Source organism: Oryctolagus cuniculus, chromosome 6 (genome assembly GCF_051225735.1).
Source record: "Oryctolagus cuniculus isolate XC-2025 breed Fujian yellow rabbit chromosome 6, ASM5122573v1, whole genome shotgun sequence".
In the NCBI taxonomy this organism is placed as follows: Eukaryota; Metazoa; Chordata; class Mammalia; order Lagomorpha; family Leporidae; genus Oryctolagus; species Oryctolagus cuniculus.
Genome location: NC_142872.1, coordinates 40,643,516 through 40,715,604, shown reverse-complemented (window position 1 = coordinate 40,715,604; position 72,089 = coordinate 40,643,516). Strand labels below are relative to the sequence as shown.

Here is a 72,089-nt window from a genome sequence, read left to right as displayed (position 1 = left end):
TCATGTGTGTGTGTGTATTTCAAATAAAATGAAAGTAAATAAATTTTAAAAGCATTTAAAAGATAATGAGATGGCAACTAAGGTGATTACTGTGTAATAATCTGGGCATAGATATAGGCAAAGCCTGTAAAGGGTAAAGAGGAAGGAACAAGTCCTTATTTTATCAGCAGGGCTTCCTTAGGAGAAATAAACATATCATGTGCATTTATCAATGCATGAGAAACATACTGATGTATAGTCTTAGGTTAGGACTTCAGTCCAATGTTAAATGAATATTTGTTGTTGACTGGTGACATTTTCCTCAGGCTTGGCCTCTATTTTCTACTATAAATTGCATCTTGGTCATGAATCTGTGAATTTCCTATTTGTATTTTAAATGCAGCAGTGTAGAGGAACTCATTTGGTGGTGTGAGGATTTCTGCATGTCAAGCTTTGTTTTCCTCCAGATTCCAGCCTATCTTTGCTCAGCTTGCAGAAAACAAAGAGATGAAACAGATGAACCTCTTGTCCCGGGTGGGTGGATACTAGCAACTGGGAAGACCCAATGGTCTTATTTCCTCTTTTTATCCCCACCACGTAGCAGGAGGCCTTGTACTCATTGGGCGTAGGTCAATGCTTAGCGGGAGAAAGGATGGATGCCCAGATTGAAATACAGGTAAAAAGATAAGCAAAAAGTGGTTCTTGCTGTCATTTCTTATGTACCAGTTCCAACAAGTAAGTGGCATCTGGTTGCTCTGCCTAAATGCTCTCAATAGACAATTTGCATGGTGTTTCAATACCTCCAGGACTGGTATGTTAAGCTAATCTTGAGATTAACAAAGCTAGAATCTTGCCACTGCTGGCCGATTTCCTTATGAGTGTCTTTCTGCAAGAACAACACAAAGCACTGCTCTATGATTGCCATAGTTGTGTATAACTTACTATTCCTGAAATCCTAACACCAACTATGGGCAGGCATGCAGTATTTTCTACCTGCTAACTTAGAATTTTCAAACATATTGCCATAGTTTCTTTCTCTATCCAGTAGACATGATCCTGTTCAGTCATTTCAGAAGCCACACGCCTAGAACTGTTAATGAGGAGATTTGTAGCTAAAGGAAGAGTTTCATGTCTCCAGATCTTTATTTAGGATCCATCCTAAATATAACTTTTATTTTGGAACATCTCTCCTGAAAAGCCAGTGTTATATAAAACAGTTGAAAAACTACTACTTGATAAACTGAAAACAAACAAACAAAAAAACCCTTATAAACTGAATTTTCAAAAAACCCTAGAAGTCACACCTGGATTCTGAGCCCCGCTATGCCGATTGCTAGCTCTGTAGCCTTGTGAGGCAAAACCTCTAAGCATCGCTTTCATTATCTGAAAAATGGGATCACAGTAATGTGAGTAGCCTATGGAATAAATAATACATAATGTGCTTACAAGTGACTAAGACTGTTAGAAGTAAAGAAGCCCAGCTAGCACTCAAGCAATTACACACAGCACCCACTGTCCCTACTCACTGCTGGCACATCTGACATCACAAGCTCAAACACTCTGGCTCTTGGTTTAGAACACTCCTGTCTACCAAGTCCATCAGCACTGGATGGTTCACTTCCATGTATGTAATCCATTCAATGCCCTGAACCTTCTGCTCCATGGCCATCTCCTCTCCAGGACCCAGCTCCACTCCATCTGAGCCACCCTGTTCTATATCACATCCTAGACCTTTTCTTAAACCATAAGAATTTTATTTTCCAAATCACCTATTTATGAATTCCATTAAGATCATCATCTCCTTTTCTTCTGCATTGTTTGACTCTTCCCACTGTAATAATCAGCTCATTAATCTTATATTTCCCCCTTTGTTTCCATTTTATTCTCTCAGACTCCATAATCAATTATTTATACATTAATGATGCCCAAATACCCTTGTTACTGTTCTCATTTTCAGTTTCTTTATTCATTATAGGTACCCTTCAGGCAAATTTCTATCTATATTAGTAAACCTTTATTCTATGATTATAATAAAACTATCAGCTGGTGTGGACTAAAATTAGAGTATGACATTAGGAATACTAATTCAACAATAAATTCATACTTTAAAATGGAACCACAGGTTGGCATTTGCCTCAGCAATTAAGATGCTGCCTGAGATGCTCACATGCAATTTTGGAGCACCCATGTTTCAGTCCTAGCTCTGTTTCTGACTCCAGTTTCTTGGAAGCAGGTGATGGCTCAAGTGCATCGGCCCCTGCCACGCATATAGGAGACCCTAACCAAGTTCCCATTTCTCAGTCTCAGCTTCACCCAGCCCTGGCTACTGCAGGCATTTAGACAGTGAACAAATGCAAGATCTCTGTATGTCTCTCTCTGTCTCTGGATATTTCTCTTTGTTTATCTGGTTGTGTGTGTGTGTGTGTGTGTGTGTCCCTGTCTCTATATGCCCTTTTTTTAAAAAAAATTTATTTATATATTTGAAAGGCAGAGTAACACAGAGATAGAAGGAGAGAGAGAGAGAGAGAGAGAGAGAGAGAGAGAGAGACTTCCCACTCGCTGGTTCACTCCCCAATTGGTTGCAATGGTCGGAGCTGTGCCAATCCAAAGCCAGGAGCCAGGAATTTCTTCCAGGTCTCCCACGCGTGTGCAGGGGCCCAAGGACTTGGGCCATCTTCCACTGCTTTCCCAGGCCATAGCAGAGAGCTGGATCAGAAGTGGAGCAGTCAGGACTCAAACTAGCACCCATATGGGATGCCAGCACTGCAGGAGGCGACTTTACCCGCTACGTCATGGCCCCTCTCTATGCTTTTCAAATAGATAAATAAATAAGTTATTTGGGGGTCAGCATTGTGACACAATGGGTTAAACTACTGTTTTTGATGCCAAAATCCCGTATCAGAGAACTATTTTGAGTACCAGCTGTACTTCTGACGCAGCTCCCTGCTAATGTGCTGGGAAGGCAGTGGAGGATGGCCCAAGTATTTGGGCCTCTACTACCTATGTGGGAGACCTGGATGGAGGTCCTGGCTCTTGAAATCAGGCAGGTCCAACACCAGTCATGGTATTGTGTCCATTTAGAGAGAGAACCACTGGATGGAATCAATCAATATTTTTCTCTCTCTCTCTCTCCTCTGTGTATTTCTCTGCCTTTCAAATTAATTAATTAACATTTAAAAGGTTATTATGTTAAAAGAAGTACCAGTTCTCTTGTGGAACCAAAAGCTATGTGACATACCACCCTGAAAGTAACAGGAAGGCGTCTGAAAAGAGGAGACTCCCTGTTACTCACTACCATACCCTAAGTGCCAGGGTAGTGCCCAGATCAGCAAACGTGTTAAGTCCAATCTAAAGTGGGCCTTCATTATCCTAATCAATCTTATACAATTTTTCCTATTAACTCAGTCTCCTCCTCACTGATATGACTGATTGACTTTTTCTCTATTCTCTTCAAACTTCCACCGAGATCCTGACCTCTGCTCCATCCCAAACCCCCGTCTCTCTCAACTTACTGTGCCCTTCACAGGAAATTAGAAGTCGCCAGACACAGATCAAAGTCCCTCAGCTTCCTACTACAAAATCTAGGCAGCTCTGCAACCACCTTCCCTGTTCTCACAACTAAGGGGATAAGTGATCCTCTTAAACAAGGCCCACTGTGATTGGTAGTCTCCTTCCCTCAGCTTCCTACACCAGCTCCCTAACCTGCTCTATGTATGCCCTCATTTAACTTTATCCTCCTCTTTTCCCTCTCTTGTTCTTCCATCTCTATTTCTTTCCCTTTCAATGAAACATTTTCCATTTTTTAAAAAGATTTATTTATTTACTTGAAAGTCAGAGCTACAGAGAGAGAGGAGAGGGAAGGAGGGAGGGAGGGAGGGGGAGAGGGAGAGGGAGGGAGAGAGAGAGAGAGAGAGAGAGAGGTCTTCCATCTGCTGGTTCACTCCCCAGTTGGCTGCAATGGCTGGAGCTGCATCAATCTGAAGCCAGGAGCTTCTTCCGGGTCTCCCACGTGGGTGCAGGGGCCCAAGGACTTGGGCCATCTTCTACTGATTTCCCAGGCCACAGCAGAGAGCTAGATCGGAAGAGGAGCAGCTGAGACTAGAACCGGTGCCCATATGAGATGTCGGTGCTTCAGGCCAGAGCATTAACCAAGTGCGCCACAGCCCTGGCCCCATATTTCCATTTTTAATATGCTACCGGTAAAAATAATATTCTTAGGGCTGGTACTGTGGTGTAGTAGGCTACCCCTTTGCCTGTGGTACTGGCATCCTGTATGGGTGCTGGTTCATGTCCCAGCTGCTCTACTTCTGAACCAGCTCTCTGTTATGGCCTGGGAAAGCAGTAGAAGCACCCAAGTGCTTGGGCTCCTAAATCCACATGGGAGACCAGGAAGAGGCTCCTAGCTCCTGGCTTCAGTCTGGCCCAGTCTCAGCCATTGTGGCGATTTGGGGAGTGAATCATTGGATACAAGATTTCTTACTCTCCGTCTCTCCCTTTCTCTTCCTATAACTCTACCTCTCAAATAAATAAATTTTACAAATCTTAAAAAAATACTATTCTTTCATCAGCTCAAAATTTATCTCATTTTATAATCTCATGTTTATTCTTCCCTCTCATGGTCAGAATCTTCAAAATACTTTGTTATTTTATTTACTTGCGAGAAAGAGAGCTAGAGATGGGTAGGTAGAGTTCCCATCTGTGAGTTCCTTCCCCAAATGCTTGCAACAGTTGGAGCTGGTCCATGATGAAACAAGCAATGAGGAACTCGTAGGGTGATAGGAACCCTATTATTTGAGTCATCACTGCTGCCTCCCAGGGTCTACACTGATGGGGAGCTGGAATCAGGAATCAGAATTAACCCAAGCACTCTAATGTAGGATCTGACTGTCTTAACCACTAAGTCAAATGTCCATACCATCAAAATAATTTTTAGCCAAGTTTCTCAAAATCATTATCTATAAATGCTATCTATAAATATTATGTATATTTTCTATATATTTATATATTAATATTACCTATATATTAATATTCCTTATAGTTTATATAATATATAACATTTATATTATATATTATAAACATTATATATTATATAAATATAAACATCTATAAATATAAATTTTATCCTTCCCCTGTAACTCCTCACATCAGTAAAATTGGCACACATTCCCCAAGTCATTTCCATCATATATGTTTTGTAAGCATAAATTATTTTGTCTGATCTTCTTAGGGGATTTGAACCTCATAACCCCTACTGTGGATTATCCCTCTTCTCAAACTCTTTCATGGTTCTTATTATTAAATGGGAATTTTTCAAGGCTCCATTCAACCAAGATCCCCTTCTTACTTGTGATCAATCCATTATCAAGTCACACAAAACAACAACTTCAGTGATTCACTATAAGCAACACTGCACAGATATCTATCTCTGGTCTAGCCTGCCCCATGAGTTCTAAATTTGTATATGTAACTTCCTTTAGATTGCTAAACTGGCTATCACAAAAGTATCTCAAAGTCAGCACATCCAAAATTATACTCACTATCTTTACTTCTAAGCTGAGACCTTTACTGGGGTCTTTATCAATGTGAATTGACCACTAACCATTACACCAGTGAAACACAAGAATTATAGTTGTCAGTCTTCTCCTATATTCTCCATATCTAGACCACCCCCAACTTCCTGTTTCACCTCTTTAAGTATCTCCCTAATCTGTCCACTTTTCTTCATCTGTACCCTACAGATCCAGTGTAATGCCCCATTCATTGGTCTCACAGATTCCTATATTGTCTCCTGATATACTCCACGCCCACCCCAACCCCTCAAGTGTGTTCATACTGCAGCTGTAGGTATTGTTTTGAAAACCTCCTAATTTATGACCCAATAGCCTGACATTGTTCTTAACCTAACACCAGCTCCCAGTAGTCCTATATTGTTGTAACCCTCTTCCAGGCCCTTTTCATACCCAGCTGACATTTACTTGGCCTCTGTACTCCAGCTACCTGACCCTTCATTCCACTTCTCAGGTGAATCAGGCCCCTGCTCCCATGCACCCTCCTCCTAATTTCCTCTTTGCCTGAACTTCTCTCCCTGGGCTCCCTTCTCCCGGTTGGCTCCTCCACATCCAACTGATACCACCACACTCTCTGTCTCCTTAGGGACTTCTCTGCTCTGCCAGACAAGGGCAAAGTCTCTGGATTACATGTTCTCTAATCCTTTCTGCATTTGTCTTTCATCACAGTTATCTGCATTGTAATCACACAGCAATTTAAGAGTTTGATTAAATGAATGTTTTAACACTGTATTCTGTCTTTTCAGGAAGCAAAACTGTGACAAGCATAGTTTATGAAAAATAATTTAAATACCAATAAATAAGGTACTCAACAAACAGTGGTGGTGGTAGTAGCTGTAGCAATTGTAATAGTAAGTTATAACATGCTTTCTCTACAAACAAGCAAACCTAGGGAGAGGGTACACTGAACTCAAACCCAGCTACCATTTTATATGTAGTTAATGGAGCCCCACACACCTCCAGGGCTTAGTCTGGAGAATCAAAGGGAAATACTGAGATATGAACATGTGAAATTCACAGGTGGGAGAGTTGCCCTTGGTAGTAACTTCTTGCCCTGTTTCCTCCCCCAATCTCATACTAAGGAACTGGTCCTCCTCTGTCAATCACACAATGAGACAAGAAAGCTAAGCTAAGCCACCCTCTTCCTATTTGGGGGGAATTTAACACTAAAGCAGAAATTCAAATGGAGAGATGTAATTGGATTGATCCTCAGAGAACAGTGTCCCAAAAGTGCTTCTCACGGGGGGGATGCCACTTAGCCCCCAGAGCCACCCTGCTTGCTCCCCCATCTCAGGACAGGCGGTTCATCTCTTCCTTTCATTTTCTGAATCATCCATTATGCTACAGTCATGCAAGTTGTATTTGTTTATTTGTTTTTGCATCAGTATTAACGCTTCACCAAAGAAAACTAACCAATATAGTGAATAAAATGCAATTAATAGATGTAGACAAGATTCATACCAAAGTATATCTTCTTTCAAAGTTTCCATACATTTGCAAACATTGATGATAAATTAAAAGAAAAAAATCTCTATAAATTTTAAAATGCAAAAATCATAGGCTAATTTTTACATTTAAAACAAAAGCTAAAATTTAAGCATATAAAAAATAAAGGCATTGGGGTAGGCAATGTGGCAGAGTGGGTTAACAGAAAGGAGAGATTTCTGCCATCTGTAACAACATGATAAAGCCTGAAGTAAGCCAGTCACAAAAGGACAAGTATTACATTCCTTCTGTTAATGAGAGGGTAGCGTGGAGTTGTTCACCTGGTACAAAGTTTCAGTTATACATGATGAGTAAGTTCTAGAGATCCACTGTACAACATAATGCCTCTAGTTCACAATACTGTATTAAATACTTTAAACATTGTCAAGAAGGTAGAGCTTATGCTTTGTTATTGCTATAACAACAGAAATAATTTTTCTAGGTCTTACAAATAATCCAGGACAGAATGCAAATCACAAGTGTAAATGTTTAGACAGCTAAAGAAGATCTTGAAACAACTTTGCAGTTATACAATGAAGAATAGACACGGCAAAGAAATGAAATGTCAGTATACTGGTTGGTGGCACAAAGTCTTTTAATTAAGCAAAAATTTATTGAGTGACTAGTCTGTCCAAAGTGCCATGCTAAATAATGGAGATACTATTATGAACAAGAACTGAATCAAAGTATGCCACTGTAAACCAGGGATCAAGAAGTTTTTTCTCTAAAAGAGACAATTTGTATGTTAAATTCCCAACTCCAAGTACTTCAGAATGTGACATTATGGAAAATAGGGTCCTTATAAATATCAGCAAGTTAAAATGAGGACAGGCATGGGCTCTAATCCAATGTGACTGGTATATTTATGAAAGGAGAAAACTTGGACACACACGGACACACACACACGGAGAGTTCCATGAGAACACTGCGGCAGAACCTGAGTGATACAGCTACAAACCAAGAAACGGCAGACTGTCAGCAAACCACCTCAAGCATAGGAGCGACGACCCTGCTAACACCTTCACTGTGGACTGCTAGTCTTCAGAAAAGAACTGATAGACAATACATTTCTGTGGTCTAAGCTGTCACTCTGTGATACTTTGATATAGCAGTCTCAGAAAGTTAGTATAGACCAATAACAATAAAAATTTTAGACCTTAAGGCTGTACAGTCCATCAGAACTACTCAACTTTGCACTGTAGTCCAAAAGCAGCCATGGACAGTGAAGGACTGCGGTTAAAACAGACAGAACCCAAGCCATCCCAATTTACTAGAACCATCCCAATCGCCATTATGGGACTATGTGAGCTTCATCAAATCTCTCTTTAAATGCAGGACTTAAAACTGGAGCAAACAATCTTTTGGCTGGCCTTACTCTGTATAGATAGAACTTTCATTGCAGTTATCCAAGTTCACTAGAGAATTCCCCAGCTCCCTAGGATGCCACAGTTCAGAATGTGAATGTTATGCCCCTGAACTAAGGTTCTGTACCAAGTAACAGAGTTCTCAGGCAAATGCGTTTGAATTGTTAGTATCTAGATTACAAACATTTTCTAGGGCAGGCATGAGGCATAGTGGCTAAGTCACTGTTTGGGATGCCCACATCCCATATCAGACTGCCTGGTTCAAGTCCCAGTTCCACCACTTCCAATCCAGCTTCCAGCTAGGAGGCAGAAGATGAATGTATGAGCATATTTGTCCCTGCCGCTTGCATGGGAGACTGAGGTGGAGTTCCAAGTCCCTGGCTTCAGCCTAAAATAGTCCTGGTTGTTGTAGGCACTTGGGACCGAACCAGTGGATGGACAATCTCTATCTTTCTGCCTTCTCCTGTCTCTCTCTTTGTGTCTCTCTACCTTTCAAATAAAGTGAAAATAAATTTAAAATTTCTTAAAAAAACACTTTTTGATAAGACATTTATGATTTTTCTAATTATTCTTTCAACAAGCAGGGCTGAATTACAGTTTATTTCCTTCTTACTGCAATGCCTGTATTTAGCATCATTATGATTGATTCATTGGGTTCATTGGCATTGCTTGGAACAGTATTAGATGCTACAACACAGAGGAAAATCTGTCAAAAATGTGGGATTGAAGAAGCCAGAACCCCATAGTCATGCTTTCCCAGCAGTTCGATTACTGTGCTTCAGGGAAGAGATTTTCCAGACTATTCTAGATGAAGACCGTGTAGGACAAAGTTTTCCCTTCCTAGCCACAACTGACAAATTGCATATAAAGAAAATCAGGCTCTGTTGTTTAAATTCACTGAGATGTTAGGGTCAACTGTAGCTACAGCATGAATCGAATCTTCCATCTCCACATTGGATATGGAAGTGGAACACTGCTAGAAGACAAATTCTCAACTCAGCAGCATGAGTCCAGAGGTCAGAGAGTAAGCAATGAGAAAATCATGGTCAGGAGTATTACAGTGGGGGGCTAATCATTTATCATTCTAGATTATAGGTCTCTGGAACAAGAGGAGTGACATGTGGATTTCTTTTTTGTTGTAAAGAATACCACATGGCACCCAGAGATCCTGAGTCTGTCACGTCAAGCTATGACTGCATAGGAATGTTGGGGCAACACCAATGGAGCGGGGAAAGGGGTGTTTTGCCTACAAGAGAAAATATAAGCTGAATATTTGATGTTCAGGGAGGCAGAATACATAATCATTGATTCTGTTTAGCAAGTAAATTTGGTTTTCTCCCCCTAGACATATGAAATAGTTCTTCTTACTCTCTTTGGGATCAGGGATGGCCACATACCTTGATTCAGTTTGGGGCAGAAAATTTTAGAATCAGAGTCCCCTTTGGAAATATTACTTTGGGAATTGTGGAAACACTAATTGTAACCTGCATTCCAATGTGAGAAACATGTAGAGTAGTAGCTACGAGGGTACTCTTGTTGGAGCTGTACAATTACTAAGAAACAACTATTTGTTTATTTAATTCAACAAAATATATGAATTATTATTACTAAAACAAAACTTAACTCAAGTGGTTGATGTACTATATGAGTTTCAAGAAGTCCTACAAGTTTAAGTGCTTCATTTTCCTTTTGTGTAGTGCCAAGGGTAAACAGAACCTATCTCATAAGTATTATTGCAAATTACTATTATTTTTGCACATGCACAAACGTGTACATGTAAAATCTTCTCAGTATTACCTGGGAATAGGTACTCAACAACTATTAACATTATTATTTCTTACTTTATAGATCTTGGTGGACACTACTGGTTCTCCTATGTTACAACCCCTTATCAGCTCAATTTCAAACATGGCTACCAAACTGAGTCCAGTGCAAGCTCCTACTTACCTATGGTGATCTGGGTGCATCATAAGTTCATCCTATATTTCTATTTGTCTATCACTGACAACATGCAAACCTCTTTAACCTCTGAGTAAGAACGGGCAATAGACTCACTGGGTTTACTGCCTTCAGGGGCAACTCTCCTGAACTTGTTGGGTAAATACTCCAGCTTCTTGTCATTCAGATGAATACTTCTAACAGGTTCTCTAGTCAATCATCAAGAAATCTCAGTAGAATTGAACACCTGTTGTTGCTACCTGACATCTTCTATGTATTTCCCCTCTGTCGTTGGTATCATCCAAATATATTATCAGTGTTGGAAAGTGACCCTTTACGTCTCCCTTATTCTCTCTTCTGGGTCTTTTTCAGGAAAAATTTCTCTACCTGCATCAAACATTCCCCACAAGATAAGAGCCTCTCATAATGTTGTCTTCTTCTTATTAAAAAGTCAGGGGCAAACCCAGGTGAGCTGCAGGACAGACATCTGTATTCTCTCCTAGCAGCTTCTCTGACTTGTTTTTTGCACTGCTGGTTATTTAAAATATGAAAGTCCTTTTCACATTAACCGTTTAAAGCATGTCTTCTAATTTTTAAATCTTATAATAGTCTTTTTGACCCCAATAAAAGTGAAGACATTTTCCTTATTACATTATCATATTACATTGCTTATTATTAAATATTTAAATACTCTATTATTTAAAATCACTTCTAGGGGATATTTTACTAGGAACTATTTAACCCTCCTAGTAATCCTATAAGGTAATATTGCCATCCTTGTCATTTTGCCAGTGGCGTATCAGAGAGCCACAGATAAAACACTTTACATTCCTGATGGCCACACAGCCAGTATGAAACAGAACCAGGATTTGAACCAAAACCTACACTGCAGTCCAAATCTTTATCACTCCTCCACCAACTCCTTCCATTGAGCTTGATATTGCATCCCATATTAGACAGCATTCTATTTGACTAAGCCTACCCTGTCACGATGTAGAGGTGTTTTAGAATCTTCAGTATGTTGTCTTCGTACTAGGAAGTACCTTCCCCACTCACAAGTATATAGTTCCTATTATCTGATCTTTTAAAGACCTTACATGTCATTGAAATATTCCATCCCAATATTCAAATGTTTCTATTTCATCAGAAATTAATAACTCTGTTCCTTGTAATCTCAACAACAAAGCTCCTCATTCACGTGGGGCTCCTATTCTGGCTCTGGGATGTCTTTTATCTCAGCGATTACTGTTTTGTGTTCACCAGACTTTCCTGGTTTTCCATCTTCTGTGCACTTCCTGCACGTGCCAAAGCTGAGTGGATGCTTACAAGTAACTTGATCAATGAGCTCTGAGCAAAAGTGATACATGTTACTTACTGTGGGGCTAGAGCCTATAATTACCGACTTGAAACCTTCCACAGCTCCCCTTCCCCCTACTACAATGCTCATGAAAGTTCTAGAAGTGCTACTCATTAGCCATAGGTCACTAAGTGAGTATAGTCTGGAATAGACACTCCAGATATGATAAATCTGCAGTGTAGAAAATATATTTTTATCCTTTTAAGCCACTGAGATATGCCAATTACTCCTTATAGCCACATTAGCTATCTCATCTGGACCAACAGATGATTCTTGGACATCTTTAGTTTCATCATATAATTTATAAATTAAGTAGAATTAACATTCAGCAAGCATAACTTGAGGATATATAATATCCTGTAAGAGTTTACATGACCCTTAATACACTTAAATGTATGCATTCAAATCTCCTGATCCTTATTAAGTTTCAGTTATACTCCACATTTCTGAAATACATCAAGACTGTTTCTGCCTCAGGGCATTTGAACTTCCTGTTTCTTTTGCTGGGAATATACTTCCTTCATTTTTTTACATCTGAGTTTTCATCATCCAGACCTCAACCCAAAGGTACCTGCTGAGATAAAACTTTGACTATCCTTTGTAAATAATCACATATCAACTATCTGAAATTTTATCAATTCATCAGTTTGGTAGCATATTTTTAGAAATTCCCACTGTAAACAGATAAAACTCACAAGGGCTGAGAAATTTTTTTGTTTGCTCACTGATGTATCCACAAAGCCTAAAACATTGGCACAAAATGAATCCTCGAGAAGTATGTGTTAAACACAACAGAATGAATGATACAGATAAGGAAATGAGACTCTGAGAATTTGAGCAGCTTTCACAAATTTCTTTGTATATGCCTGAATCTGAAACTCACTGGTTTTTGATGCTGCCTACAGAGATTGAAATGTCAGATAGCAGGCAGGGCTGGCTGACATGTTAAGCGTCCTTTCGGCTTTGGAGTCCATTGTTGATGCAATCAGAACCCAAAAGTCGAATTGATCGTGCTTTTATCAGACAGCCTTGAATTTCCAGTGGAACAAGGTAATCTGAGAAAGTCCATTGATCTTCCGTTTTTGCTAAGCGACAAAGATCAATGGAGATTTGTAATCATCTATCCATGACCCTGCAAGTTCAATTCTTCCTTTCGCCCTGTTTGCAAAGTTGTGGGAGTGCCCACACTTGGACAATGTCACCGCCACACTCTGCTGTTTCCCCAGAGGTTGTCAATGCAGAGAAAGGCCTCCCCCTCCTTTCCTGCTCCTTGTGCACAAAGCCAGCACACCCCACTCAGCGTCCTCTCCCTGAGCAGCCTGCCACACACTCATTGGCCTGCGCCTGCCGAGGGGAGGGGCTTCTGTCTCAGGGGCTCTTCCACCGGCATCCGCGGTCTGAGCAGCCCAACCTAGAGGCTGAAGCGCTCACTCTCCCCCAGCCCTCTTCACGGAGCCTCTGCTTTGCCCAGCTCTCTCTTTTTCTGGCTCAGCTTGGGACAGCGCTTCATAGCAGGGGACACTTGGGTCTTAAACTGTGTTGTCAGTGATGGAAAGACTTGAGAATGCTACCTGGAGGCGCCAGCAGGACCTGGAAGATGCACTCAAGAAATACCTGAACAGCACGGAGGACTACCTGGCCTACCTGTGCGGGCCTCGGCGAAGCCACCTCTTCCTCCCCATGTCTGTGGTGTACGCGCTGATTTTTGTGGTGGGGGTGGTGGGCAATGTCCTGGTGTGCCTGGTGATTCTGCGGCACCAGAGCATGAAAACACCCACCAACTACTACCTCTTCAGCCTGGCCGTCTCCGATCTCCTGGTCCTGCTCCTCGGCATGCCCTTGGAAGTCTATGAGATGTGGCGCAACTACCCCTTCCTGTTCGGGCCGCTCGGTTGCTACTTCAAGACGGCACTCTTTGAGACTGTGTGCTTTGCCTCCATCCTCAGCATCACCACGGTCAGCGTGGAGCGCTACGTGGCCATCCTCCACCCACTCCGGGCCAAGCTGGAGAGCACCAGACGGCGGGCTCTCAGAATCGTGGCCGTGGTCTGGGGCTTCTCTGTCCTTTTCTCTCTGCCCAATACCAGCATCCACGGCATCAAGCTCCACTACTTCCCCAATGGCTCCTTGGTCCCCGGCTCTGCCACCTGTGAGATCATCACGCCCATGTGGATCTACAACTTCATCATCCAGGTCACTTCCTTCCTCTTCTACGTCCTCCCCATGACTGTCATCAGTGTGCTCTACTATCTCATGGGGCTCAGAGTGAGTATCCCGGCTGCTGGCTAGAGCCAGCATGCAGCCTGTTCCACTGATCCAAAGAGAATCATTTAGAACCAGGCAATCTTAGAACTAGAAATTTATCATAGAGACAAGCAGGATGAGCTCAGAGGGGGAAACAAAGCTGAAAGCTTTTTCCTCAAATGAGACAAGCAGGAATTACAACCACCTGTCACTTTCCATAGCTCACCTTTGATTCCTCTCCTCTTTGCTTGTGGCTCTCATAGTTAAGTGTTTCTGAGAATCACTTGGAAAACTTGCTAAGGATACTATTATGCACACTCTACACCCTTAGAAAAAAATTGGACTCATCTGGTCTGAGCTGTAGCCTCTTTGAAACAAGCACATCAGGCAAACTGGGGTTAGGTGGCCACACCTTGGGAAGCCCTTCTATACCCTACTGTCCTCCCTTATCTCTGTCAACTGCACCAATTGGTCTCAGGACAGCATAATCTTTCCCCATCTATACAATTGTGAAGTCAGGTCCCTCCTTGTGGTTGCTTTGACCCTTTGGTTAAAATATCAGATTAAAATAAAAACAAAAGAATATGAATTTCCTGAATGACATCAATTTGTTCCCCTGTACAGCAGGTAGAAACTGAGGGATGGGGAGGTGAATGGAGCTCTTGAAAGAGAGTAAAAGAAAATGTCAATAGAGATATTTGGGATTAAAACAAAACTATCACTCAGTTTTCAACTTAAATTGCAGGTTCCTTCCAGTACTCTCCATGATAAACTGATTTCTTTTTATTTTCTATTTTCTGAGTGTCAATTAGCTGAGAAAATATTTTGATAAGGGCAGATGTCTATATAGTTCTTCTCCTAGAATATTCTGTACTCAAATTCATAGAAATGGAAGTCTTGACTATGACAACCCACTTAAGGAGATGGCTCATGTCATAAAGTTACAAGGATGTTTAGACTCCCAAGTCCACGGGTGATATATGAAAAGCCACATAATTCTTCTGCAATGAGTTTTCCCATTTATAAAATGAAAAGGTCATAGCAGATTATCTCTACGTCTCCTTCTGGCTCCAACAATCTGTGATTCCTCAAAAAAGGGAGAAGTACTGTGAGCAGGAGCAACAGGAGTTGTAAATGGAAGAACAGAGCAGACAAACTCACAGCACACACTTCAAGATGGTTCTGGTACCATACATGACGTGACAACTAGCACACTCCCACATCAGTTCACCTCTGAGAAAGGTAATTGTCAGAAGCAGTGCCACAGAAGCAGATATTCTGAATACCTGTTGTCTCTAACAGGAATGGCAAGGTCTAAGGAAAAATAATAGATTCTAAGTGACACAGACACCTGGGCACAAGGATAAATTGAATCAGGCAGACTCGTGCCAGTCTCCTTCTGAAGGGCTTTGTCCCTGTATTCCCAGAAACATATGTCACCCCAGGCTAGTGTGTAGCCATGTCTTTAAAAGCCTCATGATTCTCACTGAGGGGGAAAACTACTTCACAACTCCAAGTATCCTAAATCCTTGGAGAAATCCCCGCCCAGAATTTGTCAATTCTACCCTGTCTAACATCTATGAGTCACTCATCTTTGGTCAGTTAGGGAGTAATTTTCAACTCTGAATAGAAATCACATTCTTCCCCTACAAACCGCAATAACTCCAAGTGTCACTGTATTTTGTTTTCAGGAACCCACAGCTAACTTATATGAGGAGCTAAGCGACAGCCAAGACAATAAGCAGCTTAGAAACCAGTCAAGTTTCCTTTATGTGTGCAATACACCTTACAACACTCTGCTCTAGGAAGACTGAGGTGCTATCCAAGCTACCAGAGGGTATCAGGAAAGGAGCTATGTGCCGAGAAAGTCACTCCTAAAATAACTTAACAATCTATAGACTGGACGTCAGCAGAAACAGGTTGTATCTGTAGGCTTCACTTCAGAGCCTCCACATTTTGCCTGAAATATTTCTATTGTTCACCACAACAATTCCTTTAGTGTCTCTACCCCTTTTACTTGTCCTTTAAGTCTTATTTCAATTGCACTTCCTCAGGGAATCTCTCCCAGGTTCCCTGACTATACCTGCCCTTAGAGCTGCTCAGGGCTCCCAGTTATTTTCTTTCACTACAACTTATAATCTATACTTGTGGATTCTTTAATTTATTTCTTGCCAATTATACTGTAAGCTCAGTGAGTGAAATCAGGAAAAATGTTTCCCTCATTTCTGGCCTTCAGCTTCCCTACCATTACAAGACCTGGAAATCTGTCTCAAAAGCCCTTTTTTAACTAAGAGATTCAAGCAATCCTAATGGTTGGTAAGTGACTGAATCTCTTGGCCAGTCTCAGGGTGTGACTGACTCAGGGACTCAATGCCTTCAGAAAGCAGCAGACCTGAGACTGATGAAATACCAGCATCAGGAGAGGAGGAGGGAAGCCACAAAAGTGCTCAAGCTAAACATTTAGGGAAGTTTCATATTTCTAGGATGGGAGTCTCCACTGAGCTGCTTTCCAGGGTTCAAACATTAGAGAGTTGGAAAAGAGATGATCCCAGGGCAAGTTCCTCTCCATCAGGGGGAAAATACTGGTGAAGTTTTGGCCTGGTCCTTCTATCTCCTGTATATAGTATTAATACATTAGTTGGTGAGAATGCATGTTCAAACTGCAGCAGAATTTAAGCATCTCAAACACGAGGTTGTGTGTGGATGTAGAGTTCTAATTGTAAAGCTATATACACAAAATCTATTACTATATATTGGTATTTTGAAACTGATTTTCAAAGTTACATACATGAAAAGCTGGTAGAAATATTTCATTCATTATTAACAAATGATCAAGATCATATATAAACATGGATTCCTGAGCCTCTCATTCACTTTAATCTTCCGTAGCTAAAGGGAGAGGGATAAGAGGCTTCTCAGCTTCCTACATAGTGACCACAATTTTTCACTCCTCTTTGCGTAGTTTTAAAATAAAAGCTTGGGTGTAGCTAAACAAATTAGCTAACAAATTGTGATTAGCTAAACAAATTGTGAAGATTCTATTCCTGTAGGTCAACTACTCTAAGTTCTTTGGAACCATGTGCCACGTAGATAAGTATTAATTTTTTCACTTTCTGCTAGTAAGCTAGTTATGTCACTATACTCTAAGGAAGATGCAAAGTAAGTAATAATTAGTACACACTCAATTTTCTTTTTAGTGCAAACTATACTTGTACAGGAAACTTGTTCATACAAGAATTGTGTTTGATATTTGACGTGAGGAAATTATTCTTAGGAGTGGAGAAATTACCACTGAGAACTACTAAACACAACCAAATAAGAGATTAATAGATCTTAAAACCCTTTTACTGTCTTGATTATAGACTGCAGCCAAGTAATGGAATAAATATCTTTTATAATAACTATGAATTTTAAAATTAGTATGAAACAATTAGCAACTTAAAGTTTGTAGTGTGATACATGGCTCTAATCTTGAACATATTTTTGCTTTTTTTCTCACTGCACCTAACTGCTTCTTTGTATCAGTACAAGCACTACTTATGAGTGAATGGTACCATCAGAAAGGGGGTATACAGAAAGAACTCAGTAATCTACATGAGTGGGTCAACAAACATAAATTAATACTTATATTTCAAAAATTGCAGTTTTTATTATATCTTTTGAGTAATCTTTGGGCAATAACAAGAGTCATAATAATAGCAATAATATAGCTACTTCTTATCATGTACCATATATGAAGATAAATTCTGTCTGCAGTTTGATATTACTGTTTTATTATTGCTGTATTACAATCTTCAGTTTTCTTCCTTCTATTCCTAAATAATTTCACAGTTAGTTCCATCTTTTTCAAGGTCTAGCTATAATGGGCCAATATCAGCAAACCTTTCATCTCACACTTTTAAAGACACAGATATATGTCAGGAGCACCAATATCTTCAGGAGTCAGATGGCCAGGTTCAATCATACAAGCAGATGCTTCAGGGCCCATATGGCACCGAGACACACCTGACTTCCCAGAACTTCAATCAAGGTACTTCAAAAGGTTCACAATAAAATGGAATTAAAATATAACTTAATCAGACACAAAAATTTTGAAATCCACATATAATTTCTTCATAATATTCTATTTCACGAACTTTTTGAAGATTTTTATTTACTTTTAAGATTTATTTACAGGGGTTGGTGCCGTGGCTCACTTGGTTAATCCTCCGCCTTCAGCGCCAGCATCCCATATGGGCGCAGGGTTCTAGTCCTGGTTGCTCCTCTTCCAGTCCAGCTCTCTGCTGTGGCCCAGGAAGGCAGTGGAGGATGGCCCAAGTGCTTGGGCCCCTGCACCCACATGGGAGACCAGGAAGAAGCACCTGGCTCCTGGCTTCTGATCGGCATAGCTCCAGCCATTGCGGCCACTTGGGGAGTGAACTAATGGAAGGAAGACCTTTCCTTTCTCTCTGTTTCTCTCTCTCACTGTCTGTAACTCTACCTGTCAAATAAATAAATAAATAAAATCTATATTTATTTTAAAAGCAGAGTGACAGAGACTGAGACCAAGAGAGAAACAGGAGAGAGAGAGGAAACAAGTGGAGAGAACGAGAGAATACAGAGAAAAATAGAGAGAAGGATTAAGTCCTTCCACCCACTGTTTCACTCCCCAAATTGCCACAACAGCCAGGTCTAGGCCAGGCCAAAGCCAACAGCCAGGACCTCCATCCTGGTCTATCCCATGGGTGGCAGGAGACTACCCATCTTCCATTGACTTCCCAGGCATGTTAGCAGGGAGCAGATTGGAAACGGAGTGGTTCCGATGTGACCTGGCACTCCCATGCGGGATGCCAGCACTGCAAGCAACAGCTTAACCCTCTTGCACCACAACACAAACCCTATCCCTGTGTGTTTGTTTACCTTTGCACAAAAGGCCAGGTGGGGTGGAGGCGGGGGTTAAGTTTCACTGCTCAGAATGGGTCAAGATCCATAATGGGTCAAGAATGCTTCCCTTTCTTACTGTCTCTTTCCACTTTCCCTTTTAGCTGAAGAAAGATAAATCCCTTGATGTAAAGGAAGTGACCGCAAATATTCAAAGACCCTCCAGAAAATCAGTCACCAAGATGCTGTGTAAGTCCAGCATTTTGTTAATGTGTGTTGGTTTTTGTTGCTGTTTTTATAAAAGCTAAGGAGTTTCCTTTGGTGCTAACAAAGTGCTGCTGGGGTCAGGTTCAAAGTGATTTCAAACTAATAAAATGGTCTGTCTGCTCTGGATTGCTCAAGCTTCAAGTTTTGCTTCATGTTTAGTACGAGCCCTCAAGAAAATATGTTGAATTTGAGGCATTGCAATACACTCTGTGTAGTGTTCAGTAAATTACATCTACCCTATGAGCATCACTTTTTTCCTCTATAAAATGAACAGGTAGCTTTTATTCTATTTGTGTTATGAATTTCCTTACAAACATGATTAAAACCATGGGCTGTCTACCTAGAATGTATATAAGTGCACATAAATGTAACATTTTCTAATCCATTTCAGGGGATCATGAACCCCCTGGTGCATACCCAAGGACTCCAGGGAATCTTCCCAATCCAAATTAAGAACATTAGTCCAAGAGGATCTCTAAGTAGTCATCACACCTGTGACCTTGTATAATGTTGCATCAAAAAGTATACTTTTGTAAAGGCTAAAAAATAACTATCATGGTACTGCTTTATGCTCTCCCAAAAGAATGTTATAAAAATATATGATCTAGCACTCATCTCTGTGATTTACTGATGAGAGAAAAGAGATGTGCAACAAACTTTCCACATTAAAACCTCAAGTTTGAAAGAAATGAAACTTCAAGGCTTATGTACACATAAAACACTCAGTATAACCATGAGAAAAAATAACACTGAAGTCACTGCAGTCTTTTTGCCTTTAACTGCCATTTTCTTGGACATTTTTGTCCCTGTTGGCACCTGACTTTTCCTATAAAGAAACCTAGTGTCTGTATTATGTGTCCCCTATTCACTTTATTCATTATCTACTCAGAAAAAGACTTGAATATTCACTCACATTAAAGTCATAATAACAAAGTGGATTATAACGTATTTGCCTTGGGAGGAGGTCTAATTTTATCAGCAACTAAATTTCTAACTGAAGGGAATTGTAGGCAGTAGTAAACAGATTAAGGACTTTCTCTTGGAATGTGGGGTGGAAGGAAGGTAAACTCAAAAGAACTTTCAAATTCTCCCGAAACCACACCATATAGGTGGACCTTGATTCTGAATGTGTTTAATGCCAAAGGAAATATATGCACTATTCGCTAAGAAACTTCAAAAGTGCATCCAAGTTCAGAGAGCTCTCAAATGAATGTGATGGATGTGCAGGTACTCATCAGAATCCCAAAGTGTCAACCCATAGCTAATCTATCCATACCCCATTTCTACCCTATCTCTTCCCCAGTCCCCACAAGATTATTCTAAGGTAAATCCCAAGAATCGTGTCACAGAAAAGCAAAGGATTTAGTATATATTTGTATTTATGGAGCTTGAATGTTCCAAAGACAAACTACAGTAGCAGCAATCTCTGCCTCTGCCGTGAGAACTGAAGATAACAAACTGGAAGGAATTCTATGCTCTGGAAATTTGCATTTCCAAATACATCCCTTTCAAATCAAAAGATACATGTAAAGCAATCTTATGCTGCTTGTTCAATTTTTCTTCACATAATTCTAAATGATCGAGTTCAGAGAAACTTCAAATTATTTCTAGAGTTACAAATGAATTCATATAAAAATGTAACAATTTGTCTTTAATCCATGACTCTAAGAAACACCAAGTACTTGAATCTAACTATTTTATTTTTTCAATCAGTTTATATGGCTCCCATGGTCTACCTGCAGCATACTTTGTTTTGACAGAAAAACATGTTCAGAACTGTGAGATATATACAGCATTTTCTAAATGTTCTAAAGGAAACTTAGATTATATAAGAAAACTTGTTCAGTCGTTTGGAAAACATATCCTAGGTCCTGTTCAATTCATTCTTATGCTTAAATACTCACTACAGAGGCTCTTTCAATATAGTTTGCCTGTAACAGTTGCAGCTTAACAAAGCAAACTGCTAGAGGGAACGGATGACAGACTCAACAATGGACATCTATCCTTGCTAAGACTGCCTTTTCCTCTCCCATTTATCATCCCCTTCCAGTTGTCTTAGTCTTAGCGTTTGCTATCTGTTGGACCCCATTCCATATTGACCGACTCTTCTTCAGCTTTGTGGAAGAATGGAATGAATCCCTGGCTGCTGTGTTCAATCTCATTCATGTGGTATCAGGTAAAGACTCAGATCCCTTGTTGAATGACAAGTATTCAGGTAATGGCAACTTCTTCATCTTGCTCACATGCCTGAGTATACCAGTTTATCATAGAGACCTGCCATATAGCGATGAAGACATTTGATGTTAATTTTTTAAAATATTGATGTTACTGTTTTCACAGAAATATAGCACATCACTCTTTGGAGGCTACTTCATAGAAAAACCTTACTCTAAGAATAATGGCTATAGTCGGAAAATGGTTATGGGATAATGCCTTTAGTTTCCCCTCCAATGGCAATACAAGTGGATCTGTTCTTAGTGAATATCATATCCCTGAAACCTTGTATTGCCTTTCACAAGAGTTAAATCCTCATGTGAGCCAACCAAAGGGTGCTCATGGAACATTAAGGTCTGCTTTTAGACTACATTAATTCTGCATGTTGAAGATACTATAGAATGTGGTGGAAACAGTGATGTAAAATCATGATGTCAGGGGACCTGGACTGGCTCCTCAGTTACACCATTAGTATTTGGAAGTATCTGAAGTCCATGGTTTCCTTCATGTTAAAGTATCTTCAAAATGGAAGTGATGCCTGCTCAGAAAAACCATAGCAGATTGTAAAGAAGCAAATGATACCAAGTGCATTAAACAAATTTTTGAGCTATAAAATTCTTTTATCTATTTTTAAAATTAAAATAAGTTGTTTAGTGGATACTGTCATTAACATGCTATAGTACAAAAACACGGTTCCACAAGAAGAAATAGTCTTCCTATAGACAATCATATGCAAAACAGTAAAAACAGGGTTCAAGCCCAAGTCATCTAACTTCAAGTTCTGTGTTCTGTACACAAAAGCATTGCGGAGGCTGGCCACCTGGGTCCTTTGTTCTCAGTCAACAGAACTGTTGGTCAGAGGTGCGGGCCATTCCATTACCCTACCTCTGCTAGTCACTGGCTGATTCTCTGGGCTCTTTATATTATCAAAGATGCAACCAGAGATAAAAGAAAAGATCAATTTATGTTAGTTAATCAGATAACATTGTATCATCTATTTTTTTCACCCTTCCTTTTGAACTCAGCAGGCCTCTGTATAGTTTAGACCTAGACATTAGTACTCTTTGGTTCAACCATTAGCTATCCAAGGCCAAACCTCAAAAATATTTATAGCTATTAGCTTATCTTTATGATTAATCACAGGAAAATGGGAAAGTTCAAAGAAACTGGAATAACCTATAAGTTCACATGAAATTGACCAGCTGACTAAGTAGCTCCAGAGGTGTCAAGGCGGCCACATTGCGGAATCAAGGATGACATTAAGGAGTTAAGGTGCCATTTGTCCTTCCCCCACACTGAAAACTAGATAATGTTTAAACCTCTTAAATCCTACAGAAAATTCCCTCAACTTGTTTTTTCAGCCTCCAAGTTGTAATATTTCCATTCACACACAATACATTTATCAACATAGTTAGAGAGTTCTGTACATTATTTGTGTATCATGCAAAAATTTTTACTTCTGCTCATTTGTGCATGCTATGCCTTCTGCCTGCAACACACTCTCCTTACTTTCTGTTTGCTATCCATTTCAAGCTCTGGCTATAGTTCAATTACCACACTAAATCTTTCATAACCATAATAGTCTTTGTGTTACTACATTATATGAGTGGATATAGCATGGTTTTCGGCATAATAGTTTCATGTTGTTCAGCTTTTAATTCTTCAATTTAGTCATAGATCTGGTCTCTGCAATACTATTTCATCAAGTACTTAGGGGAAAAATTCTAAATTCACCATCTCTCAATGTGCCTTGAAGCTCCTGGCACACAGTAAGAGTTCAATTGCAGCCGGCGCCGCGGCTCAATAGGCTAATCCTCCGCCTTGCGGCACCGGCACACGGGGTTCTAGTCCCGGTCGGGGCGCCGGATTCTGTCCCAGTTGCCCCTCTTCCAGGCCAGCTCTCTCCTGTGGCCAGGGAGTGCAGTGGAGGATGGTCCAAGTGCTTGGGCCCTGCACCCCATGGGAGACCAGGAGAAGTACCTGGCTCCTGCCATCAGATCAGCGCAGTGAGCCGGCCGTGGCGGCCATTGGAGGGTGAACCAAAGGCAAAAGGAAGACCTTTCTCTCTGTCTCTCTCTCTCATTGTCCACTCTGCCTGTCAAAAAAAAAAAAAAAAAAGAGTTCAATCCGTATTTATTTATTTTTTTTATCTTTTATTTAATGAATATAAATTTCCAAAGTACGACTCATGGGTTACAATGGCTTCCCCCCCCATACCGTCCCTCCCACCCACAACCCTCCCCTTTCCCACTCCCTCTCCCCTTCCATTCACATCAAGATTCATTTTCGATTATCTTAATATACAGAAGATCAGCTTAGTATACATTAAGTAAGTATTTCAACAGTTTGCTCCCACACAGAAACATAAAGTGAAAAATAATAGATGATTTTTTTTTAAATGATGATGAAATCAGATCAGACCTATTGTCATGTTTAATCCCAGTGAGAGTCAAGTTGGGAATTGATAATTTCTTTTTTTTTTTTTTTTTTACAGAAGATCAGTTTAGTGTACATTAAGTAAAGATTTCAATCGTTTGCACCCCCATAGAAACACAAAGTGAAATATACTGTTTGAGTACTCGTTATAGCATTAAGCCTCAGTGTACAGCACATTAAGGACAGAGATCCTACATGAGGAGTAAGTGCACAGTGACTCCTGTTGTTGACTTTACAAATTGACACTCCTGTTTATGGCATCAGTAATCTCCCTATGCACCAGTCATGAGTTTCCAAGGCTATGGAAGCCCCTTGAGTTCTCCAACTCTTATCTTGTTTAGACACGGTCATAGTCAAAGTGGAGGTTCTCTCCCCCCTTCAGAGAAAGGCACCTCCCTCTTTGAAGACCTGTTCTTTCCACTGGGATCTCACTCACAGAGATCTTTTTGCCAGAGTGTCTTGGCTTTCCATGCCTGAAATACTCTCATGGGCTTTTCAGCCAGATCCGAGTGCCTTTAGGGCTGTCAATCCGTATTTATTTCTTTGTATATCCCAACCTGCCTATTCTGTTCTTAGGCCATATGACACAATTAATGCCCTGAATGATATAAATGAGGATAACTAGAAACATGCTGACAATAGTACCTATCACTTGCATTATATTCTTAGCTCCTGTATAGATGGTATCCCAACTTTATCCTTGTAGTAATCCAGGGAAGTGGGGTAAGCTGGAATTTTCATTCCCATTTTATGGAGAAAAAATGAACTATGAAAGTTTGTCTAAGGTCCAGCACAAGCTAGGACCAAGGTAAGAACCAGGTCCTCTGATTCCTAAACTTGGGCTCATCTTGGGCCTTGGAGAAATAAAGTAACATATGATAATAAAGCAATAGTGTATTCCAAAGAGAATGGCAATAAGCAACCCAGGTGACAGAAAAAATAAAATACAATTATTCGATAAGTCAGAAAAGTCAGTAAGGGAAGGAGGCAGATAAGGAAAGAATACTGGGGAATCTTTCTTGGAGGAGGTACTTAGCATTTTAAGAAATCTCAGCAAGGGCTAAGCTTTAACTGATTCACCATTCCTCTATTACTTGTTCTTTCAAATTCTAGATTTAAGTAAAAATTCCAATGATAGGAAAATATCTCTCTTTCCTCTGATACTTAAGCATCTCTCATTACTGCTACGGGGAACATGTTCTCTCATTAATCAAGTAGGGATCAAAGGAAGTTGAAAGCATCTCAGAGAGATCCCTTGCCAGCCTAAATTTTTCCAACAATCTTTAATCTTTCTATTTGATTGCTAAGTACACAGGTGGTAGGTATGTTCAGAGCATTTTGTAATCTCAATTACTAGAGTTATATATATACGGGACAATCAGAAGGATTCCAGTTCTTTGTTCATTATTTATGATTCTCCCTATTCTACCTTTCACTGAGTTTCTTCTCAGCTTGTCATTTCTGCATTCCAGGTGTCTTCTTCTACCTGAGCTCAGCTGTCAACCCCATTATCTATAACTTACTGTCTCGCCGCTTCCAGGCAGCGTTCAGGAACGTGATCTCTCCTTCCTGCAAACGGGGGCACACCCAGCATCACTCACAGGAACCACCTACACAGCGGAACATTTTCTTGACAGAATGCCACCTTGTGGATCTGACTGAAGATGCAGGTCCCCAGTCACCCCCCTGTAACACTCACCTCTCCAGCAGCCCTCTGCACTCTACAGGAATCATAAGAGGAGCTGTTAAAAGTGCCACCTTTAGGAGGCCTGAACTTTTTGAGTTTACAGAGAGGCAGATCCTATAATCTATGCCTTCTTTTTATGACCTTAAGGAGGTAAAATGGCTCTAAAAACCTATGTACCCATTTCTACTTTTTTTAAAGCAAACTACAAACTCAGACTTAGATCGGGGCCCCCAAATCCAGAATCTTCTTATTTTAAATTAAACTATTTTTCTGCTATCCTAACCTCTGCATGCCGCCTCACTAGTTCATGAAGAGAACATGACTAGCAAAGCATGGCACCAATATTTGGAGTGATTTCCATTACTGGGGATGGTTTTCCTCAATTACCTACCCTCTGAGTTAGGCTGTCACTCCCACAACCAAGGGCCATGGAGCTGGACTAAGATGGGCATGCTGGTACTATTCAACTCTGTATGCTTGGAGGAACCCCCATCACTGTTGATCCACAGCAATCTATTTATCCTACTGTCTCATCTACTCCCATTACAATCCGATGCCTTAGAGTCCTGAAGTCTTTTACATTAACTTCCCTGATGACATGGGAATGCTCCTTCGAACTGATATGCCCTACACCCCAGCCCCACCCACTCCAGCCCCCAAGTCATTATAAGTTATTCCTCATCAGCGAGCCGGCGCCGTGGCTCAATAGGCTAATCCTCCACCTTGCGGCGCCGGCACACCGGGTTCTAGTCCCGGTTGGGGCGCCGGATTCTGTCCCGGTTGCCCCTCTTCCAGGCCAGCTCTCTGCTATGGCCAGGGAGTGCAGTGGAGGATGGTCCAGGTGCTTGGGCCCTGCACCCCATGGGAGACCAGGAAAAGCACCTGGTTCCTGGCTCCTGCCATCGGATCAGCGCGGTGCGCCGGCTGCAGCGGCGGCCATTGGAGGGTGATCCAACGGCAAAGGAAGACCTTTCTCTCTCTGTCTCTCTCTCTCACTGTCCACTCTGCCTGTCAAAAAAAAAAAAAAAAGTTATTCCTCATCAGGAATAATGTCAGATATGAATTCAACTTAGGAAAGAATGGGAAGAGAGAGGAGGGTGTGGTAGCAGGTCAAAAGAGATATAAACTGTAACAAAAAGTAATTTTCATAATGTGGTCTATTTGTGGCCCACTATCTTGGAACAAAGATAAGTAGCATGCAATGACTGGTCTTAAACCCATCACTTTTGCCTAACCAAGCTCCTATTACCTAGACAATGATTTTCACACGTATTACGTGGGCAAAGTCTCCTTCTCACACTCACCTTCCATTACACCATCACAAGTAATGCACATTCGGGTCTAACTGGATGACTTGAACTTAGGAAAATGTGTCCCACAGTATTCCTTGGTTGTACATAGTATGCCTCTTCATCACTGACTTCCAGCCATTTCTACCCTACCCATCCTTCAGTGCTCCTCTCAAGGTTTTACCTCCAAGAAGCTGTTATCTCTTTCAAGTGGTTCTTAACTCTTTGCTTTGCATTATACTGATTTGTATTCTTGCTTTACCAAAATGTATATTTGTCAAAAGCATGAAGTATCTTGCATTCATGTTTTTCTATTGTTGAAACCCTGGCAATATGTGTGTCACAATGGTAGAAGTTCAATAAATATGTCATGGATTAAGTTGGCTTCACAGTCTAATGTACGGACCAGACAACAGTTCTAAATAGAACCATGCTCAGAGCCAAAATACTAAATCACATTTCAGACAGGGATATTTGAACTTCAATTGTCCATTTAATCAGTTGTTCTAATAATGCCATGCCTGCTGTGTATGTGGTAGAAGAAGCCCCCTCTGGGTCTCAGGGACAGCTGATGCTGAAGCAGGCAAGTTCTAACATTTAGTTGCACCATACCCTTAAATTGAATGAATGACCCCATTGATCAAAGACAATATTGGTCTCTGACATCATCATTTACCAACTTAATAGTCATATTCAAAATGAATTGACATTAAAAAGAAGTAAAAACAAAATTCCTTGCAAATTACAATCTAACTTTAATTAACCTCTTATGACAGTTCATGCTGTTAAAGCAGAATTCTCTCTTCACTTGAGGATTAAACTGAAAAGACATAACAAAACCCCAGAATGAAAGACAAATGAGTTTGCTTCTTTCATTTAAAAGGAGACATTCTTAAATGAGAATCTAGCAGAGTCACTGTACATAACTTCAGTTCCTAAGGACCAGCACTGGAAGTGCTCCTGGAGCTGGTCAACGGATGGACAAAGAAGCAATGCTAAACCTGAAGATAACAAGTTGGTTACTTGATAAACTTAGTCTCTTTTTATTTGTTCCTCATTTAACTTTTTCTCTTACAACTAGCATTAAAAATTATCATTTACTCATTAATTCTTTTGTTCACAAAATCTTCACTTAGTGTCCATTTGAAAATATGCATCAGGCCAAGTTATGAATTTCCTAGCCTGGAAAGTTTACATCTAGTAGAAGAGATGACTATCCTAGAAACCCCTACCAAATAAATTATTTAAATCTAATTGGTATGTGTGTTACAAAACACAAATAGGAGCATTATAATGCAATGTAAAAAGGAATTCCAGCTAGTCAGAAGACAAAAATATTTAATTTAGTCATATGTCAAGGCTTAGTTTGGCTTTTTAAAAACACAGTAAGTTTAAAAAGGGGGAAAAAGTGCTCACTGCGCTGTGCTTATATACAAACATACACATACACAAACATGAAGCACGTATCTTGAAATAAAAATGGAATCAAGCAAGTATTAGAGTTAGCTTATACACAAAATAAGTAGAACAAAGGGATAAATTTAAACTAAATTGGTCAATGCTACTTATGGTTGATGTCAGGACCTTTTACATGAATTCCTTGTGATCTCTGAATTTTGGAATAATAAGAGAAGAGTCCAGTTTCTATTATTCATCAAATATTGGTAATTTAACTCTTCTGAAATCAGAAAGTGACTTATGGGCTCTCCAGTAATCTACATACTTAGTGAACTCCCAAGCAGTGACATTCAGAATGTTGCTTCTCAAATTAGTTTCTCTATCACAAAGAAATAACATATATTCTTAATCTGAGACTTGTGAACAAATGTCAGGAGGTTCAAGAATTCCCTTTAGTTGTATTCAAAATTCTTAGTGTGTGCTTTTCTCCTGCCTTGGCAAGATTTGTTGCTTTGATTAGCTCCTCAAAGTAGTCTGGGACTCACAATATTATAACTATTGTAAAGTGCTCTTAAGTATCACATTAAATCTTTTTCTTAATGGATGAGTTTTAATTGAATCAAGGCATTACAGGATAATTAAAAAGTATCATTATTCCAACATAAGATTCCAGTATTTGTATCATCTATTCAGGGGCATGCCGGTGCTTATTCAAAAAGTTATTGCTTATGCAAAAAATTATTGCTAAATATTTAGAAAATTTGGAGCCTGTTGTCAAATGACTGATAACTTAAAATCAGTCACAGCAGAAATATTTATACCACTGAAACTGGCAACACTGAAAATCAAAGCTTTTTTCTCCTCCAGAGAGCCAGCTTATCAACGCACTGCTGGCTATTAATAAGTTGGCATTCTTCCATATTTCTGTGAAATACGTGATTTGTTTTTAGAACAAATGCTCGATAACACTGTTATAATTATAGACCACTTAAAGTTGTGGTTAACTCCTTGTCACAGTCAATAGACTAGATTTTTGACCCAGAGGTACCAGATGAAATAGGGTAAAGAATGCTAATTATGACATGAAAGCCTCATCAGCATTTTATAATTAATCTAGAGTGGAAGTATTATTCTTGGATGGTGTCCATTAATATTAGTACAGAAAATAGCAACACATCTACTTGTTATCTTCCCTTTACATCTGTTTTCAGATTTCCCACAGGACTCACTGTAAAGTATGCAAATTTTCCACAGCCTCCTCTACTTAGCAGGAGGCTGCTTCTTTTTTTCCATGTGGAAATGCACTATAAAGCCCTAAGAAGGATGCTTGAAGTTACACCAGCTTATGCAAACTAAGCCAAGCAAACAACTGGGTTGTTTCATCCAGCCTGTTTGCTCTTTTTCTGCCCCCATCCCTTTTAAAACATTAAAACATTAAAAATTACACATTAATACTGAATTTCGGGAACATTTTCCAAGTAATGCCAATGTTTGGAAGTTTTAACTAATCAAAATTTAGCCTAGAAACTGAGGCACATACCTAAGCCATCCTATTGCCAGTGAAATAAATAAATAAGTAAACAAACACACACATATCAGGAAAAATGTATCCTATAAAGTCAGTTAACTATAATGGCAGGCCAAGCTGGTTAAGCAAAAAGACTAAGAAAATCAATTTATTCTTCTCAAAGATATGAAATATTTATATGCTAAGAAACTCATGTTAATGCATAAATAAGAATGATTTGTGAAAAAATGCATTTTGAAAGTGGATCTTAGCAAGGTTTAGATAAAGCATGCTTATTTGAATATTGTCCTAACAGAAGGAATATCTAATGATAGTTCATACTTCCCTTGGTATATGTTGAAAATGTTAGTATAGATCCTGATGTTATTATAAATCTTTTAATAGAAACAAAGCATTTAAGTTCATGATGTCCAAAGACAATATTAGCTCACTGAGTCTTCACAGATTTATTGAGAGACAAGTACTGTCATCATCTTCCCTATATAACTGAGAGAGTAAGGCTTAGCCTCACTTTACACATAAGAGAATCAGACAAGCAGCCACAGATCCTGAAACACGTGACAGTCCGTATTTGTACCTCATTCACACTTCTGCAGCTTACTTGGGCGAGTTCCCAGGCTAGGGCACTAACAAGAGCTCACTGACCTCCTGGAGTATGTACATCTCACAGAAAGCAACTCGCTCGGTCATTGCAACTAGGGAGTCCAGAAGTATACTCACTCCCTAGGAGGCCATAGTTCCAGCAATACTGAGATTTATAACAGTATCAGAAGGGTACTTCAGAAGGGTCTTGAAGAATCAGGACCAAGGCCAGTGCTGTGGCATAGAAGGCACTGTGGTATAGCAGGTAAAGCCGCTGCCTGCAGTGCCAGCATTCCATGTGGGTGCCAGTTCGAGCCGAGGATACTCCATTTCTGATCCAGCTCTCTTGGGTGATGACCGAAGTCCTTTGGTCCCTGCACCTGTGTGGGAGACCTGGAAGAGGCTCCTGGCTCCTGTCTTTGGCTTGGCCCAGCACTGGCCTTTGCGGCCATTTGGGGAGTGAGCCAGCAAATTAAAGACTTTTCTTTCTCTCTCTGCCTCTCTGTAACTCTGCCTTTCAAATAAATAAAAAAATCTTAGGAGATGTACAGTTCGGCACATGCTCAATTGGACTTACCCCTAATGGTAAAGTTAGAAATGTGCCAGGGGATTCCAATTCAATCCCATCAAGGTGGTATGTACCAATACCATCTCACTAGTCAAAGTGATCAGTTTCGGTTCAAAATTGATCATAATGATAGGATTAAGAGTCAAAGGGATCACATAAACAAGTCTAGTGTCTGCTAATACTAACTGATAGAATTAAAAAGGAGAGAACAATCCAACATGGGAAGCGGGATACACAGCAGACTCATAGAATGGCAGATGTCTTAAACAGCACTCTGGTCTCAGAATCTGCCCTTCAGGCATGGGGATCTGGCTAAAAAGCCCATGAGAGCACTTCAGGCATGGAAAGCCAAGACACTGTGGCCAAAAAAAAAAAAAAAAAAAAAAACAACAACAAAAAACACAAAAACCTAAATGAAAGATCTCTGAGATCCCAGTGGAAAGAATGGGCCATCAGAGAAGGAGTTCTCTGATGGGAGGAGAGAACTTCCACTTTGACTAAGGCCTTGTCTAAATAAGATCAGAGTTGGCAAACTCAAGAGGCTTTCATAACCTTGGCAGCTCCTGACAGGAGCCTTGGGTGATTACTGACATAAATAAGAGTGTCAATTGTGAAATCAACAATGGGAGTCACTGTGCACCTACTCCCCATGTAGGATCTCTGTCCTTAATGTGTTGTATTATGTGAATTAATGGCATAACTATTACTCAAACAGTACTTTATACTTTGTGTTTCTGTGTGGGTGCAAACAGTAGAAATCTTTACTTAGTATATACTAAATTGGTTTTCTGTATATAAAGATAATTGAAAATGAATCTTGACGAAGAATGGGATGGGAGAGGGAGTGGGAAATGGGACGGTTGCAGGTGAGAGGGTGGTTATGGGGAGGAAAGCTGCTATAATCCAAAAGTTGTACTTTAGAAATTTATATTTATTAAATAACAGTTAAAAATAAATAAATAAATAAATCTAAAAAAACTTAAAAAAAGAACTAGGACCAAGGACAATTATTTAGTAAGTAGCAGAGCTGGAGTTTGAATCCAGAACTCTCTGCAAAGATAATATATTATAATAATAATAGATAATATAATAATAAAAATAATGCTACACTGACTCCACATGGGGGCTTTTAGCTCACTGACATTGCTCACAACACCTGTCAATTGAATCCCATCTGTAAACACACCTCCTCATGGGTTCCCCACTCAGTTATTAACAGGGATCAGGGAGCAAGCAGTACACACAAGACAAGGACACCAAAACTAGATGCCTGGATTCAAATCCTGGCTATGTCAATAATGAACTGTAAGTTTTTGGCCAGGTTACCTAATTTTTCTGTGGAGAATTTCCATGCATGCCTATAAGATGGAGGAAATGACAATGCCTTTATCATGGTCTTTATATGCATTTCAAATAAATTATTATATTATTTGTACTGTTCTTAGGACAGTACCTGGGACTTGAGAAGTGCTATAAAAAGTGTTTCTAGAAAAATGATACATAAGAATGAGTATTTAGTGAGGCTGGCACTGTAGCGCAGTGATGCCAGCACCCCAGTCTGAATACTGGCTGTTTCACTTCTCATCCAGATCCCTGCTAATGTACCTGGGAAAACAGGGGAAGGTGGCCCATGTGGCAGACCAAGATAGAATTCCATGCTCCTGGCTTCAGCCTGAGCCAGCCTAGACCAACTGGGTCAGAAGATAGCCCAAATATTGGGGCCCTTGCCATCCATGTGGGAGACCTGGATAAAGCTCTTGGCTCCTGGCTTTGGCCTGCCCCAGTGCTGGTGTTGCAGCCATATGAGGATGGAAGATCTCTCTCTCTCCCTCCCTCTCTCTCTCTCTCTCTCTAACTCTGACTTTCAAAACAAATAAATCTTAAAAAAAAAAAAATGGGCACCTACTGTCTCATGAAGTTTTTTTTAAAATTAACAGATATATAAAAATTGTACCTATTTATGGGGCACCAAATGATGTTTCAATACATGTACATTTTGCATAATCTTCAACTCTGAGTAAAGCTCTCTATCTCTTCAAATATTTATCAGCTCTTTAAACTGAAAATATTTAAAATCCTCGATGTTAGCTTTTTTTAAAAAATGCAGCACATTATTTTATCTATTAACTGCATTTCATTTGCTTTACAGTTTTGAGAGAATGTTACTCTTTTTGACAGAATTCTCCACATCAGGAACTTTGTAAGGGTTTTTTTTTTTTTCTTTTCTTTTTTTTTTTTTTGGTAGTCATTTCCACCAGATCAATGAGCTATCCAGGATTCCATAACCAATTACTAACATTTCATTCATAATGAAGGCAAGAATATGTATTAAAGATTGCTTCTGTGTTACATGAAAGATTAATCAATATTACGATAGGGCAGTCAGCAAAACAACAAGGAGCCAGGTCGCAAAGGCAGCTGAGCATATTAATTGCTTTTGAATGCATTGGCCTGTTTTCATCTGGAGAATTAAGTGCCTGAAATTTGGCTCTCAGAACCAGAGACATAGGGCTAAGGATACAATTCATATATATGATCATTCTTGTGAGATACCAAGTTCACAGAATAACACAGAGGCAAATGAATACACCTTGAAAATCAGGCCAAATATAAACCACCTGTGAACACTGAGCTACATCTAAAAACATAGAAAATAAAAAGTCCTTATCCTCAATCTGCTGAATCTCCGGGTATTCAGGTTCACAGCAAAAAGGAAGTTTTATGTATTCATTCATGAGCTATGTTAACTCTGGTCCTGATTGAATGGAGACACGTGGGCTGTTCTGAACTACTTGACTTATGAAATGGACAGAAGTGTAGAAAATGGAGACTTCAAGACCATCTAGCTTAACAGTCCTTTTACATATAAATAATACTTATTGATACTTTTCTAGCTTCTGTAATAAAAGCCTTAAATTTAACATCCAATTTAACCTTCCCAGCAACCGTAGAAGCAGGTATTGTTATAATCCCCATCCAAAAGAAGAAAAACACATGGAAAGGGAGAAGCAGTCTATTTGAGCTCACACAGTAAGTACTGAAGACGAGGCTAACGGGATCCAAGTCTAGACCTCCAGACCCCAGCTACAAACACACAGCTAAGCACAACCAGAGGACGTGGCTGGCCCAGAACAAAACAGCAAGTGACAAGGATGACTTGAGAACTTGCTCCTCCTGGCTCAAGTCCGCAGCTTCCTTCCCTTCCCTCACTTCCTCGGAAGGAAGGAAGATACCTGCACATTATGTAACTTAGAAAATGGAGCACCATCTAAAAACAGCATTATTGCTCTTTAGCGTATAGATTTCATCTTCATACCCCACCAAAGAGAACTGCATCCACAGACTTATCTTTCTCATTTTCAAAGGAGGCTGTTAGAGACGCAAAGGTAAAAAGGAAGAGACAACAAAGGGGCCCCTCCTGGAATGTGGAATGTTTTCTTAACACAGCTGGGAAAACAGCCTGAGCTAGAAAGCAAGTGTGATAATAAGAGACATAAAGAATTTCAGTGATTAGTGGGAAGAAAAGCAGGCTCCGATGCCAAGGCCACGCAGGTGGCCAGGTGGCGGGAGTTCTGGGTGACCCAGCCCCAGGGGCATGACGAAGACACAACAGCTCTCACCACTACCACCATCCCCAAGGTTGAACTTTATCTCTGTCCTGTAAAATTCAGAACCAAATGGGAGAAATGGGAGATAAGAAGGCAGGGTGAGCTCACCACACAAGAAACACTTTTCCTAAAGCAGCTTCTACAAACTTTCCAATGGGTGGAAAACCCCAGGTCCTTTCCTATCACTGGGTTTTTCCTGCTGCAGGAGCCTCCCCCAGCTGCTTTCCTGGGAGCTTTCCCTCTGTTCTTTCAATCCCTCCGCTCTTTTCAATGAAATTCTTTTGCTACAAGTTGCCTTTGCCTTTTGTTCATGCTTTGTGGCAGTTAGAGCAAGTTCCCCTGGTTCACTTCAGCCATAACATGTTGGTGTACCGGCTGTTAATCAAATCCCTCCACTATCAACTCTAACAATTTGATTAGCTTTAAAATTAGTTTATATTCCCTACATACCTCCCGATTATTTACAGCAAAAAGGATACAGTTTTAAAATATGCCTAGGTAACAGTGAAATGGTTTAGGTTTACACTTACACTAAAAAATGCAATCTAAAAATCACACTTGAAAGTTCTGAGAATCTAGTTGTGATCCATCTCCCGTAATTTTTACTCACTGTAGTTCTCTTTTCACCATGATGTAAATTTCAAAAATTGCACTTGAATTTGTTAACAATGGCAAGGAAAACTTTATTCAACATGATTTGAATAGAAGAGAAAGGCTGAACTCAAATGTAACCAGGCCAAGTGAAGATTTATAGCCAACAGGGTAGAGGGGAAGAGAAACAGGTCCTGGTGGAGAGAAAAGCTTGGTTAGAAAAAAGATGAGTGGCCGGCGCCGTGGCTCACTAGGCTAATCCTCCACCTAGCGGCGCCGGCACACCGGGTTCTAGTCCCGGCCGGGGCGCCGGATTCTGTCCCGGTTGCCCCTCTTCCAGGCCAGATCTCTGCTGTGGCCAGGGAGTGCAGTGGAGGATGGTCCAGGTGCTTGGGCCCTGCACCCCATGGGAGACCAGGAAAAGCACCTGGCTCCTGGCTCCTGCCATCGGATCAGCGCGGTGCGCCGGCCGCAGCACGCCGGCCGCGGCGGCCATTGGAGGGTGAACCAACGGCAAAGGAAGACCTTTCTCTCTGTCTCTCTCTCTCACTGTCCACTCTGCCTGTCAAAAAAAGAAAAGAAAAGAAAAAAGATGAGTGGAAAGGAACTAGCTGTGTATCAAGGTGGGGAGATTCTCTACAAACCAACTTGGCAGGAATTTTTTTCTACACTCTACTCAGTAGGTCAGAGATGGGGAGCAAGAAGGCACCTTGCCAAAAAGGGCTCAAAAAAGTCTAACTAAAGTTTGGTCAAGGACAATCTCCTTGTCCATGATGAATCTAGGAGTTGATGGTGCCCATAGGAGGAAGCTGCAGCCAACAGAAAGATGTCCAGGGGCCGGCATTGTGGCACTTGACTATGCCAGCATATCAGAGTCCCAGATGTTCTGCTTCCAATCCAGCTTCCTGCTAATGCACTTCCTGCAAATGGGGTCTAGTGGACTTCGTGCTAATGCACTCAGAGACAGCAGATGACGCCCAAGTAGCTGAGCCCCTACCACCCGTGTGGGAGACCTGGATAGAGTTCCTAGCTGGTGTTGCAGCCATTTGAGAATGAACCACTGAATTTAAGTTCTCTCTAGATAGATAGATAGATAGATAGATAGATAGATAGATAGAACGAACCCTCTCTCTTGTGTGTGTGTGTGTGTTGCTCTGCCTTGCAAATAAATAATTCTTTAATAAAAATTGTATTGCAAAAGAAAAACATCCCATGTGTTGACAAGTACCAGTCCCTGAGGAAAGATGATTAGAAATGTGCTTTAACTGAAACTCTCTTCTTCACTCTCAATTCTCTCCCCTTAACGGTTTTCATGACCACCTTTTCTATTATTATAAATCTCCTCTGGACTTACATTAGCCAGGGGTTTCCACAGAAACAGAATTATTGAACAAGAACCAGTAAAATGGTTAGATGGCTAGGGATACAGATTAGGTTAGATTTAGATCAATAATTATAATGAATGGCTCACAAGGCTGTAGGCTGGGAACTCCCAAAATATTTAGTTGGCAAGTTAAAGCCCCAGGAGAGCCAGTCCGAGCCTGAAGGTCTGAGAATCAGGTGAGCTGATGATACAAGTTCTAGTCCAAGGGCAGGAGGAGGTCAGAGTTTCAGCTCAAACAGGAAGGAGAAATTCCTCCTTCTCAACTTTTTTGTCCTAGTCAGCTCTTCAGCTGATTGAATGAGGCCACTCCCAACAGCAAGGCGATTGAATTTCAGGATCTGGAGAAAATGGCAGTATAGCAGCGGGAGGTTCCAAGTCGTGCGAGGAAAAATGGATAATCAGTTACCAGAGGGGATATAAGCCAATGGCAGAAACACGAGAAGTTGGTGCAGAGTGGCTCAGGAGTCCACCAGAGACTGCTCAGGTCCACACTGGGAGAGCCTAGAAGAGGGAGAGGTAGTGAGCGTGCAGCAAAGGGGCGACGCAGAGACGGAGCAAGGAGACAGGTGCTGTACCCAGAGAATCAGGTGAGAGGTAGCCAGCCCATGGAGCTGCGAACAGTGGCAGGCAGGCAAACTTGGCGAACTGCACTGCATTTGAAACTCCAAGCATGAAGAAGGAAAAATTGTAGGGCAATGGGCAGAGAGGTTGGCCATGCCACGTTCCTTCTGTGCCTCCCCCTCTCCCCCCAGGCCTGACCTACAGCCAGTGGCGAGAAGCCATATTGATTGTTCACATTTTCAAGTCTAAGCAGGAGACCTCTGCATCTGACTCCCGTGCACACACTCATCAGTTGCGGGGCCCACCTCACAACATGCCCCACCCAGGAACAAGGATCACAACATTTCAAAGTGATTTCCTCCCCACCACTCAAGCTGTACAACAAGGAGTAGTCCTAAACAGTGAAAAACCGGAGCTCCTCTCATGCACCAGTGAGAAGTGCGCCTGGCCCTAAGTAGGCAGGGCTTACTGCACCATAGCCCTGGTACCTGCTTCCATCACAATCCAGAAATAAACAGAGCTCGAGGAGGCAAGGCTGGGCGCTTCCACTTGCAACACACAGACACACAGCAGCTCATTGAAGAAGGAAACCTATTTAAAAATAAAATCAACCAGAAATGCCAAAGAACAAAGGAAAAATCCTGAATAAGAATAAGGAAGACTTTATAAATTCGCCAAAGGACCAATATAATTCCTCAATAATGGAGACTGAAGAAGGGATAGAGGATATGCCAGAAAATGAATTCAGAAAATTAATAGTCACATTACTCAGAAGTAATCAGAAACAAATTCATGATCCAAATGAAAATCACTCCCGAGAAATTGAGATTTTAAAGAGAAGCCAGAATAAATACTGGAAATGAAGAATTCAATAGACCAAATAAATAATGCAGCGGAATCTCTTAGCAACAAAATAGTTGAAACAGAAGAAAGAGTATCAGAACTAAAAGACAAACTTCTGTAAATAATAAAATCAGACCAAATACAAGAAGAAGAAATTAGAAAACTAAAAATCATGGTTGGTGAGTTACAAGATTCTATCAAACAACGCAACTTACAGATACTAGGAATTCTGGAAGGTGTAGAAAGAGAGAAGGGATTAGAAGGCCTTCTTCATGAAATAATAAAGGAGAATTTCCACAATTTGGAGAAAGAATGAGACATCCAAGTACAAGAAATACACAGAACTCCCAATAGGTAAGACCAGAAAAGAACTTCACCATGGCACATTGTAGGAACTCAGCTCAGTGAAACAGAAAGAAGAGATATTAAAATGTGCATGAGAGAAATGACAAAGTACATGCAGAGGAAACCCAATTAGACTCACCTGCACATCTCATCACAAACCCTACAGGCAAGGAAACAATGGCAAGACATATTCCAAGTTCTAAGACAAAAACACTGCCAACCCAGAATACTGTACCCTACAAAACTCTCATTTATGAACAAAGATGAAATAAGGATCTTCCACAAGAAGCCGAAATTCAAAGAATTTGTAACTACATGCCCCGCCTCTACATAAGATGCTCAAGCATGTTTACATACAGAAACAGGAACATCAGACCAGACAAGGATGCCCACTCTAACCACTGCTGTTAAATATAGTACTGGAAGTTTTAGCCAGAGCCATTAGGCTAGAGAAAGAAATTAAAGGGATACAAATTGGGAAGGAGTCCCTCTTTGCAGATAATATGATTCTTTAGTTAGGGGATCCAAAGAACTCTACTAAGAGACTATTGGAACTTATAGAAGAGTTTGGCAAAGTAGCAGGATATAAAATCAATACACAGAAATCAATAGCCTTTGTATACACAGGCAATGCCATGGCTGAGAAAGAACTTCTAAGATCAATCCCATTCACAACAGCTACAAGAAAAGTCAAATACTTTGGAATAAATTTAACCAAGGATGTCAAAGATCTCTAGAATGAGAATTATAAAACATTAAAGAAAGAAATAGAAGTTGCAAGTAAGGAGAAAATCTGCCATGTTCATGCATTGGAAGAATAAATATGATCAAAATGTCCATTCTTCCGAAAGCAATTTACAGATTCAAAGCAATACCAATCAAATACTAAAGACATTCTTCTCAAATCTAGAAAAAATGATGCTGAAATTCACATGGCACCACAGGAGACCTCGGATAGCTAAAGCAATCTTATACAACAAAAACAAAGCCGGAGGCATCACAATACCAGATTTTAAGACATACTACAAGGCGTTATAATCAAAACAGCCTGGTACTGGTACAAAAACAGATAGATAGACCAGTGGAACAAAACTGAAACACTAAATCAATCTAAACATCTACAACCAACTTATATTAGATAGACCAATGGAACAGAAATGAAACACCAGAAATCAATCCAAGCATCTACAACCAACTTATATTTTACCAGGGAGCTAAAACCATTCCCTAGAACAGGGACAGTTTCTTCAACAAATGGCGCTGGGAAAACTGGATTTCCACATGCAGAAGTATGAAGCAAGACCCCTACTTTACACCTCACACTAAAATCCAAACATGGATTGAAGATCTAAATCTATGATCCAACACCATCAAATTCTTACACGAATTATCTACTCGTGTGAATGAGACCCCAGTGGAAAGAAGGGGTCATCAAAGAAGGATGTACTTTTCTCTGAAGGGAGGTGAGAACTTTCACTTTGCTTATGGCCTTGTCTAAATACAATGGAGTTAGTGGTCACAAAAGGTTTCCATAGCCTTGGCAGCTCAAGGCAAGAGCCTTGGGTGATCACTGATGTCAAAAATAAGAGTGTTAATTGTTAAATCAACAGCAGAAGTCACTGTGCACTTACTTCCCATATAGTACCTTTGTCCTTAATGAGTTGTACTATGATAATTAACTACAAAACTTGTTCTCAAACATTATTTTTTACATTGTGTGTGTGTGTGTGTATGTGCTAACTGTTGAAATCTTTACTTAGTATACAGTTGGTCTTCTGTATATAAAGATAATTTAAAATGAATCTTAAAGAAGAATGGGATGGGAGAGGGAGTAGGAGGTAGAACAGGAGTTGGGGGAGGGAGGGTGGATATAGGGGAAAAACCACTATATTCCTAAAGTTGCACCTATGAAATTGTATTCATTAAATAAAAGCTTTAAAAAATAGCAAGGCAATCTGTTTTATCCAGTCTACCTATGCAAATAAATCCAATTATTAGTCTAATTCTAAAATACATTCACAAACACACCCAGAATAATGTCTGACCAAATGTGTAGTTACCCTGTGGTCCAGTCAAATGGAAACATAAAATTAACCCACATGAAACCCATTTTTCTATCACACCATCACTTTTGAGGCTCCTGGAATTTTTCTCTATTAGTTTCCTTTTTTTTTCCTATGGAATCAGTATGATTCATGCTTAGCATAATTAGTGTCCCTTCCCCACCCCAATCCTGACTCCATCACTATTAACACCCTTTCTCACCAAGGCCTCCAATTTCTACCTCAAAATATCACTTCTGTTTTAAATTTTGAAATATGGAAGCAGGTTTTAGCCAGAGGATGGAAGTTGCCTCATCTCTCTCTCTCCCTTGTTCTGTGTTTGACTCTCTGGTTTTTCTTTCCTTCTGGCTACCACATTCTTAAAATTTCAAATGAAAATACAGAAACTCATAACATGATGGCGTTTTGTTCCAATAAAGCCATAATAAATTGAAATTATCATTTGTTGCAAATGCATTGCACCAATTGAACTCTATAGCTTAGCAACACAGTGAACTGCAGCTTATTGGTTGTTTCTCCCATTAGTATATGGCTGCCTGGGAGCTGAGGTTCACTACTGCTGCCAGGCTTCTGCTCCTAAACAGCCTAGGAAAACTTCAACTTACAAAACTTGAAGTATGGATTCTACCAAACGCATATTGTTTTCATATGATCATACAGTAAAAAAAAAAATCAAAGTTGAAAAATTGTAAGTAAGGGACTATGTATATGTATTCTTGAATGTTATTAACACTTGTATATTAATTTATAGATTTGTTTTCTTCATGAAAAAAATCAAGATGTTTGCCATTAAAAGAAATACCTTTTGCAAGTTTCATTAAGATTTCATCTGCCTAGTTGCATGGTCCCCAATTTATGAAGACATTATTGCCTCCTGGCATCTAGTCCGTAGAGGCCAGGGATGGTATTCTACAGTGCCTGCAGTCATGCCCCCTTCCTACTATAACAAAGAATTATCTGATCCAAAATGTCAATGGTGCTGAGGTTTAGAAAACTCTGATATGGAGAAAAGAGCACTAGGCCCTCTTATAACAGAATTTAATTTATATATTGGAAAACAATGTCCATACTAGAAGGGATGTCCAAGGTAATCAAACCACTTCTCCTTGTTTACACAGAAATAAAAAGGTACAGAACTTACAGCATGGGCCTAAGATGGTGCAGCTGGTCAGCAGAGAGGAAGGGCTTCCTCTCACATCTGCCTGTAAAACCAATCCAGCTAACTGGTTAATAATGCCTTATTAATTATTCAAATTAAAAATAAAAAACATGTAGTCATAAAATCTTTATCTAAATCAGGCACACTGTACAATGGACCCTTGCAATGATCCCCACCTCTTGGTGTTCCTATCTTTGTACAATCTCCCTCCTTTGAGTGTTGGCCGGACTGACTGACTTATTTCTAATGATTAGAACATAGCAGAATGGGTGCAAAGTCACTTTCAACATTAGGTTACACAAAGACTACCTTCTGTCCTGAGTACACTCTCTCTATAGCTCCCTCTGGAAAATTCAGTTGCTGGTAAGTTTGATAGATTTCCCCTAGTAAAGGTTGGGGGTGACTGCAACCCTTTGGGTATTTGACTTCAGTCTTATGAGAGGCCTACCGGCAGCTAAACCACACCAAAATTCCTGACACACAGAAACTATGAAATGATAAAAATAGGTTGTTTTAAGTCATTAATGTTGATAGAAGTTAGTATTCTTATAGTAAAAAAATATAGTGATCTAATAAGCTTGAATTGTTTAAAAGAATAATTCCAGTATCAGTATAGCTTGGGAACCCAAGAATTTTCATACTATCTTGGGACCTTCTTACTGAACTGAACTGACTGAAAATAATCAAGCAGCCATTATAGAATTGACTCAAATGTTATTCAGCCTGAATCCGCTATGGGCATATTTGCTGGTGATTTTTGTAATCTGCATGTTTTCACTTCCCTGGGCATTACAGAAAAAATAAAAATGAAACAAAATCTAGTTGCCTATAATTCATATTCTGTTTATTTATTCACCAGAAGAGATTGTCATTTACAAAGAGAAATAGCTCAACATCACAAGGGTATTGCTTTTACTTACATCCATGTACTTGCAAAGGAAATACTGATGACTCCCTAGAGATACTAAAAAAATACTTTACTACCCCCAAGTGGACGTATCAGTTATTTGTACAGAAATAAAGTGTAAAATTGGCATTGTCATCCACCAAAAAAATGGTATGCAATGATTATACATCAGACTCCGAGTCTCCGAGCTGCCAAAGACTTTAAAATTTAGAACCTTTAAATTTAGAACCCTACAACCATTGAGCTCTTTGAATTCCCCCAACAATCTGTCTTTTGCTTGTACATTTTTAGTTATGTAAGTTTACTACTACCAAGATACTCATTCTCTTCACACAGCTCCAGCTGAGTTGTTCTAGTAAGTCTTCATTTGTTTGAGAAACTGTCTGCAAGCCATGCAAGATCTCTCATGCCATCTACACATTCTTATTGATGTCTTCTATTTCCAAAAACCCGATGACACAACTTTCCAGACAGCATAGAACTAGATTTTAATCTTTTGGGGCCCTACCCTAAAAAGTCCTCCAGTTGTTGTTTCCCTTTGGAAATGATTCAACCAACCCTGACATTTACAGGTACTTCAAAAAAAGCTGATAGACAGCAAGCATCTGGCCTACCAGAGTCATGATGGACTCCCTGGATTCAAAACCAGGTTTCAAATATTGACCCCAGCTTCCTGTGAATCCAAACCCTGGGAGGCAGCAGGTGATGGCTCAAGTAATTGGGTTCCTGCCACCCTTGTGGGAGACCTGGATCATGTTTTCAGCTGCAGGCTCTGGACTCAGGCCCTGGCCTTTGCAAGTATTTGGGGAGTTAACCAGCAGAATGGAGTGCTTGCTCTCCCCCACTCTCCCAGGTCTCTCTGATTCTCAGAAAATATGGAGAGAGAGAGATAGCTAGACAGACAGACAGACAGATAAATAGAAAGCTAGATAATGTGGAAAATGTAAATAACAGGCTTATTCGGGTTTACAAAATTTTGAAATCCATACATATAAAAAATCTTCAAAAGTTCATAAAAATGTATATTATGAAAATACTATACATGAATTCCAAAATTTTGTTAACCAAAATAATCTTTTAGGTCCACTTGTCTACAAATGTTTTCAGGTACCCTTGTACAACAAGGCCCCAATTGTCTTTAAGCCTCTCAAAGTTTTCTAAATCCAACTTGTTAATCATGTATCTCAAAGTTCAGTTTGCAAAGTTTGAAACTAAAAGTCTAGACCAACTCCCTAACTGTATCAGAGGTTTCCAAAAATGGTAATGTAAAAAAATCTGACATTCAAGCTTAGTTACCAGATTTCAATTTGACCACAACCCTTTCTGTTGATTGGGGAAGGACTACACATCAACTGAAGATTCCTTTTGCTTCTCTGGCCAATGTTGAGACCATTGTTTCTCGGGTTATGACCAGCGAACTACCTACTTTAAAACATTCGGGAGTCTGCTAATGCAATGCGGGCTCCTGAACCTACAGAAATGCAATTTCTCAGGCAAAGTACAGGGATATGACTTATGATTAATTAGTCTTCAGGCAGTTCTTAGACCCACTAAAGACCAAGGAACACTTGTTTAAGTTAACAAACTCCAAGAGCATTTTCCAAAAGATAGATCGTGAAAGAACTTCTGTGAAAAAAGAGAACCAAGGATATTGAAGTCAGATAAGTTAGCGAACATTAGAAAATAATAAAGGAACTAGTAAAACTTGCAATTACTGCCACATGTCATGTCTATAGCTACAGACACAAGCCAGAGTATCTGGTGTAAAATAAAAGGGATAAGTAAAATTTTATTAGAGCATATTTGAGTCAGAAATTACCTTCTACCAAGAGAAGGATTTATAGAGCAAATGGCATGAAGAGGATGCATGGTATTTTGTTTCAAAGATGAAGAAGTAACAGCATGAAATGAATGACCAGAAGGAGGCAGCTCTGCACAGAACCTGCAAGGTCACTGGCCCCTATGGAGGGGAGCAAACAGCACTGCTTGCAGATGATTTTTGCTTCTCCACCTCCAAAGCAGGTGCAGAATTGAATTTCCTGTTCTTATATTAGAAAGGGACTTACAATTAACTCTGGCCTCTAGATTCTGAGTACAAGTAGCACGTGTCATCCAGTTACTGAATACCTGCCACAGCTATGCTTTTCTACTGGCATAACAACTAAACAATTGTTAGTAAGAATGATGGCTGCTTCTTCATTCTAGTCCTCAGTGACTACAATAAGAAAAATCCCCCTTTCATACATAATGTGCAAACAATAGCATTTGGAGACTTCTTTTTTTACATGAACATGTTTTTCTTTTTCTTGAAGAAATATCTAGGAATTGCATTAGATTTTATGGTAACTATATTTGACGACATAATAAACTACCAAGCTGTTTTCCATAGTGGTTATATCATCCTAAACTCTCACCAGCAATATAGCAATGTTCTAATTTCTCCATATCCTCACCAGTACTTGTTATTGTTTATCTTTTTATTAAAGCCATTCCAACTAGTATGAAGTATATCATGATAATTTTCACTTGCACTTCCCTAATGACCAATAAACAAACAACTTCAGGTAAACTTAGAAATTATGGGTATAAGAAGACCCTTAATGAAGATTTTTCAAAAGTACAGATAACAAATGCTGAGCAAGGCAGTCACAGTAAAAAACATATGAACCATGAATTCCTGTGCAACACAAAGGATTCTGTCCAATGTGCTAAGAGAATCGACCAGACTTTATCCTGGATGTCATACGTACTAGGCCATGTTTCTAAAGGTGACACAAAATGTCATAAAGCTACAAAATGTACACTGTTTGACACACAATGCCAAGTCAGTTTTAGTAATTCACCACTTACTGCTTTCTATAATTTTTCATTTCCCCATAGCTCCTCTACTACCTTTTCTATTACCCCTTTTTTACTTCTTCATAGATCCTATGTTTTGTTTCTATTTTACCTTTAATATCTCATTTTTGTCCTAGAGTTGAGTTCATATACTGCAGTCTCTCTTCTCTATCATAGTAGTCTGAATAAAATCCATCTTGCAACATGAAGAAGTGACAGGTGTATTTCAGAAATATGATAAGAGACTTGCTCAAGCATTATATGTAGGGAATAAAAGTAAGGGGGAAAAGTCAATGCTGACACTTTGATTCTTGCCTTGGGGTGAGTCAGTGATAGTGTCATTTTTTAAGATGAGAGTATCTTGGGAAAAGAACATGGAAAGAGAAAGGATAAATTTTAAATTTCTGTATTGAAAATGCAAACTTGGCATAACTATAATGGAACTAATCAGAAATTGAAAATCCTCAGTGTGGTGTGTAATTTTAGAACTCAGGAAAGGGTACAACATGAAGTTACAAACTTGGAAGTCATCTACGTTACTTGGTGTTCAAAGCCATGGGATAATGAGATCACTGTTTGTGTACACAGAGAAAATGGTCCAGAACCAAGAGATATAAAAGTCTAACAACTAAATGCAGGATTGAAAAGGAAAAATCAACTAAAAGACAAAAAAGGATGTTTATAAAGAACCAAGAAGTGTACTAGGAGAGAGTAGTATCCTAGAACGTGAGTAGAGTTTCATGGAAAGGGGTGTCAAAGGTAAACGACAGGAGTTCAAAGAAGTAATACAACAGTTTTGGCAATATGTTGATCATACACAGGAATACTTTCACACATGAAAAGATGGTAAGAGAAATATTGGAGTGGGCTATGATTGGAGAGGGTTCTGGAAACAGAAGACAAACAGGTAAAATGAACGTTGACCATTCCTACATGAAGAGTTAATATGAAGAAGAAGAGAGAATATGATGAAGTAGGATTTGGATTAGGGGAGGGTAATGCAGAAACTAGATTGTATTTACCAACAACAAAATGAGTTGGTTAAAAGAAAGAAACTCTGGTGTGGGAGGTGGCAAGAAACTACAGAAGTGAAAATGCATCAAGAAGTAACAGGTACCAACAAACAGAACATAGGAGGAGTCTGTCCTTTGACTGGAGCAGTGAAAAGATGTAGACCACAGATATGAATCCAAGTAAATAAATGCTCTGGATTTGACCATGTGTATCTGTAAGAGTACCTAATATTTCAGGCAAAGGTGTGAGATAAGAGTGAGGGCAGTGTGGTGGTGCTCTATCCAAAAGAGTGAAGTATGAAGGAACTGTCCCAGGAAAGGAAACCTAATCTACCAAGATGACAATTCCAGGCAGTGTGTCTGCCCTTTGGAGGTCTGTGATCTTCAATGGAACTATAATATATTAGTCACCATACTGTATATGCTTTTCTCATTTAGGTGTAAATGTGCAACTGTTTACGGCCAAGGTAAATAATCAGATCCAATGAGCATGCAGTCTAGCCAAACATTATCAGATGAGGAGAAAGGCAAGGATGTTGAGTTTTCCAGGGCATCATCAACATGGTGGTTAAAGGAACTAGAAAAAGAAGAAAACACAGATCCAAGAAGTCAGTAGTGCAAAATAATGAAGCAAATGCGTTGGAGACCCAGCTTGGTGAAAATACTGTTGAGCGAAGACTAATCTAGTCAGAAGCATGGGGTTTAGTAATAAGACAGTGAGACATTTGAAATAAAGACTTTAGAGGTTATGTAGTTACTATTAATTATATCAAGGTGGAAGTGGAGAGAAAGACAAGAACACTGATGGAACTCAAGATGACCTTATGGATCATCTTCTTGGAATTCAAAGTTATCAGATATTCTGATGGGCTCAAAACTCTGGCACATTCTTCAGTTGTATTTAAATGGGGATGAGAGGGTAGGTGCTGTTAGCCTACAAATGTTCTTTATCAAAGTCCAAAGCCTTGAGTTTCAGATATTAAATTCCCAAAGACACTACTGAGGTCTGTGAAAGCAGCACTCTATGACATTGCCAAGGCACAGCTTGTGTGGCCATATACAGTAGCAATGGAGACACATTTACCTGACCCATGGTCTGGTTCAGTTTCATCTGAAGATTTTTCTCCCTCAGGGACACATTTGGCAATGTGTGGATCATTTTTGATTGTCACGTCTTAGGAAGAACCATGCTACTGTCATCTAATGTTCACATCCAGAGATGCTTCTTAACATCCTACAAGCTACATGACAGCCATCCACAATCAAGAACCATTTGACCCAAAAATGTCAACAGTGTCAAAGTTAAGAAACTGTGGTCTAGTCCAAGAAGCTGTTTGCGAGTATATTTTTATTTCTCACTTACCATGCAGCTAGTCATACGCCTTAGAAACTAAGGATTACAGTGATTTTTTTGGAAAAAGATTTATTTATTTGTTTGGAAGGCAGAGGCACAGAGAGAAAGATTGACAGAGAGGAAAAACTGGTTAACTACTCAAATGTTCAACAGCTGGGGCCAAGGCCAAGAACCTGTAACTCCATCTGGATCTCCCACAAGCATGCAGGTGCCCAAGGAGAATCGGGCCATCTGGTGCTGCTTTCCCAGGCGCATTAGCGGGGAGGTGACTTGGAAGTAGAGCAGCTGGGACTTGAACCAGTGCTCACATAGGATGTCAGCATCTCAGGCAGCAGTCTAACCCACTGTGCCAAAACACCGGTCCCACAACAATTTTTGGATTACAGCATGCTTGTGTAGACTCCTGTCAAACACTCAATAATCTATCCTTCTCCACCACTCACTCACCTTTCTGTAGAAACTTGTTTTCATTCCTTGCTGGAGATGGAGAAAGCATCTGTAATCACTAAGTCATTCAATTAATTACCTGGTGCATAAAATGAAGGTAATTAAAAAGGAAGAATTAGGTCAATCCTTCTCAATTAGCTACACTCTAGTTATCCTGTAAGCTGTGAGTCTAATTGTGGTATTTCCCTGGGCACTGAGAAAGGGCCCCAAGATAGTTCTTCTTTTCTCCCAGATGTTTGCCATTTGCCAAAGGGCTTACAGTGGGAGTTCTAGGCTAACCATCTAATACCAGGGCAGCTTGTTCTGTATAATGTGTTCCTTGTCCTAAGACCTGCCCCTGAAGTTTTATTCCGCAGTGGGTATTTATTACAAAAAGCCTGCTCCTACTTCCAATTCTACTGTTAACTTATATTACCACCTTAGCAAGGTCATTTTCCCTTTCTGGATTCAATTCACTGCCAAACATAAGGAGAAGGGATGAATTCCATTAAGAACCTCAGTCACATTTTGAAAGGTGCCAGTGGATTTAACAGTGAAACAGACACATTTGATAAAGTTCCCTTGGACTTAACTCTCCACAGAGAAAAAGACAGACAATAAACATTTAAGGATGAAATGTGACAACTGCTCATACTGAAAGTGTGGTTCTTATATCAACCTTCAGGATCACCTGAGAAACTGTTATAATGGTAAGAACCTGGATTTTGAAACTAGACTTATTGAAACACAATCTGCAAGATCCCCAGATCAATTTGTATGTGTATTAATGTTGGAGAAGTTTATAGAAAAGACCAATAATAGGCTAGATGAATGAATAAACTGAAAACATTTAGAAAAGGCATTTCCCCATTCTGGGGCTATCTTCTAATCAGCCATTTGCGAGGCTTACTGTGAGTGCTTAAACTCTGACATTCTGAAGTCAACTATCCAATGATATCATCTGCTCAGCAATTATTTCTGAACACGTAGGATCATACCAGGGATGATCCAGCCATGTATAAATGAAATTAATTAAAGCAAACATGGTCATTTCCCTTATAGAACTCTGGGCATCACCTTATAATCCTGCTACCTAGACAAATCTAAAATTTCCAGTAAGTTGAGAGACTTGGAAGAGAACGTATGTTGGCTTCCCTTGACTGCTATAACAAATTACCACAACTTTTGTGACTTAAACATAACAGAAATGTATTCTTTGCATTTCTGAAGTCCCAGAAATGCAAAATGAGGCATCATCAGCTTCATGCTCCTGTGGGCTCCATGCTTATGAAACAGAACCCTACTCTCTGCATCCATCTTCAGATGACCACTGTTCTCTTCTCCCTGCATCTTTTCCTCTTATTCTCTTCTTCGGACACTTGTCATTGAATTCTACAACTTCTCAGATAAACCAGTCTGGTCTCATCTTGAAACCCTTAACTTACTTGCATTTCCAAAGACTCTTTTACCAAATAAAATCGCATTCAAAGCTACCAAGTACTAAAAATTAAGTACATTATTTTGGGAACCACTATTCAGCCAACTATAAAAGGCCACAAAATTATTAGGTATCCTTTATCTTGCCATATACACTAATTTATAAGTTGAGAAATAGAAGCAACCATTACTAGTGTTCCCATGTTGGCCTCCACTTGACTCAAAAGACAAAAATCAAACAGAGGGCTGAGGTAGTAGAAAGCCACACAACCACTGTTTCTGCCATCACGCAGCCTGGGGACCTGAAGGATGACTTTGATGACTTTTCAGAAGTGCCTGAATAAGCTAATGGTGCTTCAGAAGAAAAGGAGCATTTAACTGAGGAGCCGATATATGCACCCTCTGAGAGAAGAAAGCCTTTCAGAATCATTCATTGGTAGAGTTCTCTTTAAATGAATACAGGACGAAACACTGCTCCATTATCAGTAGGAGAGTGCAAAGAGTCAAAGGGGATGAATTTTAAAGACAGGAAAAGCTCAGTGAGGTACACAGACTTTATACCCACTTAAGTATTTTTAATTCACTACCTTTTCTAGTTTTCAATGAGTGTGCTCCCAAACCCATATGTTTAACACATGAGTGTCAATGGTCATCAGAGTAGGAGATGATGAGAATTACATTACCATTATTCTTCATATTGAATTGGGCAAAATTATGTCATTAGAATATCAAAAAATTATTTAGGAGAGGTCTTTATAAGTTTCCTAGAAAGACATATTACGGGAAAAATTATACCTGGATTTCAAAAAGTTTTTCCATCAAAGTAAAATTACCTTGTAAGTCCATTTCTTCTAAGAACTTAAAAAATACCCTCCTCTAATACATATGGTAGCATTTAGTCACTGACTATTTGAAAGAATCATTTGGGTCAAAGACCAATCACTTACCATGGATCAATGAAATCTTTCAAGCCAGTTGTTATCTACATTATGCTATCCTGTGCTTCTACATTGACCAGAAAACAAACTGACATATTCATGGAGGTATATGCCATACACAAATGTGACCAAAATATATCCAGAGCCACAAAATAAAGGAATCCATTTTTAGTCCAGACTTTGACCCTATTCAGATTACTGACCTAGCAAAATACCTTTTCCTCTGCAAGTTTTGTTGTTTTATTTTGTGAAATGAAGAATATCACCTCTGGGGTCATGCAAAAGAGGCCCAGAAAAAATAGGGTTTAAGAGTAAAGTAAGTTTGGAAAATCAACTGAAGTCTATGAAGGCACTCCAAAAAGTTTGTGGAAAATGGAATATAAAGATAATGTGCATTTTCAAATAACTTTTTGAAGATCTTTGAAAACGCTTCTTACACATTTGTAATTTCATTAGTATATTAATTGTTCTGAAAGCCACACATCACAAAGCTATTTATACATGCTATTTTTGTAGATACAAGCAAACTGATTTCAAAATTTACATGGAAAACACCAGACCCTGAAGAGCTAACACAATACGGAAGAGGAACCAAGCCTGAAGACTCAGAGGGTCCACTTTCAAGGCTTAGTATAAAGCTAGAATAATCAAGATAGTGTGATGTTGGTGAAAGAAAAGAAACACAGGGTTGGGGATTTGGTGCGGTGGCCAAGAGGCCACTCAGAATGCCTACATGGGTTTGAGTTCTGCCTCCACTTCCAGTTCCAATTTCTGCTTACCCACACCCTGGGATGGAACATGTGATAGCTAAAGTACTTAGGTCCCTGAAACCACTTAGTAGAATGAGTTCTGGGCTCCTGGCTTCAGCCTAGAACTTGGTCCCTGGCTTCTGCGCATCTCTGCAGAGTGAACAAGCAGATGGGAGTTCTCTGTCTTTGTCTCTTTCTGTCTCTCTGCCTTTCAAATAAATTTTTAAAACAAAGACCAATGTAATCTAATAGGCAGCCTAGAAATAGATTCACACTAATATTATCAACTGGTTTTTGACAAAGTACAAAGTCAAATAAATGGAGAATAGATAATCTTTTCAACAAATATTGGAACAATGAGATGTTGAAAAAAATTAAATGATACAAAAACTTACACAAGAATTAAGCCAAAATGGAACATTTAAATGTAAAAGCAAAAATTATAATCCTCCCAGATAAATGAACTTGAGTTTGCTGATGAGTTGTTAAGTACAATACCATGAGCACAACCTATAAAAGGAAAAAACTGGTAAGCTGAACTTTATTAAAATTAAAAATTGAACTGTGAACTGTTAAGATAATAAAAAGATGTAACCAAGATGCCTGAACTGTGAGAAAAATACTGATTTTATCCATGGGAAGGAACCAGGAAAACAAAGGGAGGACATTACTAGGGGACATTTTGAGAGACATTTTCAGTGGCAAGAAGATAACAGACTCTGTGGAGCCGTGAGGAGAGTGGACAGACATGTAGCAGCTTGAAGTATGCCAGCACCAACCCCCGCAGCTGGCAAACTGCAGGGAGATGTCATCTTCCCAGGACAAGGTGACAGGAGGATGCTGTGGTCCATGCCACGGTTGGTTCTGACTGATGGAGAATTCCACAGCCATTGACTTTGAGTCTGGAGTTGGTGAGGAACAGGGAATCCACTTAGCTTCATGAAGGGGAGCCACACTGCTTCCCTCCCTTACCCCTACCAGAGCCCCAGACTCAATTTGCAACCTGCAGTGCACTCCAGGAATGGAGATCACATGGGGAAGGGCAGACAACGTGCACCCTGTGACTGTGGAAGCTCTACACAGGCCATGGAACTGTAAAGGACATGGGATGTGACTGGGCTTCCTGGACGCTCCCCTGGTCTCACTTCAGAAGCCTGGAGCTCCGAGTGCTGTGGACACAGTTCCCAGAGGGCTCAGAGTGACACGACAGGAAGCACTGTAGCTCTGTGTAGTTCATGTGCCTGAGTGGATGGGGCACACAGACACTGTGAGCTCGCTCTAGGCAATGAATCAGTTGGTTCACCCTGGCACAGAGAAGGGCTAGGGCCATGAACTCACTACCCAATAATGACGACAGTCAGAGGAGATCCATCACACCCAACATAGGTGTCACTCTGGACTCTTGCTCCTCCCACAACAGTGGCCAGAGCTCCCTGGCCCCACCCAGCACACACCTCTGAAACTGGTATAAGCCATGGAGCATTTCCCCCAGCCACAGAGGCACAGTTCCAAGAACAAAGCCTTCAGAGGAGACAACAAAGGATTCCCAGACGGATGAAAATATATATAGAAATGTAAGAAACATCAAAAGGAAGGCAATATAACTTAGCAAAATAAACACAATTATACATTAATATCTGGTTGTGAAATCGAGGAGATAGACAAAATGCCTGAAAAGGAATTCAAAAGAATGATTATAAGATTACTCAAAAACAGAGAGAAGCAAATACACAAAATAAGGAAATCCATGAATGACATGGATGAGAAATTCTGCAGAGACATACTGAAGAAAAATCCAACTGCAGCATTAGAAATAAAGAACTCAATGTATTAAATAAAAATTGAGTGGGAATCCTTCAACTTGATGATACAAAAGAGAATCTGAGCTAGAATGTAAGTCTTTTGAAATGCCTCACACTTACAGAAAGAAAAAAAATTAGAAAGATCAGAAACACTGTTTGAGACCTATAGGATACCATGATCAAATAAGCTTTTCTTGAGAGTTCTTGAAAATAAAATGATAATAATAATAATGCCTTAGAAAACTTACTCATTAATTAATAGCAGAAAACTTCCCCAGTTTGGAAAAAGATATGGCCATCCAAATGTAAGAAGTGCAATGAACCCCAAATAGGCAGGATCAGAAGAGATCTACATGACATGTTATAGTCAGACTTTCATAATAAAAACAAGGAAAATATCTTAAGATGTACAACAGAGAAATGCCAGATTATCTTTAAAGGATCTCCCAACAGACTGACATATTTCATGATAGAAACCCTATAGGCCTGAAGAGAATGGAGAGATACAGTCCAAGCTCTAAAACAATAAACTGTTCATCAAGAATACTTGGGGCCGGCGCCATGGCTCACTTGGTTAATCCTCTGCCTGCAGCACTGGCATCCCATATGGGCGCAGGGTTCTAGTCCCAGATGCTCCTCTTCCAGTCCAGCTCTCTGTTGTGGCCTGGGGGGCAGTGGAGAAGGGCTCAAGTGCTTGGGCCCCTGCACCCACATGGGAGACCAGGAGGAAGCACCTGGCTCCTGGCTTTGGATCAGCGTAGCTCTGACTGCGGCGGCCATTTTGGGGGTTAACCAACGGAAGGAAGACCTTTCTGTCTCTCTCTCTCACTGTCTATAACTCTACCTGTCAAATAAATAAATAAATATAACACTTACCACTGCGAAGTTCTCATTCATAAATTAAGGTAAAATAAATACCTTACAAGAAAAAAAAATGGAAGAATTTCTCACCACCCAGCCAGACTTACAGATAATATTTAAGAATGTACTATACATAGAAATAGATCATCAGGATCATGAAAGAATGTGAAGGCAGAAAACTTCCTACCAAAAGAACAAAGTAGGAGGCCGGTGCTGTGGAGCAGCAGGTGAAACCTCTGCTGGCAGTGCCTGCATCCCCCAGGTGGGCCAGTTCATGTCCTTGCTGACCCTCCTCCTATCCAGCCGAGGAGGGCAGTGGAAGATAACCCAAGTACTTGGGCCCCTACCATCAGGTGGGACATCCAGAGGAAGCTCCTAATTTCCTGGCTTCAGATCTGCCCAGCTCCAGCCATTGCGGTCATTTGGGGAGTGAACCAGTGGATGGAAAAAGCTTTCTCTGCCTCTCCCTCTCTCTCTGGCTGTGAATTGCCTCTCAAGTAAATAAATAAATCTTTAAAAAAAAAAAAGGTGAAACCTCATTGTGGTTTTGATTTGCATTTCCCTGATTGCTAGTGATCTTGAACATTTTTTCATGTGTCTGTTGGCCATTTGGATTTCCTCTTTTGAAAAATGTCTATTGAGGTCCTTGGCCCATCTCTTAAGTGGGTTGTTTGTTTTGATGTTGTGGAGTTTCTTGATTTCTTTGTAGATTCTGGTGATCAGTCCTTTATCTGTTGCATAGTTTGCCAATATTTTTTCCCATTCTGTCGGCTGCCTCTTCACTTTCCTGACTGTATCTTTTGCAGTACAGAAACTTCTCAATTTGATGCAATCCCAAATGTAAATTTTGGCTTTGACTGCCTGTGCTTCCAGGGTCTTTTCCAAGAAGTCTTTGCCAGTACCTGTATCTTGCAGGGTTTCTCCAATGCTCTCTAAAAATTTGATGGTGTCGGGTCGTAGATTTAAGTCTTTAATCCATGTTGAGTGAATTTTTGTGTAAGGTGAAAAGTAGGGGTCTAGCTTCATGATTCTGCACATGGAAATCCAATTTTTCCAGCACCATTTATTGAATAAATGTTCAAGGTCACTAGTAATCAGGGAAATACAAACTAAAACCACAATGAGGTTTCACCTCACTCCAGTTAGAATGGCTCACATTCAGAAATCTACCAACAATAGATGCTGGCGAGGATGTGGGGAAAAAGGGACACTAACCCACTGTTGGTGGGAATGCAAACTGGTCAAGCCACTGTGGAAGTCAGTTTGGAAATTCCTCAGAAACCTGAATATAACCCTACCATTCAACCCAGCCATCCCACTCCTTGGAATTTACCCAAAGGAAATTAAATTGGAAAACAAACAAGCTGTCTGCACATTAATGTTTATTGTAGCTCAATTCACAATAGCTAAGACCTGGAACCAACCCAAATGCCCATCAACAGTAGACTGGATAAAGAAATTATGGGACATGTACTCTACAGAATACTATACAGCAGTCAAAAACAACGAAACCCAGTCATTTGCAACAAAATGGAGGAATCTGGAAAACCTTATGCTGAGTGAATTAAGCCAGTCCCAAAGGGACAAATATCATATGTTCTCCCTGATCGGCAACAACTAACTGAGCACCAAAGGGGAAACCTGTTGAAGTGAAGTGGACACTCTGAGAAACAGTGACTTGATCAGCTCTTGTCCTGACGGTTGATGTACAATGTAATACTTTATCCATTTTAGTATTTTTTTGTTCTAGTACTATTGGTTGAACTCTGTAATTAATGCACAATTATTCTTAGGTGTTTAAATTTTAACTGAAAAGTGATCCCTATTAAATATAAGAGTGGGAATAAGAGAGGGAGGAGATGTACAGTTTGGGACATGCTCAATCAGACTTGCCCCAAATGGTGGAGTTAGAAACGTGCCAGGGGATTCCAATACAATCCCATCAAGGTGGCATGTACCAATGCCATCTCACTAGTCCAAGTGATCAACTTCAGTTCACAATTGATCACACTGATATGTCTAAGAGTCAAAAGGATCACACAAACAAGACTAGTGTCTGCTAATACTAACTGATAGAATCAAAAAAGGGAGAGAACAATCCAACATGGGAAGTGGGATACACAGCAGACTCATAGAATAGCAGATGCCCTAAACAGCAGTCTGGCCTCAGAATCAGCCCTTAAGGCATTTGGATCTGGCTGAAGAGCCCATGAGAGTATTTTAGGTATGGAAAGCCAAGACACTCTGGCAAACCAACAAAAAAAAAATAAGAAGCCCTAAATGAAAGATCTCTGTGAGTGAGATCCCAGTGGAGAGAACGGGGCCATCAAAGAAGGAGGTACCTTTCTCTGAAGGGAGGAAAGAACTTCCACTTTGACTATGACCCTGTTGGAATAAGATCGAAGTTGGCGAACTCAAAAGGCTTCCATAGCCTTGGCAACTCATGACTAGAGCCTAGGGAGATTACTGATGCCATAAACAAGAGTGTCAAATTGTTAAGTCAACAACAGGAGTCACTGTGTACTTACTTCTCATGTGGGATCTGTCCTTAGTGTGTTGTCCAATGTGAAGTAATGCTATAACTAGTACTGAAACAGTATTTTACACTTTGTGTTTCTGTGTGGGTGCAAACTGATGAAATCTTTACTTAATATATACTGAATCAATCTTCTGTATATAAAGAAAATTGAAAATGAATCTTGATGTGAATGGAATGGGAGAGGGAGCAGGAGATGGGAGGGGTCTTAGTGGGAGGGAAATTATGGGGGGGGGGGAAGCCATTGTAATCCATAAACTGTACTCTGGAAATTTGTATTTACTAAATTAAAAAAAAAGGAAAAATAAAAAAAAGAACATAGGAGATTCAAAATAGGAATAGTTATAAAAATGGCAGGATCAAGTTATTATTTATTAATAATAACCTTTAATGTAAATAGACTAAATTCTCTAATGAAAAGATACAGGCTGGCTGAATGAATTTGAAAAAATACCTATATGCTGCCTCTAAGCATATAGTATCCAACACACCAAAAAAAAAAAAATACGCACAGACTGAAAATAAAAAGATTGAAAAAGATATTCCATTCAAATGGAAATTAAAAATGAACAGAGGCTGTACAACTCATGAGAGAAAATACATTATAAGACCAAAACTGTTAAAAGGGACAAAGGAGATCATTACGGAATGTTTAAGGGATCAAGTCAAGAGGAAGATGTGACTATAGTAAATGTATATGCAACATTGCTAGCGTACTCAGCTATTTAAAGCAAATGATCTAAACGGAGACCTAAGCTCCAAAACAGTAATGGGGGACTTCAACACCCCACTTTGATCAATCAACAGATCACCACACAAAAAAGCAATAAAGAAACAACACTGCGGGCCGGCACCATGGCTCACTTGGCTAATCCTCTGCCTGTGGCGCCAGAATCCCATAAAGGCGCTGGGTTCTAGTCCCGGTTACTCCTCTTCCAGTCCAGCTCTCTGCTGTGGCATGGGAGGGCAGTGGAGGATGGCCCAAGTGCTTGGGCCCTGCACCTACATGGGAGACCAGGAGGAAGCACCTGGCTCCTGGCTTCAGATCAGCACAGCTCCGGCCCTAGCGGCCATTTGAGGGTGAACCAGCTAAGGAAGACCTCTCTCTCTCTCTCTCTCTCTGTCTAATTCTATCTGTCAAACAAAAAGAAAGAAAGAAACAACACTGCTAATCTACACTATCAACCAAATGGATCTAATAGGTATTTACAGAACATTTCATGCCACAGTTGTAGAATGCACATTTTTGCATCAGAGTGCGGGACATTCTTTAGGATACTCTCAAAAAGTTAAAAAAATTAAATACTGTATATATTTCTGACCACAATAGAATGAAGCTAGAAAGTGAAATAAGAAATTTTAGAAAACATACAAACACATGGATACTAAACAACAAGTTCATGAAAGAACAGTGATTTGTAAGAGAAATCAAAAAATTCCCTGAAACAATTGAAAATGACAACACAGCATATCAAAATTTATGAGATAAAGCAAAAGCAGTGCTAACAGGAAAGTTTATAGCAATTAGTGTCTACATCAAGAAATTAGAAAAATATCAAACAAATGACTTAACACATCTCATAGACCTAATAAAACAAGAATAAACCAAACTGAAAATTAGATTGAGGAAAAAATACTTCAAATTTGAGAATAAACAAAAGTGAACTTAAAAAACCTACCAAAAAAGATCAGTGCAATGAAAAGCTAGCTGTCTTTTTCAAAAATAATTGAAAACTATTGACTCAACTAAAGAAAAAAAGGGAGACCTAAAATAATAAAATCAGAGATGAAAAAAGGAGATATTATAACTTATACCACAGAAATACAAAGAATTATCAGGAATTACTACAAATAGCTGTATGCCACCAAACTGGAAAATATAAAAGAAATGGATAGATTTCAGGAAGTATACAATTTACCAAAATTGAGGCAAAGAGGCAGAAAACCCAAACAGACAAATAACCAAGCCTGAAATTCAATCAGTAGTAAAAAGCCTAATAAAATTAAGCCCAGGACAAAATGGTTAAACTGCCAAATTTTACCAAACTTTTCAAGAACAATGAATCTCAATTCTTGTTAAACTTTTCAAAACAATTGACAGAAGAGGGAGAGCCTCCCAAACTCCTTTTATGAGGCCAGTAAGACCTTTAATTCAAAAACCAGAAAAAGATCAACTAAAAAGAGAAATACAGAGCCATATCATTGATGAACATAGATGCAAAAATCCTCTACAAAATATTAGTTCATTGAATCCAACCACACATCAAAAAAATCATACACCCAGATCAACTGGATTTATGCAAGGGATAAAGGGATGATTCACCATATGAAATCAGTAAATGTAATACATCGCATTAATAAAATAAATAAAAACTATATTATTATCTCAATAGATGCAGAGAAAGCATTTGATAAAATATAATATCCTTTCACGATTAAAAAATAAACTTAAAAATGAGTATAAACAAACCTCAACATAATCAAGGCAATATATTATAAATTCACAGCCTGCATCATATTGAATTGGAAAGAGCTGGAAACATTTTCACTAAGTTCTGGAACCAGACAAGAATGCCTATGCTCACCATTACTGCTCAATATAGTTTGAAAGTTTTAGCCAGAGCCATTAGGCAAGAAAAAGAAATTAAAGGGTTACCAATCAGAAAGGAAGAAGTTAAATTATCCCTGTTGCAGATAACATGATCCTTTATAGGGGAATGAAAAGACTCCAATAAGTGACTATTGGAACTCTACAGAGAGGGTTTGGCAAAGTTGCAGAATATAAAATCAATGCATAAAAATCAATGGCATTCACATACACTAACTATGCTATGTCTGAGAAAGAACATTAAGATCAGTCATACTCACAGTAGCTACAAACACTTTAATGATCTTGGAATACATTTAATGAAGGATACCAAGGATTTCTATAATGAAAATTATAAAACACAAAGAAAAAATAGATGAAGACACATAAAAAGAAAAAAATTTCCAAGTTTATGGATTATAAGAATATCAAATAATATGAAATTATTATCAAATAAGATTTAATATAAAAAATGTTCATACTATCCAAAGGAATTTATAGATTCAATGCAACTCCAATCAAAATATCAGGGACATTCTTAACAAATATAGAAAAAAAGACCCCAAAATTCATATGCAAACAAAAGAGACTTCCAAATAGCCAAAGCAATTTTAAACAATATAAACAGGAGCCAGCACTGTGGCACAATAAGTTAATTCTCCACCTGCAGCTCCAGCATCCTATATGAACACCGGTTCTAGTCCTACCTGCTCCTCTTCCAATCCAGCTGTCTTCTATGGCCTGGCAAAGCACTAGAAGATGGCACAAGTCCTTGGGTCCCTACACCCTCATGGGATTCCTGGAAGAAGCTCCTGGCTCCTGCTTTTGGATCGGCCCAACTTTAGCCATTTTGTCCACTTGGGGAGTGAAACAGCGGATTAGAAGACCTCTCTCTCTGTGTCTCTACCACTTTCTGTAATTCTGTATTTCAAATAAATAAGTAAAATCTTTAAAAAAAATAATAAAAACGAAGCTGGAGTCATCACACAGTATCAGCTTCCAAGACATACTACAGGGCAATTATAATCATAATAGACCGGTAGTCTCACAAAAACAGATGTGAACCAATGAAACAGAACCTAAAACCCACAAATTATCCACACATCTACAACCAACGAATCTTTGACAAATTGAGCTGAAGTCAGTCACTAGGAAAAGTACAGTCTATTCAACAAGTGATATTGGAAAAATCAGTTTCTGCATGCAGAATAAGAAATAAGACCCCTACCTTATACCCTACACAAAAACCAACTCATAATCAAAGATCTAAACCTAAGACTTGAAACCATCAAATTACTAGAGGAAAACAGGGAAAATGCTGCAAGACATTGGTATAGACAAAGAATGCTTGGATAAAAATCACAGAAGCACAAGCAATAAAAGCCAAAACAGACAAATGGGATTGTATCAAACTAAGAAGCTTCTGCACAGAAAAGGAAACACTAAGCAAAGTAAAGATGCAACTTACAGAATGGGAGGAAAATATTTGCAAATTATGCATCTGATAAAGTATTACTATTCAGAATATGTAAGAGCTCAAGAAACTCAATGACAACAAAGCAAACAATCCAGTTAATAAATGGGGTAAGGTTATGAACATGTATTTTTCAAAAGATGAAATGCAAATGCTAACACACATGATGCATAGGATCACTAGCCATAGGGAAAATGCAAATAAAAATCATGACATGGGGCTAGCACTGTGGCGTGGTAGACTAAGCCTCCATCTGGGGCTTTGGCATCTCATATGGGCTCTGGTTTGTGTCCCAGCTGCTCCTCATCTGATTCTAGCTCTCTGCTTATGGCCTGGGAAAGCAGTAGAAAATGGCCCAAGTGCCTGGACCCCTGCACCCACGTGGGATACCTAGAGGGAGGTCTTGGCAACTGACTTCAGATTGGTGCAGCTCCGGCAATTGCGACCATTGAAGGAGTGAACCAACAGATCAAATACCTCTCTCTCTCTGTCTCTCCCTCTCTCTGTAATTCTGCCTCTCAAATAAATGCATTTTAAAAAATTTTAAAAAATCTTATGATGTACCACCTCAATCCAGCTAGCATGGTTATCATCCAAAAGTGAAAAATAAGAAATGCTGGTGATGACATGAAGAAAAAAAAAGGAACTCTAATATGCTGTTGGTGGGAGTGTAAATTGGTACAACCATTATATAAGACAATGTGAAGATAGCTCAGAAAGTATGATACAGGTATCTTACCCCTGTGAATATACGCAAACCAAAGGAAATCAGCATATCAAAGAATTACCTGCACTCTCATGTTCAAAGTGACTCAATTCACAAAAGCAAAGATATGGAACCAACCTAGATGTTCATCAATTGATGGCTGAAATGTGGTATATGTATAGGATGGAATACTACTCATGCATTAAAAAAAATAAAATCCTGACTTTTGCAATAAAATGGATGTAACTGGAGATTATACCTAGTGAAATGGCCAGAATGAAAAAGACAAAATATGTTTTTTTCTGATTTGTAATAGCTAATATATAGAGTACAAAAAATTTTAATGTATATGAGTGAAATCAACATCTTGAAATTTTATTATTGTTTATAGCCTCTGTCTATATTCCTACTGAACAGAGATCTTTCTACTTTTTGCTGTTGAACTCTTTATTTACTACAGCATTAAGCCCTTGACTATAAAGTAAATTAAAAATAAGGTATCCCAAAAATTCAAAAAGGAAGGAAGAGGGGCTGGTGCCGTGGCTCACTTGGTTAAGCCTCTGCTTGCAGTGCCAGCATCCCATAAGGGTGCCGGGTTCTAGTCCTGGCTGCTCTTCTTCCAGTCCAGCTCTCTACTGTGGCCTGGGAGGGCAGTGGAGGATGGCCCAAGTGCTTGGGCCCCTGCACCTGCATGGGAGACCAGGAAGAAGCACCTGGCTCCTGGCTTCTGATCAGCATAGCTTGGCTGTGGCAGCCATTTGGGGGGTGAACCAACGGAAGGAAGACCTTTCTCTCTGTCTCTCTCTCTCTCTCTCTCTCACTAACTCTGTCAAATAAAAACAAAAACAAAAACAAAAAACAAAAAGGAAGAATGATTGTATTCTTAGAATTGTATCTGTGAACTACATTATATCTGAGCTCTTTATATTAATATAAATGTAAATACAAATTAAAAGATAATAAAAAATAATAAAGACAAGCCACTAATAGAATATATTTGCAAACCATTTATATATATACATATATATGTATGTATACACACACACACACAAAAGTATGTATCCAAAATACACAAAGAACTTCTAAAACTCAACAATAAGAAAATAATAATCTGGGGCCAGCTTTGTGGCACAGCAGGTTAAGTCACCACTTACGACACTGGCATGCCACACCAGTTAAAATCCTGGCTGCTCCACTTCAATCCAGCACCCTGACAATGCATGTGGAAAAGCAGATGGCCATGGCCCCAGTGCTTGGGTTCCTGCCACCCATATGGGACAGCTGAGTGGAGTTCCAGGCTCCAGCCTCAGACTTGTGAAAATTTGAGGAGTGAACCAGCAGATGGAAGAGCTCTCTGTCTCCCCCTCTCACTTTGACACTTTTAAATAACTCTTTTAAAAAGAAGAAAAAAAAATAAATTAGCCTAATTTAAAAAATGAACAAATGATCTGAATGGACACTTCACCAAGGAAGACATGGGATGATACTGATATTCATCATGTCACTTAGAAATTTAAAAATTAGAACAATGAGACATTATCACATGGCTATTAGAATATGGCTAAAATACATTTTAAACAAAACAAAATAGCTTTCAGGTATTTGGCCCAGCAGTTTTTGCATGCGGCCTAGCAGTTTAGCTGTCTGTGTCACATATCAGACAGCCCAGATGCAACTCCTAGCCCGGGATTCCAATTACAGCTCCCTGCTGATGAAGACCCCAGCTGGCAGTGATGGCTGCTCACATAGTTCAGTTTCCATCACTTATATGGGAGACCTAGACTGAGTTCCTAGCTCCTGGCTCTGGATTCAGCCCCAGACCCAGCCCTGTACCTCACGGTCCTTTGCAGGGTGAACCATCAACCAGTGGATGGGACTGTTGTATGTGTATGTATTCATGTGTCTGACTCTCTAATAACAATAACAACAACAACAACTGGGGCTGGGGTTGTGGTGCAGCAGGTAAAACCACCACCTTCAGTGCCGGCATAGCATTTGGGCACTGGTTCGAGTCCCAGCTGCTCCACTTCTGATCCAGCTCTCTGCTGTGGCCTGAGAGAGCAGTGAAAGATGGCCCAGGTCCTTGGGCCCCTACACCCATGTGGGAGACCTGGATGAAGCTCCTGGCTCCTGGCTTCTGATTAGCACAGCTCCGGCTGTTGTGGCCATTTGGGGAGTGAACAAGCGGATCAAAGACCCCTCTCTGCCTCTGCCTCTGTTACTCTGCCATTCAAGTAAGTATATATTTATATAATAATAGTAATAATAAATAACTAACAATATCAATTGCTAGCAAAGATAAAGGGCAACAGGAACCCTTATTCATTGTTGGTGGGAATGCCAAGTGTTATGGCTATTTTGATGACAGTTTGATAGTTTCTTATGTGGTTAAGTACAGTTTTAGCATGAAACCAAGTAGTCACACACTTAGATATTCACATTTGAAAATTAATTTCCATCATTTGCATATAAACGTTTAATATAACTTTATTAATAATCTTCCAAAACTGGGAGCAACTAAGATATGTTTCAATAGGTGAGTGTATAAGCAGATAATAGTAAGCCCCCAACAATGGAATATGCTCCAGTAACGAAAAGGAATAAGCTATCAAATCACATAAAGACACAGATCAATCTTAAATGCTCACTGCTAAGTTAAAGAAGCCAATATGTGTCGCTCCCCGTCTTCGTGGAGGAACGACACAGGACCCTGCGCTGTTCTTTTGTCTGCTCGGCCCTCCCCGGGTTTGCTGCTGGTTCTTCCCGGGTTGGCTACCATCCCTTCCACCTCCGTGGAAGCGCGGTTCCCCCTGGCCACTTTCCCCACTTCCGCGGGGGAGCGGCACACCGCCGGCCGGCTCTCTCGGGGGCTGCACAGGTGTTCCTCTTAGATGTTCCTGGTGCATGTTGTCTCTCTCCTCCTTTATAGTCCTCTTCCACCAATCCCAACTCTGCTACCCACACGCCGAGTACGCTGCTCTCCTCCAATCAGGAGCAGGTCCTACAGTTTATTGGTTGAACTGGAGGCAGCTGTGTAGAAGCTGTCTCCTCCTCTCCCAGCGCCATATTGTGGGAGAGCAGATGCATAGAATAAGTCTTAATTCCAGTAACTTAGTCTAGTCTGAGTTGCTCCCAGTTGCTCCCCACAATATGAAAATACTGCTGTTTTTACTCATGATTTCATTTATATCATGTTCCTAAGAGTTAACACAACATGCCTGTAATTGCTAACCTTGGAAAGACCTGCATTCAAGGTTACTCTTTGGCTAGCCTCTGGGAACTTGGATTTCAGAAGGATCCCCAGCATTCCAAGGCCTGATAGTACCTAAACTAACAATAGAATATACGGTGAACACTTGTTCTTCTAGGAGTCTGGAGTTTTGGTAGATGTGAAACAGAGGGTGCCTATGTGATCAGTCCCCAGGAGAAAGCCAGGCCATGAGTCACAAAGGAATTTGAGAGACATTTCACACAGGCTGTCAGGCTAGCTACTAGGGGAATTTATCAAAGTCACTCCACTTGGAGAAAACTCTCAGAAATTTGTAGCTGCTCTCATCTGGACTTCACTGTCTCTGCTTTTTTCCTTTGTGGATTTTGCTTTGTAATAACTCTGTAATAACTCCTTTTTTAAAAAGATTTATTTATTTGAAAGTCAGAGTTACACACAGAGAGGAGAAGTAGAGAGAGAGAGAGAGAGAGAGAGAGAGAGAGAGAGAGAAGGGTCCTCCATCTGATGGTTCGCTCCCCAATTGGCTGCAACGGCCAGAGCTGCACCCATCCAAAGTCAGGAGCCAGGAGCTTCTGGGTCTCCCATGAGGGTGCAGGGGACCAAGGACTTGGGCCATCTCTATTGCTTTCCTAGGCCATAGCAGAGAGCTAGACTGGAAGTGGAGCAGCCGGGTCTTGAACCAGCACCCATACGAGATACTCCCGCTTCAGGCCAGGATGTTAACCCACTGCACCACAGCTCCGGGCCCTCTCTGTAATAACTCTTAACCATGGGCAGAGTTATATGCTACATCCTGTGAGGCCACTTAACGAATAGTCAAACATACAATGGTCTTCAGAACCCCTATACACACCAGGGACTTTGAAAAATTGAGGGAAAGTGTACACTATGAAAAAAAGTATATGTATTTAAGATTTATAATTATTTAAGATTTTTTACACCAAAATAAGTTCACACATTTTAATTACAGTTTCCAAGAATTTCTTGAAGTTCTCACAATATGTCATAAAAGTCAAAACTGAATGACTGAACCTTAATTTATGCAAATCTTTTAAATTTAATACTTTAGCAAGTAGGGGAATCCCAGTATGAAATGCAGATTATGGCAAAGGAATGTAACTGTAGCACCAACATACAGAAGGTAAACTTATTCAAGAAGATAAGGTATATCTATTGTTGGAAATTAACAGAGTCTGTAAGTTCAAATAAAAACCAAATCTAAAATTCTACTCTAATTAATGAGTTTTTTTCCTATGAGGTATAGATCAACTCTGAAGCTACTAAGCCTATACAGTGAAATTGAATAATCAAGTAATTTGAAATTTGATGACAGAAGATGGTACCCAGGTTTTCCATAGTTGAAATTGGAACCTCAAGATAAGCAAAGGGAGGAGGCTAGCAAGATATGTGTGGTAATGAATTACAGTTGGAGAAATGTGTAGCCTAGTAGTCTAACATAAACACAGATGGTTACTTACATCGACACTTGCACTCATCTCACATACACATCTTTGCTCTGTGTTCTGAAGAATTCTTGGAAGAAATTTTGCTTCTCAGTTATGAAAGGCTCATGTTTCGCATATCATCCACACACACACAAAGTACCCTTGGAAAGTGGCTGATTAACATGAACCTGAACACCTGAAATATGTTGTGTTAGAAAGTAAGGTTACGCTAGGGGCCAGCGCTGTGGCATAGCAGATACAGCTGCCACCTGCAGTGCCAGCATCTCATATGGGTGCCCGTTCCTGTCTGACTGCTCCTCTTCTGATCCAACTCTGTTATGGCCTGGGAAAGCAGTGGAGGATGGCCCAAGTGTTCAGACCCCTGCACCCACGTTGGGGGCTCTGAGGAAGCTCCTGGCTCCTGGCTTCAGATCAGCTCAGTTTCAGCCACTGTGGGTGTTTGGGGAATGCACCAATGAATAGAGGACCTTTCTCTCTGTCTCTCCCTCTCTATGTCTGTAACTATACCTCTAAAATAAATAAAGTATGTTAAAAGAAAAGTAAGGTTATGCTAAAAAGTCATCATGAGAAAATTGTATCAAAAGAATACATGAGGCAATTTTAAAAGTTCCCAGCGGTCAAAATGGAACAGTTTGAGCAATTTAAAATTGTACTGAATTCTAATTCAAAGTATAAGACAAATACATGTGTATTTAAAGTGATATAAAGAAATGATTAAATAAATGGGGTGAGAGGAGGAAGAAAGATAAATTTCAACTCTGGAAAGGAACTCCAAATAATTCACTGACTCTGCCACAAGGAGATGGAGCTCGGCTCCCTATGCATTAAATACAGGCTGTGTGCACTGACTGCCTCCCCAAAATTACACCATCAATAGGGAAACCATGAGAAAGTAAAGTGCAGAAACCTGAAAGATATGACCAAATTTGCTGCTACCCAAGATTAACCTCGAGAGTAGTAAAGAACCTCGACAGCAGGCATTCTTGATCTGATATCATGGCGCTTACATGATCTTCCTCCAAAAAAACCAACAATCTTAGCCTCACTATGAACAAGATACCAAACTCCAAGAGAGGAATGTTCTACAACATATATGGCCAGTAGACTTCAAAGTCCTCAAGGTCATCCGAAACAAGGAAAGCCTGATGAGCTGTCACAACCTGGAGGAACTTCAAGAGACAGAGCATCTTTCCATGTTGTACTTTACTGAATGGGATCCTAGCACAAACACGACTACACAAAACCCAGGAAATGTGATAAACTATGGACCTCAGTTAGTAACAATGTATCATTATCAGTTCGTTAAGTGCAATAAAGGTACCACATTATCATAAGATACTTTAAAGTTTTTTATTGATTTACTTGAAATGCCGAGTAACAGAGAAAGATCTTCCACCTACTGGTTTACTCCCCAAATGCCTGCAGCAGCCAGAGTGGAGCCAAGTCAGAGCTGGGAGACCAGAACTCCATCTGCATCTCCAACGAGGATGACACGGATCAGAGTACTTGAGCCACCATCTGCTGTCTTCTCTGGTTCAATGGCAGGAAGCTGGACTGGAAACCTAACAACCAGGACTTGCACAAGTACCCTGATATGGAATGTGATCCTGCCAAGTGGTGGCTTAACACATTGCACCATGATGCCTGCCCCTAATGTAAGATGTTAATTGCAAGGCCAACTGGATATGGAGTTTATGGGAACTCTTTGTACTATCTTTTCAAGTTTTTCGTAAATAAAAAACTATTCTAACATAAAACATTAATTTAAAATTATTTTAATAATTTAAGTTATATTTCTACCTGTTTATCTAGTGTTTCCCAATGTATTTTATCATAGAATTCCTCTTTATTATCTGTACATTAATTACTAATAACGAGTAGAATTTATATTTTGTAAAATACCCTTTGGAATGTATTAAAAGTAAAGCTGTTACTTAGAGATCTTCCAATTCCAAAGCTTTGTTTCAGACGGTTAACCCAAAGCATCTCCTTTCTGTGTGACTATATCCAAGTCACCGCTTACTGGGAGTGAACGAATGAAGCCCACTCTTGCACCTGCATCGGTGCTGTCTGGCTAGAGTTTTTAAAGATTCTTCTCGGCCGTCTAGGATGTGGAGTGCAACATGGCTGGTTTCTGCTCCTGCAAGTTTGCCTGTTTGATACAGCTATTTCCCTCAGGTCCTCACCAGAGCAGTACCTGTCTGACCCTTCAGTGTGGCTAAAGCTTCATGTTGCTCTGTGCTACCTGTGGGTTCAAGCCACGGTTCTCCTCCTTACAAAGTGAGAATCTGGGGAGAACCGTTTTACCCAAGTATCAGCATCTTTGACTCGGAGAAGTTTGCCAAGCTATTTTCTATGCTCTTCCCATGGTAACACTTTCTCAAATTCAAGCATGCTGTGAACTACAAACCCTAATCCACCTATTAAGGTAATGGATGACTCTGCTGAACAAACTCCTTTCTTCCAAACATTTGCTGGCGCTTTCATCTGCATAAAGAGCAGAACTAACCCTCCCTTCTGACAATCTGTTTTACAGTCATAATTGTCACTTCCCTTGCTTTTGATTTTCTATTGTGCTCATCTCATTCAACTTATATCTAAGTCATATTCTTGATTTCTTGTCATTTGCTGCACACATCCAAAAACTTATTATTGTAAGTTTGGCTTCCCTGTTATTTGCTGACTCTACTCCCACCACTCTTACAACTGCCTACCTCACTATCCCTTAGACAAGTGCCGTCTTAACATCTCCCATCTGTTGCCTCACCCTGTCCATGCAACTTCCCAGTGCATGACCAGAACAATCTTTCAAAAATCCCACTATCATCTCGTCACTGTTAATAGCTTTTGATTGCTCCCCCTTGTCCTTAGAATGAAGTTCCAACAACTTTGCATAGAGTTCCTGGTTACATTCCTACTCTCCAGTATTTCTTACCACTCTGATTTATTTATATACAGAACTTTCTAAAGATTTCTGAATGTACCAAAGTTTTTCATAGCCTTTCTCTTCTATTGACTAAATCCTTCCAACTCCTAAGTCTTCTACATCTTCCTTTTCTTCCTTCACCTCAGTAACTTCTAATCATCCTTTAAAATTTCACGCTGGTGCTATCCCCTACAGAAAGGGGATTTTTTTGTTTGTTTGCCTCTCTCAAAGTCAATCTGTGCACTTGTCCTATATATTCTATAGCACTCTGAACATATCTCTACATCTATAAAAACTATATGGGTATTCCATGCACTTATTTTAGCCAGTATCCCTCTAGGATATGCATTCCATGTAGGATAAAGTAACAAATGAATGAACTCCATAGAACATTCCAGAATGTTCCATCACTTGAGTGATTTTGGCTAGGGAAGACTATCCTCAAACTAGTATTATTCCTTTCAAAATATCCGGCTCTAAACCTAGTTTCTTGGGAACTGATACAGTTTATTTAACTATGAGCTAGTCTTCTCCCGGTAATTGTTGACCTATCACAGATTAATTTCAGACATCCATCTGTTACTTGGGGACTTTATTTCTGTTCTAAATTCAGTTGGGAGAGAGGGTATGATTCAATTCAGTGAAACAATCACTAACTACATATATTCAAATCAAACCATTATCTCAGCCAAACAGAAAACCATATAATTTCAGAGTCACATTATTTGCCTAATTGGCCCAGTGCCTCTGTATTTTTCTCACGAATCTAAATGTAGGTTCTCTCATGACTGGGCTGAATGGGTAGAAGGCCATGAGAGACAGGAGTGAGGAGAAGACCAATGAGTAAAATCCCTCCAATTTCCCACCTAGAAAAATACTTTACCCTTGGAGAACTATTGATTCTAAATTTACTACTCATTTCTTTTTCACAGAAAATGAAATTCTTGCAACTGATCCAAGTAGGGGTCAGCAAACTTCTTCTTAAGAGCTAGGTAATACAGATCTTAAAATGTATTGGCAAAGCAACAAAATCGAGGCTTTTATGTATATACTAAAATAACTATTTAAAATGTGATCATTTAAAAATGTAAAAAATTCACCCTTAGTTTGTGGGTTATATAGCTGGATTTGGCCCTTGGAGTGTAGTTTGTCTACCCCACACTCTAGACATTTGCCTACCCTCTCCTTTAAAATTCTTTGGGTATTTTTATTTATTTATTCAAAAGGCAGAGAGAAAGAGACAGAGACTGAGAGACAGAGACAGATATTCAGAAACATATCTTCCATATTCTGTTTCACTCCCCATAACAACAGTCATGGTTGGGCCAAGCCAAAGCAAGGAACTTACTCTGGGTCTCCTATGTGGGAGGCAGGGATCCAACTACTTGAACCATCACCTGCTGCATCCCAGGGTGCACATTAGTAAAAAACTGCAATTGGGATTAGAGCCAGTACTTAAATCCAGGCATTCCAATGTGGTTGCCTCAACCACTACACAAAACACAGACCCCTCTTCAGCTATTTGATGATAGCACTCATGCTAGCATACCCTCAGACTCTGTCCTACATTCAATCCCCGGCCACAATCTTGGTCTTTATCACTACCCCTTTTCTCTCCAAGATGCCTTGCATTTAGTAGTTCTTATTATAAGTATTTATCTATTTCTATAAAAACACATCTCTCAAAGTGAATGTAATACTTTACATTTTTTTGTGGAACCTAAGTGTTAGCGAGTGGCTCTTATTCAAAATCCTCACTTCTATAGAATATTCTTTTGTCCTCCCCTTCTAACTTTTTCAAAAAAAGTAAAGAGCCTCTGATTTGTAAATAGTAATATAGAAAACAATGTTTTCATTCATTTGACAATGACTAATGCAGGGCAATGATCCTTGAGAGGAGAGAGGTACATGAGGTAAAATGCTCTGTATTGGGATTCTCCAGAGAAACAGACCAACAGAAAGGATGCACGGATGGATGGGTACGTGGAGTGATAGGAGGATGGGTGGTTCAGTGCAGGGAGGGAGGGAGGGAGGGAGGGAGGGGAGATAAGAGGAGGGGAGGGCATGGGAGACCAGGAGAAGCACCTGGCTCCTGGCTTCGGATCAGCACGATGCGCTGGCCGCAGCGCGCCGGCCACAGCGGCCATTGGAGGGTAAACCAACGGCAAAAGGAAGACCTTTCTCTCTGTCTCTCTCTCTCTTCACTGTCCACTCTGCCTGTCCAAAAAAAAAAAAAAAAAAAAAAAAAAAAAAAGAGGAGGAGGGGAGGGAGGGAAGGGAAGGAAGGAAGCATACACAGAGAGATACTTATTATATGCATTGGCTCTGTAATTAGAGAGGCTGAGAGGCCCCATGATCTGCAGTTGACAGGCTAGAAAACCAGGAAAGCTGATGGCGTAATTCAGTGTGAATCCCAATGTACTAAGGGAGATGATGGTGTAACCCCAAGTCTGAAGGCCTAAGAACTAGAAACACCAAAGTCTGGGAGCAGGAGGCGACGGATGCTTCAGCTCACACCAAGTGAATTCACTCCTTTCATGTCTTTTTATTCTAGTCAAGGCTTCAACAGGCTGAACGATGCCTGTCCATGCCAGTGAGAGCAAGATTTACTCACTTCACTGTTTTAGATGCTGGTCTTCTCCAGAAACATCCTCGGAGACACTTCAGAAATAATGTTCTACAGCTGTCTGGGCATCCTTTACGACAGGTAGGTGGACATATAAAGTTAACCAACATCCCCCTTTTCACTCACAACAGCATTCTTCTTGAGGGTAATCTCTAAATTGTGATACACAGAAGGAGAGTCAAGCCAACAGTAATAGTCCTGTTAAATTGAAGAAACAGAGATCAGATTGGGACTGGGGGTACAGGGAAAGGCGGCAGCAGAGAAGAGGACTTAACCATCTACACAGCAGTCCACACTGAACCCTGGAAGTGTCTGTGAGTGATGATGGTAAGGAAAGCCCTATGCACACACCAAATTCCTTCAAGTCTATGTGTTACACACACCTCCTTTCATGGACCTGCACCATCTCCGCAAAGCAAGTGCACTGAGGACACAAAGATCCAGAAATCATCAGAACTTGGAATGGAAAACAGCTAAATTCTGTGGAAGAGCCACATATGGAAGCCACATATGGAAGAACTGGAACCTGTAAATGAATTACACCTGATGTTGACTGATCCCCTCCTCTATGCAGACACTGAACTAAGTCCTTTCCAACAACTCCTTTGTTCAACAGAAAATCCATTCTGAGAAGTGATTACTAATTTCATTTTACTAATTACTAATGATTATTACCATATCATTAGCAATGATTATTACTAATATTATTTCTAATAGTTTACTAATTACTAATGATTACTACTATATCATTACTATATGTATGAGGTACAATATGGTGATCAAATACATGTATACAATGTACAATGTTCAAATAAGGGCAATTAATATTTTCATCTCCATAAACATTTATCATTTCTTTGTGCTGGAAAGTTTCAAACACCCCTGTTCTCATTCTTT

The 72,089-nt window shown here is 39.9% G+C and overlaps 1 protein-coding gene across 1 annotated transcript; it reads left to right on the top strand.

The window, feature by feature from the left end:
• The first annotated feature begins 13,087 nt into the window (after positions 1-13,087).
• Positions 13,088-27,066, top strand: NMUR2 (neuromedin U receptor 2). Its single transcript, XM_008255431.5, has 4 exons — positions 13,088-13,955; positions 18,959-19,043; positions 21,112-21,237; positions 25,184-27,066. The coding sequence occupies exons 1-4, from the start codon at positions 13,239-13,241 to the stop codon at positions 25,516-25,518; spliced, it is 1,263 nt and encodes a 420-aa protein (XP_008253653.2). The 5' UTR covers positions 13,088-13,238; the 3' UTR covers positions 25,519-27,066.
• The last annotated feature ends 45,023 nt before the right edge of the window (positions 27,067-72,089 follow it).

What these genes read in the sequence shown, in the direction of transcription:
- NMUR2 (XM_008255431.5), top strand. Translation starts at nt 13,239, where the DNA reads ATGGAAAGACTTGAGAATGCTACCTGGAGGCGCCAGCAGGACCTGGAA. An exon ending in ACTATCTCATGGGGCTCAGA is followed by an intron (nt 13,956 to 18,958) that starts GTGAGTATCCCG and finishes TTTCCCTTTTAG; the next exon opens with CTGAAGAAAGATAAATCCCT. An exon ending in ATCAGTCACCAAGATGCTGT is followed by an intron (nt 19,044 to 21,111) that starts GTAAGTCCAGCA and finishes ATCCCCTTCCAG; the next exon opens with TTGTCTTAGTCTTAGCGTTT.